We start from the raw sequence: 71,023 nt of genomic DNA on the forward strand, positions 1-71,023 counted from the left end.
CACCATGTCCAGATCCAGCGGTGGCAATTCCTCTTCCCCAGGAGTATTCCACAGCCAGCTGTGGCTGTCCATGCTGCAGAACCTGCACTGCCAGCTGGAGTGCTGGGGGCTGAAGTGTCTGGGGTGGCTGCAAGAATCCAAATACATTGGTCAGGCTCCACGGTGTGTCTTTGGGACACAGAGCTCAAGTGCTGCCTTGGATCAAACATCACAGGAAGCACACAGCAACCTCAGGTCCAGAAATATATTCAGACTTCCCAGGGAAGTGGAGGAGTGAGTTCTTCCTCTGAAAAATATTTATCTGAATTGACATGTACACAGATTAAAGCATGGACTGGAAAACTGATATAGACACACAAGCACACAGAGATGCACACAAATACCTTATAATCACAGCCTTTTGCGTCTTCCCAGCAGCTTTGGGATTTGGCTACATTTGGTTTCTCATCACAAAAGACCGCAGAAAATGGATTCATCCAGGAAGAGCCAAGACCTGCAGACATGCATGCTAAACTTTTACTGTGAGGTTTTTCTAAAAACAACCTTGTGGGTGAGGCCATATTCTGCAGCTGCAGCTGTTGTGGGGCACACAGAGCTCATTTCAATGGCACAGCTTGATTTGCAGGGCAGGCAGTCTTAAACATCTGCAATATCCTATCAGAGTCCTAGTTTGGCTTCATTCAAAGAAAGAGGAGAGTGCACCTAACACTGACCACTTGTTAGGCAATATCTTCCACCTTGCCCTTGTACCCCTACAGAGAGGCTGTCTGCAAAATGCCCAGAACACCATCCAAATCTGCAGCAAGGACAGGAAAAGCAGGCAGAGAATCTTTCTCTTTTCAAGGTCTCTCTTCCTAGGCAACTTGACCCTTTCTACCTGATTCTCACTTGAAATCCACCCATGATAGAGCACTGCAGAAAAACACTTTAAAGGGTCATTAACCAGAACCTGCTTGGAAAGCAAGGGTAGAAACTCTTTCCCTCCCTGATGAGATGTGGGCTGGTAACTGCTGCTCTGAAGATGTGCAGCTGCTCCTCTCTGGAGAGGCCACGGAAGGGCTGTGATGGTCTATGGGAACCAGAGGAATGATGAGCTCAGGCTGGCATTTGAGCTTCATGGGAACAAGCAGAATGAAGAGCTCACAGTGGAGATGAAATTTGCCTGTGCCTGGCTCCTCCTATGAAACCCCCAGAAGTCCAGATGAAGCAAACATCTTCTCCCAAGAAGCTAGGAAACCTCAGAGTCCTGAGCACCTGCACTTAGCCTGGAAGGGCCTGGAGGCAGCTCTAAAAGCTCAGGTGAGGCAGCACTGAGGTCCTGGTACAAGAGCGCTGTGTAGCAGTGAGGGAAGGAAAAGGGAAGCAAAGGGAAGGCTGGGTCACTATTGGTCTTTGGGTGTGTTTCCCTTGGCAGCAACTGTACTTCTGTCAGGGAAAACAAAAGCTCCCTGAATTTTTAAAACTGAACATCACGGACAAAGACTCTCCAACTAGTCAAAGTTAGAAGGTGGTATGTTCATTACACTGGCGGGTGGCACAGGAGAGGGTCATTCCTGAAATGCATGACCGCTGACCGGGCTCGGCTCGGCTCAGCACAGCACAGCAGGATCCAGCAGGACAGGGAAGGGCAAGACAGGCAGGGAAGGGCAGGGCAGGGCACTGGGAGCAGTGACAGGCTCTGTCCCCACGCTGCATCCCATGCCTGGGTCACCATCGGGGACAGAGAGGAAGGACATTGCTCTGTCTTGGCTGCAAAAAGGATGAAAAGGGGAAGTTAGAAAACATTCATTTGATCTCCTTTTCAGCAGACTAGCTGGTTTTATCTCACCATGTCTGCCTGTCTTTGGCAGAGTCGGCCCATTTCTCATTATTTGGAGTCAGCTACATTAGCAGGAAGGGGCAGCAATTTTGTCAGCATTGATATCAAAGCTGAAGTGCTGCCCCATGGATGGATGTTGCTTTCTTCATGGGATTTCTGGCCTAGAGTTGTAGCAAACTCACACTGGTGTCTTCCCAAGAAGTGTTGCCTTTTTCTTTCCTCAGGAATCACTTCTTTTTCTTCCCCCCAATCTGGGGACAGCTCCAATGCAAATGCCTCCTGCAGCCAACTCTTGTCACTGTAGACTGACAAAGGAGATCTTGCAGTGGAGAGAGACTCCCTAGAGCTGCTGTGGAGAGCTGAATGGGGAAGCTTTGTCCCTTAGTCCTGAAGTCTTGTTGGGGGGTTGCTCGTTCTCTGGGGGACAGACACCAGCGATGTTTATTCAAGCCTTGCAGGTTCATTCCTGTAAAGAAAGAAAGTATACGGACGCCAGGTAGAGAAACAAGATATACAGGAGAGAGACAGGGAAAAGGAGAGGGGTAATAGAGAAAGGAGCCCTCTGGAGGCAGAGATCAACCTTCATGGAGGTAATGATCGATGCTCAGTTTATTGCAAATCTCAGGGTACATTTATATGCTAATGCAGGGTTCAGCAACGGGAGAATACATATAAGTGGTTACAAAGTGTTATGTGTAGGACAAAGAGCTAACATATCTTTGGTCATGTACAGAGATTGGCAAAAGTGTCAGCAGAACATTCTGCCCCATATCTTCTCTTCACATCCTTAGAACATCTTGCTTCACATCTCTTTTCCTGGGGTACATCTTGGCAAAATTCTTTATATTGTTTGCACAAGGGCAGCATGCTTCTGCTATAAGGCACACATGCAGGGTTGTGCAGCTTGCTTCTATCCAGTGTCTGCTCAAAATTCTCTCTACATTCCTGAGCTTCCTGACACACCACAGAGACTTTGGGATTGTTGTTTTGGCAAACAAATTTCAGTCTGGGAACTTTTTGAAATGCTTCAGTTATTCGTTTTTTTTACATTTCTGCAGATATATTGTCATCATCTATTCCTTTCAGAGAATCTTTTCCTATTTTTGGGGGGATTCCTTTTGTTTCCCTCCCAGATCAGGCCAATTGCCAGGGCTCCTTCCCAAAGTGAGGCGCAGCCCATGGCCTCCACTCTCCAGCTGGAAAAGAAGGAAGCACAGAGTTTGCTGATGTGGGAGAGGAGCTTCTCTTTCCTGCCTGCTTTCCCTTTGGGACAGGTTGGTGTGTGCACATTTGATAAAGGCAGGTTTAAACTCTAAAGCAGCTGTGTTTCAAACTGCTCCCTTCTCCAGCTCTTCTGTGGGTATCCTTGGACAAAAGGCCTCTTGGTGGGAGCTACCAGTGGCAGGTTAAGGAAGGAGGTTGATATTTCAGGATTGTGAATGCTGAAAGCAGCTGGTTTCTGGAGGTGTCCAGAGCTGGGAGTGGCTCCTTTTCTCACCTGCCTGCAGAAAAGGAAGTTGCAAAGTAGGAATTTCATTTGTGGAGATGGCCATCAGGGGTGTTTGCCAAGAGATGGGCTGGCAGAGAGGCAGGTCTCATGCTAAACTGGCTGTGTGTTTGTTTTGATGGTGGAGAGGGTCAGGGATGCAGACACAGACACCAGCTGAGGGAACAGTGTAATTTACTGTAATGCAAAAGTGCAAAAAAGAGTCAGGAAAGGATAAGCTAAGCAATGCACCTCAGCTTTATTGCAAAAGGGTGCCTCTGGTGATTAAGGAAGATCCATCACCAGGTACCCCAATGGTTTCCCCTTCATGCAGAGCTGCACATCAGCTGGGGGAAGCTGTCCCAGCCAAGCCCTGCAGAGCCATGGCCGGGAACCGGGAAATCCTGCGGTGCCTCCACCTTTGGCGGCCACGAGGCTCCCGAGTGCGCTGTGAGAGTAGCCCGGCTCCGAGAGTGCTGGACGAGCAATGTGCCAGAGCTTCTGCTGGGGCACAGCTGGTGTCATTCTCCTCTTGGTTTTCTCCCCGAGCCTGCCCAGGGCTCAAGGAGGAACCAAGGCCAGGTGTGGCCTTGTCCATTTTCCTCATGCAGAAAGGTGAAGACGTGTTTCACCAGTGAATGGATGCAACAATCCATTTGATAATAAAACTTGGTTAAGGAGCAGGTACATAGAACATTGGGTTGGGAAGGTGATCTAGAGGGCAACTTTGGCTCAGATCCTGTTGTTGAGGCTTCAGTCAGGGTCTGTTCAGGCCTTAGTCCTTCAGTATTTTGTGGTGCAAATCACACCTGTGCAGAGCTGGAAACAAACAAGTCTGTCTTTAGCACATTTGAGACAGGAACAGGATTAGCCCTGCAAGGCCAGGCTGGGGCCAAGAGCAGAAGGCCAGCACCCTGCTTTGCCCACAGGCAGCCCTGCAGAGCAAGCAGCCACTCCTGCCCAGGGGCTGAGGTGCCCGAAGCCGCCTCCCCGCTGTGCAGCTCTGCAGAGCCCGCGGGGTGCAGGGTCCTGGGCAGCCAGGGCAGCCCGGCCGCCTTGGAGCACAAGGAGTGGCCCAGAGAGAAGCTGCTGCCCTTTGCTTTGGAACTGTTCCTCAGAGTCTTGTCAATAATCCACAATGTCTGATGTGTTTTCCTTTCGTCTCCCAAGTTTACACAGCTTTCTGAGAAAACTGACTGATGTAGCTGCTGCTGCTGGTGGTGGTGCTTTTGTCTGCAGGTGAGGGCAGGTGATTTGGACCAAGGACCGAGTCCATTGTTAACACCCCAGATTTGCCAAGTCAAGAAAACCATTCACAACTGGGCTACCACTGCTGAGCAGTTTTCCTAGGTTTTGGAAAGCTACCACCTTAAGAAACCCAACAGATTTTCCTCCAGGAGGACACCAGCAGTAGCATGATGCCAATGTTTTCCACCCCTTTTCTGTGTCTTTTTTAGAGTTCCTCATTGCCCAGCAGGAATGAAATTACCTGTGATATTGTGATTTGAGATCTCTGTGTTGTTCGTTGCCACATGAGTGTTCATGACAAGCTGGACACCCCACTTGTGGCTCTGTTGAGTTAAATTTATCCCAATTCTGTGCAAACAGCAGCCCCAAGATGCTGAGAAAAGCAAGCACAGTGGGTGGGTGTGCATGCACACATCCGGGGTCTGACTGCTAAGTGGGCAGAAGGTTTTGCACTGTTGTAAATCTTCATACTCCCAAGCTGGAGGAATTTATCAAATCTATATGAATTGAAAAGATATAAATCAATATGAAATAAAAAAAAATTCAAAACGTATGAAATAATTCATAATTATTTCTCATATACGTCATTTAACACCTATATACTAGTGCCGGCCAGGGGTCTCTGTACAAATCACGAACAGGACGGGGCTGCTGAGGAACTGCCTCAAGCTGTTTGTTTTCCAGCATGAGTCTCATTGCATGGTTATGACAATGGGAAGATGCCAGCAGCTCACATCCCTGGCAGCAGATAAAGAACTTAATGTTATAACTTACTTTAAGTAAGTTTTTTGACCAATCACACAAAGCAGAAGCATATTGACAGTAGTTCTATCCAACCACTATAAGCACTTGTACCTTTGGGTAAAACAATGCTTGATTATTTTGAATACAATATCTGCTTGTAAACCTTAAAAGGCAATGCACAGAGCTCCATTATTAAGCTTAGAAGTTCTAATATCTTGCTAGAGATACTTTTTGGTAGCTTAGGGAGTTATTCTAGCCAAGCGTTAATACACAGACCATTGTTCTATTTGCCCTTACTTTTCTACTTCTTATATAAGTTTTCTGCTGACAAATCTTATGGCTGCTGCTTAGCTCTAATTGCAGTTCTGCTCTCTCTGGGGCCTGCCTTTTGCAGCTTTCCCAAACCCCTTTGATCTGAAGGATTCCCACAATTCCCCCTCTTGGTAGAAGTAAAAAGAAACCTTTGTAACCGTGTTGTTTATTAACTACCTTGCATTTCACAGCTTTACTAGAGTATACCTGCTTATTACTTGCTTAAAGCATCCTTTTTGCTCGCATTAAGCCTTGCTATATTCCAAGACAGCAATTTTAATGCTGTGAAAGTCCAGTCAGTGCAAAGCGCATAAGTCATGTCTGACAGCAATCACAAGTCATTGTTCCAAAAAAGTCTTGTCTGTTCCAAGGTCTTAATTCAAAACATTCCTCCATGTCTATACCTTCATCCACCATCTGTGTGAGATTTCAAGAACACTCTGTGAATCCATTTCCTACCTCTCTCTCTTGTGTGATTAAAACTTCTTTGATAGTTTTGTCCATCATTTATCACACAGACCGACGTATGCAAGGTATTACTACTAGTATCATTACCAAAACACCCAATACATATAGAGACCCATTCTACAAAGTTCCTATAGCCGAGGTTCAAAGCTTCATTCTTGGAACAAATCATCTAACCATGACCCACCATCTTCTTTAATTGGAGCTGTCAAATCTTTCAGCTTTTTTACTCCTTTGTGGATGGATTCAGCATGATCTGACAGGTTCATGCAACACAATCCTTCAAATTCCTCACAACAATGCCCATGTGCCTGTAAAAGAAAATCATTTGCTGCTCTGTTCTGTAAGGTTGCATGTCTGACAGCACTAACATCAGTCATCATGTCACTAATTGCAATGGAAGTAGCACGATCTTCTTTATAAGCCAACACCCCAATCGGTATAATGGTTTCAATGCTCTGAACAAGTGCTAAAAGATTTGCTTGAGAACTGAAATAGATGGGGAAGCTTTTGCCAAAAAGAAACTGAACAGGAACATGGAGCTCGATCAAATTATATACTGGCACTTGTTGGTTTTGCTTGCTTGCTTTTGCATGCATATATGCATGTAGATCAACCAAAAATGAATGTTTGCCTTGCTTTAGCCAAGACAGCAGTCTCAGACACCATATGTTTGACCAATTTGAGCCCAGACAAATCCTTTGCCACCCGTCTGGTCCGTGTGCCTGTGCCAGCCAAGGAGTAACCAATACCCAATCATGACATATATTGGTGTGAGGCTGCCAACGAGACCAGTTCCATAACCAGCTGACATCACTGGGCCCCTGATCTTCTTAAAGAACCTTGTGATCCTCAAGAATTGGAATTCTTGGTTCATTGGTGATGGAATTTTGTGCTGAGTTTCAGTACCAGGGAGATCCACAGTTAAATGTTACTCCCCATCATCCTGAGGACAGATACTCAAGTTTGTGGTGCAATTGTAATACCCCAGTTCCCCCTAAGGGTGAAACTGCTGATAATGGACATCACGCTTTTGCTGAAAGAGTTCTATGATACAAACCATTTTCACAGTCCAAAAATCAACATCAAACTCAAGATTTGTGGTTTCACAGGTTGAACAGGGAACGTCTGGCACGAACCGTAGCTTCTCCATGCGGCTCAGGTCTGCGTGCTCATTTCCCTGCTGGTGGAATTGTCAGTGTGCTCTTGTATATGAGACAGTTTCACATCCTTCACGGGGACCCACTTAAGTCCAGCACCTGTGCAAATACAAGCATACCCTTTGCCCCAAGTGATTAGTGGAAATGGTCATTCAATTTGTCCTAACTCAAAATTCCTAATCAAAATGGAAGGATTTTCTTTCCATTTTTCCTGTGTGCTGTTTGAAAAGTGCCTAAAAATTGGAGGATTAGGTCCTGCAAATGAGCTGTTCAAAACATAAAGACATATAAAGCTTTGCTCAACCTCATCTGGGGTGTTGCTTGGGCCACTCCCCCTTTTGTTGATCTAGAATGGCTTTTAGAGTGTGATGCATCCTTTCAACAATTGCCTGACCTGTGTGGGAATAGGGAAATCCAAAATGTGGTGAACACCCCAGTCCATCAAAAATGTGACCAATTTTTGAGCTGTGTATGTGGGGCCATTTGTCAGTTTTCAGCTCGTGGTGGATCAGTTTGGCAAGCTCTGGGCCCAGTGACACTGACAAGGACAAAAGCAAAAGACGAGAGGCGCTCTCTCTTCCTGGGACCAAAGTCCCACAGCTTTAATGGAGAACAGCTCCAGGAGAGAAAGGGAGTGTCCAGGAGAGGAAAGAGGATGTCCAGGGGAGGAAAGAGAGTGTCCACCTTGTGGCAGGAGATTTTAAACCCTGGGGGAAGGGGGCAGTAGAAAGGAACTACCATAGTTTAACATAATAAATCACCACACTGCAGTTTTCTGCATAAATTGCTGCACATGTTGCAAACAAAATCCTAAAATCTCCCCAAACACAACCGTGCAGTCCCAAATGACCACAGTGTGGGAGAAAAACCACTCAACCACCCTGTATACCCAAGCACCAGATGCACCAGGGAGTACCAAACCCTGCAATTACAAAGTCCACACACAAGCTCACCGGGAAAGGAATATCGCTTTATGAGGGGACAGAGTGCTCACTTTTCTCAACACAACACACACCATCCACCACATCATCTTCCTCAAACATTCACACACTGAAAACACAGCCACAATTACAACACACAGGAAAAACAGCAGCAATAAAACAGGATTTGCTCAATTCACCCCCAGAATTGCTAGCAGGTCCTTATTGACACAGCAAATCCTTTCTGCCAACAGCCAGACCCAAACCCAAACTGCACAGGCGTATGTTGTGCACAGGATATCTCTGTGTGACTTGTGAACAGCCCTTCCCCTGCATACGCCTTACGGGTTACTTTATACAGAGTTAAAGGTTCCTTTCTCCACAGTCTCAGCAGTCTTGTCTGTCCCCCACGAGGAATAGCCGAGAGCGGAGGTGCCTCCAGGAAAGGAATGTCCTGGCAGCGCCCAGAGATTTCCAGAGCCCGGATGTTCTTGCTGGAGCAGAGAAGCGTTCCTGCCGCAGTCAGCAAATGAGGTGTGGAATAGAACTCCCCACAGTTAAAGGTAGAAGGTGGTGTGTTTATTACAGCGCCAGGCACATGAGGAGTTGTCTCCTGAAGACATGTGTGAAGAAGCACTGTCTCTCTACTGATCTAAAAAAATCTTACATATTCATATAATTCCCAAAACAACTAATACATATTCATCAGGTAACCCCACCTACCCCCTTTGTATTCAAATGTATTATAACTGAGTCTAAAGTTCCTTCACATTTGCAGATTCTTTCACATCACATGGGTAGGTGGGTTTTAAAGTGGGGAATGGTCTCCTTCTGATGAAGGCCAAGATGTCTTGCTCAATTTGATCTCTTTCCTTATGATCTGTTGGCAGGCTTTCGCACCCCTTGGCTATAGCTGAAGTTTTGGGGCCCAGGTGCAGGCTACGGTCCTCTTCTTTGTCACAAAGAAATCCGCATCCCATCCTGCTTCTTTAAACATAGTAAAGACAGGCAAGTGATATATTACCCTAGCCTTAACTACCTTATCTGCTAAAAATTAACTATCCCCTATTATTTCTACTCTTCTTGCTATACTCTTTCCCCCTAACTAAATCTTGCTAAAATTTTAACTCTTCCAGTTCTTTTAAATCCTGGATTCATTGGCCTCATCTCACACACCAGCCATGTGTGAGCCAATGCTGTAACTGGGAAATTCCACTCCTGAGCAGGAGATCCCAGGCCTGGTTCTGAGCTGGAAGGGTGAGAAGGATGAGATGCACGTGGTTTTGCTCCAGGGGATGTCCTGAAAGTGCATTGCCTACCTGCCCCTGCTGCTGAGCATCACACTCCACCTCCTTCTCCTGCTCAGCAAATTTTTAGGAATCCAGGGCTTGGTATGTATTATTTGCTAGTGCAACAAATAGAATGAATTTGCTTTGTAAGCCCAGTTTTGTCCTGGGTTATTTTGTGCATGGGTCTGTCTCCTCCTGAACCTGTGTCAAAGACCAGCAGGGACCTACAGGACACTCCTATTCTCATGTCAGTAAATTCGGAGAAGTGATTTAAGTGCCAATAAGTATCAATCAGTAAATCAAATAATTTGGGGGAATGTGATGATGGTCACAAAGGTTGCAGGATGAAGAGAGAGGTGAGAATGTTGACCTCATGTTCAGAAGGCTTGATTTATTATTTTATGATATATATTACATTATAACTATACTAAAAGAAATAGAAGGAAAAGTTGAAAGAAGGCTAGCTAAGCTAAGAATATAAAAGGCATGAATACCAAAGGTCTGTCTCCTGGCAGAGAGTGAGACCCAGCTCTGCCATGAGTGGTCAGTAAATCCAAACATCCACAGGAGACCAATCATGCATCCACCTGTTACATTCCACAGCAGTAGATAACCATTGTTTACACTTTGTTGCTGAAACTTCTCAGCTTCAGCAGGAAAAATCCTAACGAAAGGATTTTAATGAAAAGATGTCTGTGATAGGGGAATATTTAGCCTGTGAGTTTCAGCAAAGTATTGAATATGTCTTAGATCGATGGACACAAACTAGTAAGTGAGATTGCTGGGTGTGCACGTGTTAGGGAAGTGATTCCCCACACACCCAGTGCTGAGATCAAGGATTGCCTCTCTTCTAACCCTGAGCTGGCAGCAGGAATTGGGCCCTGCTTGGTAGCTTTCATTTTGAAGACTTCTGTTGAGCAGGTAAGAATGGTGAAAATGAAATCTTTTCCAGCTGTTTTCTTTTGGTTTACCAGTTTGAGGGTTAAAATTGTGTGCTGCAGGTGTGCTGGGTGTGTGCAGAGCAGTGCAGCCCCAGAAACCCCTTGGCTTGCCCACAGGTTGTCATGCCTTGTTGCCAGGTGTGCCCAGCTGTGGCAGGAGAAGGAGCCCGCAGCGCAGTGGGCACTGTGCCCTGCCCAGCCGGGGCTCTCTGGCACAGAGCAGCAGCAGCGCCAGCACCGTTCAACCCGCTCCTGCCTTGGCTTCCCCTGGCACACAGAAGCCTCTGGAAATCAGCACCGCCAGTGGCGTTCCCAGCTTGGAGCAGCTGCTGCTGGCGGGCAGATGCTGCCAGTTTGACTGCTGCCAAAGGGGAAGAGAGGCAGAGATGTACACGCACCGGAGCCCTGGGCATGTCCAATAAAGGTGCAAATGTGTGGGGAGATTTGTTAGGAAGCATTTCAGCTGTGATGCCAACAGTGGCTTCTCTCCTGGTTCTGTGTGTTCTGGACAAGTAATGCAATGGTTGGCTCTGACAATTAAGAAGCAGATGTTATGTGGATGTTCAAATGAGTAGTGATTATATTGTAATATATCCTCCCATAGTCCTCTTTCCCGTCCCCCTTGTAACAGCCTGGGTAGTCAGGGCATTTGGGGAGGGCTGGCTTGTGACCAGCAGGCAGGGTGTAACAGTAAAAGTCGGGATGCAGGAAAGTAATCTCCACCAATGGACAGCAGAGAAAGAGTTGACTGACAAAACTTTTGGAGGGGCTGAGGGTATAAAAGGCAGAGCATCCTTTTTGCAGATGAGCACATGGCTGCTAATCACAGAGACTCCCAATGATGCGACTTTTCCTTATTCAGTCCTTTGTTAAGGTTTACTAAACCTTTAAAATTTTAAAAGTGAGAGTCATTTCTCACACGTGCAAAGCTGTGGGCCATTATCTTGGTCTGGTTTCCTTTGCTTGTGTCCCATCTGAGTGCTCAGTTGGGGTACAGGCTGTAGGTGCTTGGGGCACTCCTGGAGTTCCTCTTGGATCCCCTGAACAAGAGGGTTTGGCCCATGAGGGGAATTTTTGGTGCTTTGTGACAGATGAGAATTTCCCAGGCTCTTTTGTGTTTTCTGTAGCGAAGGTTGGTTATTGCTTTGCAATAACCAACACAGAGCTGTCCCTTTGTGATGTCAGGGCATGGTTGCCACGTCGTCATAGTGGCATCAGAAGGTTGCCTTGGTGCATGGAAGGCCTGAGTGTCAGAGCAGCCCTAGGCCTTGCTCAGATCAGGAGAACCTTCCTGGTCAAAGCATCTGTCAGTAGGCAGCTGCCCACTGACACGAGGCTTGTTTTTTTAGTGTTTAGAAAAATTGCAGAAATGCCAATAATTAACCATCTGGCCACTGCAGCTTTTGCTGCATATGGCATTACTTATTCCATTTATTATTTCACAAATTTTGCACATAAGTAGAGGCTTCCCTTCTGCTTAGGTTAGGGTGTATCTTAACCTGACTTTTGTATGTCTTCCTGCTCTTTCTTGGGGGCTGAGTTTCTGATTTTGAAACAGAAAGAGCATTAGGATGCCTCTGCTTTGGTAAAGCTCCTGTCAAGAGGTTCAGCTAAAAAGGGGGTGTCTGTAGGCACAGGGGCAGCATTTGCAGGGGAACCTGCAGGGCTTCCGTTCCCTGCACGGGAGAGTCTGTGGCAACAGAGTCTGTCATTTCCTCAGGTTGCTGGGAGAAGCAAGACACCTTTGAAAATGTAGACTGGCAGACCTTCTTTAAGGCTTTCCAAAAACTCTGCAGTTGTTCCCAGAATTCAGAGAAAGCTTCTTTCTTTTTAAATTTTGTCATGAAAAGATTTGACTAACTTGACATTTAAATGCTAAAATAGTTGTTCCCTTTGAAAGGAAGTGCTGCTGTGCTTTTCCACAATAGAACTGCGCCACCTCTGGGGGATTTTGGGGAAGCTTTTCTGGGCAACGGTTTCCTGCAAGTTAATCAGAATTAGTGCATGACACTGAGTGAAAAAAAAAAAAAGAGTACCTGAAGGAGAAGATTTCAGAAGCTGTCTTATGTGTTTGGTAGAACAGGAGCATTGAGTGTTAAAAACACTTTGCATTTGCTTGATCATATTTGTATTCATTTCCTGGCTAAACTGGCTGCAGTGTAGGCACAACCAAGAATATTGTACTGATCTTTTGCTGGCTGTGTGAATGAGATGTGTCTCCTGGAGGGATGTTGTGAAATGGGAAATCATCTCTGTTTGGGTTGACTTGTTCTGTGGGATTCAGCAGCCCAGGCAGTTTTCTGACAGCATCTGGTTCATTTTCCCTTCCCACTACAGGACACCTGAAGCGTGTATTCAGCAGTGCTGAAGATCCTGAGATGAGTGAGAAAGGAACATTTCATGTTCCTGGTGTTTAAGACTTGTAGAGCAAGCTGAGAGCTTGGCCAGTAGCAGTAGACTGTAGAGGGCCAGCTAGGAAGGCCGAAAGCAAAACCATATTCATGCCTGTAACAAAAATACTAAAAGCAGAGATAGATATTTTTAAATTTCCTTCTCAGAGTTTGAAGAACTAAAAACCTAGTTTTGAAAAGAGAACGATGCTTGCAGACAGCAGATAGGGAAAATTTAATGAAGAGCAATTTCCTGTACAGTTGAATTAGATCATTTTAATTTAAAGAGAGGGACTTAGAATCCTATTCCTATCAAACTTTATGATATCTACTTGGAACATGAGGTGGTAGAACACAAAGGCCATCTTGCAATGGTGCCTGCGGTATCTGGAGTGAAGTGGGCACCTTTGTGGCTGGGGAGCTGCGTGGGCCCAAAGGACGCAGGGCTGGCGGCCGTGAGCAGCTGAAGAGGAGGCAGCGTGGGGCCAGGGGGCCCAGAAGGCCAAGGGCACGGTGGCTGTGCCAGCAGCAGTGGGGCAGCAGGAGCAGGGCAGGGAGCGTGGCCCTGTGCTGGGGAGCGCTGCGGCCACAGCTGGAGTGCTGTGTGCAGCTGTGGGCCCTGGGAAGCAGAAAGTCATGGAGGGGCTGCAGCGTGGGCACAGAGGAACAGGGGAGTTGGGCAAGGGGTGCAGCACAAGGCCAGGGAGGAGGTGCTGAGGGAGCTTTAGCCTGGACAATGGGGGCTCATGAGGGACCTTCAGGCAGACTGCCATTGATCCCTGCCTTGGATCCATAGAGCCAATGCTCAGCACGAGGGCTGTTTCCCTGCCAGACATCCCTTCACTGCATCCAAGTGCTTTAGACACTGGTGTGGGTAACACTTTCATATTTTGTTGATTTGTTTGTTTGCTAGAAGGAGAAGCCTTGTGCAATTTCTCCTTCTCCAGGGAGCAAGGGAGCTTTTTTCTCAGTCTTTCTTACTCTTTTACAGCACTGGCAGAAATCCTGCCAGAATTTTAGTTTTCAAGGGGACAGTTCTGGACAATGCAGTATTTTTGCACAAGAACACATAGTTTGGGGCAGGGATGTTGGTGCAGAACGAGCTGTTCTGGTGCCAGACCAGCCAGTAGGGCTTGCCCATCCTTTTCAAGTTAACAGCTCCCGTGTCTTTTGGCAGCCCAGGCAATCAGTGTGTGTTGTGTTTGGGAACTGAGTAGGAAATCAATGCCCTTGCATTCCAGCTGGTGCTCAGAGATTAGAGGAGCTGGGAGGGGCTGGGCTGCATTTCTGATTCCAGCCACTTCAGCACCATCGGTGTGGGCGAGTCCAAGCGAAGAACTTGCCCGAGCACAGATGCACAAAGAGAGCCGTTCCCAGTGCAATGCTCTGGGTCTGATTGCATTCCATAAGGACCGACATGCTCCAGATTCCCCAAGAGTGTGGGTTACTGAAGCAACAGGAGAGCAAGTTCAGGATGGCTGCTGGTTGGGGCACTGCTGCCGAGTGCTGATGTATGTAGCGACAGAAAGGACAGGATTGATTCAGGGTGACCCCCACGTGGCGAAAAATGTGCTTTCACTCTATGATTTAGAAGTTTAAACAAATGCTTTATTAAGCTATGTTATATTACACCAGTACTATATTAAAACTATACTAAAGAGATGTTATACTAAAAACATACGAAAGAAAAACTCGTGACTGTCTCCACACAGCCTTTTATCTAATTATCTAATCAGTCTAAACAATTATCTCTAAAATCCAATTAACAAATCACTTTCAGTAAACAATCACTATAACACATTCTTCATGTACTAAAAAACAAGAACAGCAAGTAGAGATAATAATTGTTTTCTCTCCTTCTATGAGTTTCTCACTACCTTCCCTTAAAAAAAACCTAGGAGAGAGAATTATATCTCTCTCCATTCAAAGAATGTAAATTCTACAGCACAGTAAAGAGAGATGATAAAAGTGAGATCTGTCTATCTATCTATTTTAATCTTCCTGGCTCTGCTCCAAAGCAGTGGAAGATGCAAAGGCATCCCTTCAGGAGAGAAGTAGAGACAAGTTCCATTGACTGATCCTGAGCAGGCAGAGATGTTTCCCCCTCCAGAGATGGTTGTTTTTTCCCCTCATGTTTTCCTACTCCAGCCTTTTCTGACCTGAAGCCTTCATTTGTCCTTTAAATTTTTGCATGTCTTAAGGGAATGGACCTATCCCATGCTGTAGCTGGGGTCTGGTGACTCTGGTCATACATGCCATGCCATACATGGCACATGGTTTCCTTCACTGGCATCCCCAGGGCTGTGTGAGTGCATTCATTAATGGGGCCTTAAGAGAAACTCTGTTACTGCTGGTCAGAATTCTCCGTTGACAAAAGAGGGAGAAGAAACACCTTGGTCTTCCTCCATATACTGAGGTGGCCGTAGAGGTTCTCTGACTTCCATCAGAGATCTTTGCATGCATCCTTATCTCCTGAATGACCCGGTTTTCTAACAAGAGTGTGTATGTCAGGAAGGAGGAATGTTGGTGCAGGCCTGAAGAGAAGGTGAACTCCAGAAGTGTCTTTAACAAGGAGTGAGCTCACCCAGGAAGGCCCTGCAGAGCCAGGATGGAGCTGTGGGACAGGGCGGGGAGTCAGTCACTACTGAAAGACAAACAGGACACAGCAGAAGCAGAGGGAGGCCCTCACCAGACCCTTGAGAAATGCCACCCCTTCCCTGTCAGCTGCCTGAGAGGCTGCTGGAGCTTCAGTTCCAGATGGCCCCTGATTGTAGGGCCAGGGTCACTTTGGAATCTGTGCCTCCCCTCGGGCAGAGAAGGACCGAGGAGAGCAGCAGCACAGTGCTTTGGGAACGTGTGAGCCCAGCAGCCTGTGAGTCTTGGCCCACAAAGGGCATATGGGAAGTTGAAACCCATCTTCTCTTGCTTTCTGTGCAGGTGCTTCTAGAGAAAGAGCAGGAGCACACTGCCTCATCTGAGCTGCCATGCCAGACTCAGGGAGAGCTGTTCCCAGCCTGAGAGCAGGAAGAGCAGCTCAGGCAGCAGGTGGAAGAGCCACAGGAGAATGGCCAGGTAAGCCTGACTGGCCAGGGCACAGAGGGAAGGGCAGGGAGAGGGGCATAAACCAGAGCTCTTGGGACTGAGGAGGCCAGGAGTCCCACAGGCAATGGAAGCACAGAGCCTTGCAATCTGCAGAGATCAGCCCTGGGACAGGAGGTTTGCAATGGAGGCAGATGTGGGGAGGGAAGCAGAAAGAAGGGGCTGAATAAATGTGATTTTGAGGCTGCAAGAGGAAAAAAGCTGAGCCTGATGGCAGCTCTCAGTCCCTTGCTCTGCTTTTGTTAGTACAGAACATCAAGGCAGAGCCACAAGCAGAGCTGCCCGAAGCTCAGAGTGACATCATGGCAGTGAAGAGAAAGAACAAGGAAGACATGGGAAGAATTCAAGAGGAGAATCTCCATCAGCAGAGGGGCGATCATCAAAACCAGGTGAATGAAAGAGTGGCAGCCACTCCACTCATGAAATGTCCTCTCTTTTGTTTATTAGAGAACATGAAGGAACAGCTGGATGCAGAGCTTCAGACAGCTCACAGTATGATCAAGGCAAGGCATAAGCAGCTGGAGGAAGAAATGAAAATCATCAGAGAGAAACTTAATCGCTTCCGTCAGTCTCTGCAAAACCAAGTGAGTGAAAGAGGGATGCAGCCACTGCAGTCACCAATCTGGTGGTTTCTGCCCTTCTTGCCTTTCCAGTGCAGAGCAGCAGGGAGTGGGGCCATGCCTCTGAGTGCCATGCTGCTGTAGTGTGTGTATCACAGTCACTCTGAAGGACATTTCCCGGTGTGCTGAATCTCAACATCTGCCCTGGACAGTGAAACTTGTCCTTTGGCCTTTTGGCCAGCAGTCATCCAAATTGATTCCTGCTGGCCTGTTCCTGCTCTCCTTTTTTCTTGAGGTGTTTTTACAGTGGAACTTGGTGACCCAGATGGAGGATTGAAACAAGCTGTTGTATCTCCTGTCAATCTGTTCTTTGCCTTTCCTCACAGTCGATGACTCCTGGCTGACAGGGACAAGCTGTAGTGTCTGACTGCTTTGTTCTGTTTGACTTGAGGTGCAAGTGTTGACATTTCACCGGGCAGCCTGCGAAGACTTGCAGGGAATGTGTGGCAATGAAGAACCCCAAGTGAGGAGTGAGGCACAGGAACAGTGCCCACTAGAAATGCTCCAGGTCCAGCACATCATGGGCTCTGAACCTGCTGCTGCAGCAGCATCACCTCGAGGAAGGCCTTCTGTGAAACCTGGGAACTCAGGCTCGGGCACATCCCGGGAACAGGAGATTGAGGAGGAGTACCTGGAGCTGCTGGGTACGTTTGGGGTGTTTCTTATCTGAGGGACAGTGTGTTGTGTGCAGGTGTCAGCAGAGCTGTACCAAATGCTCCTCCTGAGCTCGGTGTCACAGGGCCATTTAGGACTCCCCAGAGGCAGTGCTGTGCTCCGAGGCAGCGAGAGAGCTCTGGGTGTTCCTGCTGCCTCTGAGGGCACCTGGGACTGGCTTGGGTTTGGCTGAGCTTCCCTCTCTGCTAAAGGCTGAAGCAGGGATTGTTCTTGGATCAGCAGAAGGCTGTGACCTAGCAAATGATCTAGGCAAGTCCTGTGTGCTAGTGGCCAAACTGAACAGAATTTTTAGCTTCCTCAATTCTCCTTAGACTCCGGACTTGCAACCAGTCATCACAGCAAAAAAACTTCACAGAAATGGACTGACTTTGGAGTTTTGTCTTTTTAGTTGGGGATTTTTTTTTGGGGGGGGTGGGGTGGGATTGCTTTTCTGTTGTTCATTTTTGGTGGGGGTTTTTTGTTGTGTTTTTCTCCATCCTGAAGGAGCCCTTCTACCCCACGTTTTACTGATGTCATTTTTATGACTGTTACTGTTACCACTACTACATCTGCAGTTTATTTTCATGAGAATGCTATATTTTTGTCAATAAGAGAATGCTATCTTTTTGTCAATAAGAACTACTTTGAAAGAACATCAGGTTACAGGACAAATAGAGAGCACAAGGTATTTTCCATGTGCCGCCAAAGGAAAAACAGAGACTTTGATAACAAACTTTATTTAATCTTCTAGTTTTATGCTTATCAAGATGTGTCCAGGAGACACATCCAAGTGGCGTGATCAGATAAAACTGTACTGCAGGCATTTCTCAGGAGAGAGCCTCCAGCCCAGCCATGGTATATCCCTCAGATCCATGGCACTTTTCCATACCTGATTCCCACTCTTTCCCATGATTGTTAGAATCCTACCCATTGGCCCAGGCCCTGCTCAGATCAGTCTCTAGGAAAACACATCAAGCCCTTTGTGATTCTGCAGCACAACCCAATGAATCTGCTTCTTGCCCGTAACAGCTGCCAGTGCTGTGCTCTCAGATAAGAGACCTGGTGGGGCTGAGACCAGAGCCCAGTGGATTCTGTCTGCCATCACCTGTTAGGACAAAAAGGGCACTGATCTGCGCCTCGGTGTGGCTGATCTCAAAGCCCATCCTGTTGTGTCCTGAATGGGGGTAACAGCTTGTCTGGGGCTCAGGCTCACTCTGGCTTCTTCCCATCAGTGCCTGTCAGTGCTCATGCTGGGGCTTTGCCAGCCTTGTTGTGGTCGCTGCCCTGTCCCTGAGGGCTGGAGGGACTGCAGAGGCTGGAGCCTTCCTTAGCTGGGAGAGGGGCATCTTTGAGCTCAGCCTGCTCACAAACAGGTCAGGGTCCTGATGCTGAAAGCCCCGTCAGGATCGGTTACAGCTGGAGCTGCTCTGGTTTACAAATGGGAAGGCATTCCTTTGGCAAACTGCTGAAAGGTGGGGAAGATGTCCTCCTCTCCTGGGATTGTATGTCCCTGTGCTTTGTTTCCTGTCAAGAGAACTCTTCAAAAGACTGTACAAATCAGTCTCTGTGCTGGCCACCTGTGCTGCAGGGCTGTCTGCCTGGTTGTGGTTGTTGTTACCCAGCTGACCACAAAGGGCTCAGAGCTCCAGGTGCTGGGGCTGCCTTTTGTATCTCCTGGAGGCTGGGATCTCTGCTTTAAAGTCAGCATCTTGCATTTTGTTTCCCTCAGGGAGAATGGTGAACACCACTGAAAATGCCCTGATGAAATACACGCATCTGAATTATATTGGCAGCGGGTGAGTCCAACAGCAGTTACTCCTGCACAACCGTGGGCCAGGTGTTTTTGGGGTGGAATGTCTATCCAGCGTGAAGTCAGGACAGCTGCAAAGATGATCACACACTGGGGATAGATCGTCCCATCTCTCAATGCTGCTCAGAATTTGTGAGTGGGCTCAGAAGGCATTGTCAGAGATGCCTTGCTACCGAGGTCTTGCCTGCATCAAGGAACAGGACCTGGAAGGTCTCCTTGTCTCTCAAGTGTGGGACAGCTCTGTGTTAATTTCTTTAGCATGTTTTGTGTGTCTCAAAATCATACTGGCACACTAATGAAAAGAGAAGAAACTTGCTTGTCTGAAAGAGCAACCTATGCCCTATCAAAGCTGTGAGATAACAGTTCCCAGGAACAATTCTTTCCCCTGGTTTGAAGAGGGAAACACTCTGTGGTCAGGATAGGAACCACACTGTTTAGACAGTGAAACCCAAGAGGAAAGACTAAACTCCCTTTAGAAATTGGACCCCAGTGCTTCAGGAACAGGCCCAGTGCCCATGCACTTGAGAGGAAAATGCATCATCTCCCTTCTGGCAGAGCCCTCCTGCATCCTGCAGGTTTTGACACTTCCAGCAGAGATCTCCTGTGTGGGCTGGCTTTCACTGCAAGATCTAAACAGCTTCTCCTTTCTCTGCTTCTGTTTTTTTTCTAGGACTTTTGGAGATGTTTACAGAGCACTCGACAGTGCCACAGGAGGAGAGGTAAATGTCACCAGCCCCTGCAGACTCTGCTGCACTCGAGGGCTTTCCCCTCTGGTGTGAGCTGTGGCTGGAGCTTTGGGCAGAGCTGTGCTGAAAAGGCACAAGAAGCACAGACTGGTGCCAGCCCACAGAACACATTTGGGACTTTGTCCTCCTCAGCTGCCGGAAGGAAGGCACGGAGGGCAGCGGTTCCTTTCAGAGAAGGACGCGCTCACTCGCTCTCCATTGCTAAAACAAAGGTGGTGCCTGCGAGCACCTCACTGCTCTTTGGGGCTACAGCTTCAGAGTCCTGAATTCTCATTTCTGGCTGCCAGCAAATCCATCTGAAAGTTACTGGTAGTTCCTTAGCCACCTGCAGTGCTGCACTTGGGAACTGCACGTAGGGAGAGATCTGCAAGGTGTCCTTGAAAGCCCTAAGCCCTGCCCATATCACAAGATGTATCCACAGAGTATTAAGGCATGGATTCCTTCTTCTGAGTCCCAAACAAAGCAGTGTGGTCAGAGGTTTGTGGGTGATAACTGAGACACCGTTGTTACCAAGTGGTCAAGGCAAAATGTCAGTGGCCCCACGTGTCCTGTAACTGGCTCCCAAGGGAGCAGAGAAATGGGCTGTTGGAATGTCAGTTCCTGATTACTGCAGTGCCTAATCACAAGGCAGTTTGGCACAGTTCAGCTGTGTCATTGCAAATTCACTCGCTCCACGTGCCTCGTGGTCTCGTGCCACCAACCCCTCAAGTTACTGATTTTCAATGTCATTTTAGGTGGCAATAAAAAAAATAAATCTTCAAGGAGTGAGGAGGAAGGAGCTAACCTTTAATGAAATAATGATCATGAAGAGGTATAGGAGTCCCAATGTTGTGAATTATTTAGACAGGTGAGAGGTCATGGTCTTATCCCATGGATGTGTGTTTACATAAAGCAAACATGAGAGGTTAAAAACCCACTTTGGTCAGTGGCAGCAAGTAAAGCTGTTAATTTATATTTATTCATATTTCTCTACTCATCTCCAATGGATGAGAAGAGAGTGCATCTTGTCTGCATGAGTCTTCCCTGGCACACCTAGTTTGATAATTACTCCAAAATTATTCAAAACCTGGATCAGCTGTATCTTCCTAACTCAATAGCCTCAAAGTTCACTGCCTCCACATTTATTTGGGATTGATCTTTTAAAGTTTCTTAAGTGCAGATGAACCATCCTAAAGTGGATTTCCCTTGGATTGTTGCCCCTCTTTGCCATTGCTATGCATGCCAGGAAGACTAGGTGCTTATTTCCAGAAACATCATGCCTGGCATGTTTTTTATCTGGGCTCTTTCTAAACTGCACTTTTCATTTGCTGCCCATCTAAGACATCTCTTTTTCACAGATGTGTCTTTCTCTATGAGACTGCACAGATTGCAAATAATGCACAGCCAAGAGGGAATGTCTATTCCTTTGATTCTGTCCTTGTCACAAAGGCATCTGGAAATAAGAAACCTGGAAGCAAAAAATCAACGTAGCCATGCATGTTCATCTCTACCCCCTTGTTTCCTTCTTTCAGCTACCTTCTGGGCGAGGAACTCTTGCTGGTTATAGAGTACATGGATGGAGGTGTCCTGAGCGACATTGTCAGCCAGACCTGCCTGTCTGAAGATGAGATGGCAGCCATCAGTCGGGAGGTCAGCAATCCCATCTGTGTTTCCAAGGGCTTGGGCAGGATTGTCTGGGAAACAGGGGCTCAGAACAGGAGAGGTTTTCTGTGCCGAGCTTTGTTTCTGTGTTGCTGGTATGCTATGGGCAAGTAAAAGCATCTCAAGTGAAAGGCCTGCCAGTGCCCCTGCACTCCCTGTACTCAGTGCCAGTACTCTTATCTCCTGCTGTTGTATTCTCGCTCTGTCTCTTGTATTTGTAGTTGCTGTTCTCCACCTTGCCTCTCTAAATGTTTGCCTGGAGTCTGTCTTCACTGCATTCCTTGCCTGTAAAAGCAAAGGTGCTGGTGGCAGGATTTGAAACAAACAGCAAAGAAAGAAGAGAGAGACTCGTTTCTCTCAGTGCTCAGCTAAAAAGGATAGGAGTGCAGCCAGAATGCTCTTTGCTTCTGAGCACATGCGCTGCAGCAGGAGTCATCCTGGCTGGTTGGCAGGGGACAGCCTACAACAGCAGGTGCTGTTGCTCTTTCAAAAGCTGACGTGCCTTTCCTCAGAAAGGTCCTGCTCTGCAAGTGTTGGAGCAGCAAGCTCTTCCTCTCAGTGGCCATGACTGTTCTGCCATTACTCCCCATTCCCCTGGAGAGGGAATCTTTTAGATTCTTTGTTTCCTTTCTTGTGTGATGAAATCACATCACTCATTTTTGCCCTTCTGTTTCTGTTTTCTCACTCAGTGCCTGCAAGGACTGGATTTTCTTCATGCAAACGATGTGATCCATTGAGACGTGAAGAGTGACAACATCCTTCTCAGAACGGACGGTTCTGTCAAGCTGGGTCAGTATATTCTTGGTCAGGTGCAGCGTTCCAGGGATGTGGGTGTGGGGCTGCTTGGCGTGACTGCCAGCTCCCCAAAAATGGTGCTGGTGGCAGTGCAGGGACCCCTGCTGCAAGCTGAGGGCACAGTTGCAACGTGCACAGAGGTAGAAGGAGCCACAAGCAGTCAAGAGTGGCCATGGTCTGTGTGGGTCCCTTCCAGAGGGAGGGAGTTACAAGTCTAAAGTTTCCAAAGAACAAAAGCCACTGCTAGAGGCAGTATAAAACATGGGGGGATTTTTAAAGTCGCCAATGCCAGGAGATTCAACAGAGCAATTTCAAACTTCTACTGGGGAATTCTTTTGCTTGCTTTCCTAATTGCACAGAATTCAGATAAAACTAGTATTTTGTTTTCTCCTCAGCTGATTTTGGCCTCGCTACTCAGCTCACCCCTGAGCAGAGCAGACGGTGCTCAGTAACCGGGACTCCTTGGTGGATGGCGCCTGAAGTGGTGACAGGTCAACCATATGGCCCCAAAGTGGACATATGGTCTTTTGGAATTGTGGGAATTGAAATGATAGAACAAGAACCTCTTTACTTGGGCGAAAGTTCTGGCACGGTAAGGAGCAAATACTCACTGATCCCACTGTCTTTCTCACCTGTCCCATGTCCTGTGTGCCACTGGACAAAATCCCATTGCCATCTGCTGGAACTACTTCCACCAAGGTCCCCTCCTACAAATGTCCCTGCAACACATCAGCATCTGCTGTACTTTTGGTTGCATCAGTGGGGGAACTCAAGCCTTACCACATGCAAACCAACTCCAAACAAACTTCATTCTCACTCAACCCTTTCCTTTGGGTTAGTGGTTCCAGTTCTTTTGTCTGTGTAGATGGCCTTAATAACAGGGGAAAAGCATCTTAAAAGTGTTGTTATCTTTCCAGAAATGAAAGAAGGAAACCCAAACCCAACAAAGTTTCTAAAACCGTGGTCTTTAGAGAGGAACCTAACCCTGTGTGCAGTTTCTTCTCACTGGAAAACATGGGCATGAGGGTGTAATGCACAGAGTCTCTTCTGCTTCTTGTGCAGTGCTGCTGAAACACTCAGTGACCGTGTTTCTCTCCTAGCCCAAGCAACATTCTGCACGTCACCAAGGCAGAGCCTGGTGATGCGGAGAGCCTGCCAAAACCTCCTGTTTCTTTCCTGGCACTTTCTGGCATGGGCCTACCATTAATGCATTGACTTGAGCAGCCAAATGACTAGAGGGTGTCCATAGGGATGGAACCTCTCCTTCTTCTGACCTAGACAATTTTTCTTTGGCTGCAAAAATGGGAAGCTGAAATTTTCAGACTGCTGAGAGACAGAGCTGCAAGTGGCTCCTGTGTGCCCAAGCAGGCATTTCCCAATACATTTGTGCAGGCATCTTAATGTGTCTGTGTTGAAGAGGAGATTGTAAATGTTTGTTTCCCTACCTGGGTATTAACTGATGGATTTCCTTTCTTTTCTTCCAATTCCCATTGTTTTCAAGAACAGCACAAAAAGCTTGATGAGTTTTGTTCTAGGGCACGTGCGCTTAAAGGACCAACAAGCACTGCAGAGATGCCTTTCATGTACTAACCCTTGAAATTAGTTGGTATAGCAAAGTCCCTCTTCCAAAAACCATCTCAAGCTGGCATGAATCCTCAGAGAAGCAAATGTCCTTTAGCTGATGTAGTTCCCACTAACTAGGTCAGACAATGAAATCAGCTGCCAAGGCAAGATCTGCAGGATGGTGGAAAAGCTGTGGCTGCATCAGGGTTTGGGTTTTTGGTTGGTAAAGGAAAGTCATCTCTGGGTCTGTGCCAGGGCAGAAACTGCCACTGAAGAACAGAGGTTAAACAAAGGGATCTGGGAGAGCCTTAGAGATGTGAAAGCAGGAGGTGGAGCCTGGTGTCTCCTTTCTCTCCAGGCTACATACCTGATAGCCACAGTAGGGACTCCACAGCTGCGGCAGCCCAAGCTCCTCTCGGCTTTGCTGCGTGACTTCCTGAGCTGCTGCCTGCAGACAGACGAGGAGCAGCGCTGGTCTGCCAAGGAGCTCCTGCAGGTAAAATGTGAAGGGGCTGCAGGTGAAACAGGCTCTGAGGGATGGGCTCCTCCTCCACTCAAGCCCAAGGCAGCAGATGATCCCCCTTCCTCCTCACCTCCACTCTTGCTGCTCTTCAAATGAAAATGGTGAAGAATCCTAGACTGGGCTGGGTGGCAGGGCCCTGCAAATGTCCTCTGGTGCAAGTGTCCTGCAATGAGCAGGGACATCTTTAAAGAGATCAGGTTGCTCAGAGCCCTTTGCCACCGGAGCCGGAATGGCTGCAGGGATGGGGCACCTACAAGCTCTTGGGGCAAGCTGTGCCAGTGTGGCACCATGCTCAAAGAAAACAAGTTCTTCCTTAGACCTACTCTGATTAGATGCCCTTAGTGTTTAAAAATATTTGTCCATATCCTATTGTAACTGGCCCTGTTAAAAAAGATGTCCCGCACTTTCTTCAAAGCCACTCTGAAGTCTTGGAAAGTGGCAATAAAGTCTCCCTGGGGCCTGTCCTTCACAAAACTGAATAACTCCAGCTCCCTCTGCATTTCCTGTGAGGAGAGGTGCTCTGTCCTCTGACTGTGTCTGTTGCCCTCTTTTGTGATTTGGTGGAGTATTCAGTTTTATCTAATGGCAAAAGAATTGAAGTAGAGCAATGCAGGGTACAGAGACATGAAATGGTGGTGGAGGAACCCAAGGAAGCCAGTCCCAGCCTAGGGGTCAGAGATTTGGCTGTGGGCAGGAGGGGCTGTGGGGGGCTCACTGTGAGCCTCTGAGGGGCCCTGGTTGGTTCCCCCCAGCCCACCCTCAGTGGTTTCTGCCATGCAAACAGGGACAGCTGGGAGGGACTTGTCCCAGCCCCATCTGCTGCCTGGCACGCTCAAGCAGACGGGAACTGTGCCAGGGTTACTGCCAGGTTGTGTGGCAGAGAGGGAACTGCAGGGCCCAGTGCCACTGGACTGGACCTGCTGGGAAGGAAGGTGCCATCCAGCACACGAGGGGCAGGGCATGGAAAGGCAGACACTGCTTTCTGTCCCTGTGGGAATCAGCACAGTGCCTGTCTTTCAAAGGCAGGGACCTATGTGAGTCATTGGAGTTTCCTGAAAGGAAGAAAACCCCGGGACAGAAAGCAGCATTTCTAGAGCGCTGGCAGGGCAAAAATCCCAGCATGATGAAGACATCACAATAAACAGATGAGTGGGATTCTGGGCCATGTTTGCCTGAGATGGCAAGGTCTTGCACATTGGGGATGACTGGGGAGAAGATGGTCCCATTGCTCCTCTTTCTGGGTCTTTCCAGAAACTTGATGTATCCTGATTGAGTCCCTGAAGCAATGAGCTTGGAAAGTAATGGTTCACTGTTCTTTGTTTGTTTGTTTGTTTTTTTTTTTCCAGTGGACAGCATCCATTTGTAACTTCAGCCAAGCCACCATTCATCCTGGCACAAGTCATCAACTCAGTGAAGAAGACGAATAACCCTAACCCTAAACTCTAAACCTAAAACCTTACCCTAACCTTAAATGCTAAAACAAACCCTATCCCTATCTCTATCCCTTACCCTTTCCCTTACCCTTTCCCTAACCCCAACCCTAAGCCTAAGCCAAAGCCTAAACCTAAACCCAAACCTGAACCTAAGTCTAAGCCTAAGCCTAAGCCTAAGCCTAAGCCTAACCCTAGGAGACGAGAACATAGCAATCATGTCAAGATGTTATCTCTGTTACCAGTTTAGAGTAGGATTGTAGAGTAGGGTTGCTAAAGAGATTTGTAGCATAGAATGATAGATTAGAGTTGTTATTAATAAAGTTTCTGAAACATCAACTCACTTGGAAGATTCTCCTCCTTCTGACCCCTTCAGAAAATTCAACATTTTTTTCTGAACTACCAATTGTTTTTTATTGGTACTAAGTCACACATATGGCTTTTTTTGTATGGTTTCATAAGTGAGGAGAGCTCTTCTTCATTCATCCTCTCCAGACCGCACTGCCTTTGGAATATGACCCACTGCCTGGTTATGGCACAGCTGTGGTATTTCTAGTTGAGGCAGAAAGGGCAATGGCATTTGAGGGCAAAACCAAAGGAAGAATGAGGCGGCCCAAACATCTTGTGCAGATGCAGGCCTTCAGCTGTGACTGGAGAGCAATGGGGTTCCTGCCACTTGGATTTGTATCCCTAAATGCAATAATCTCTTTGGCTGGAGGAGAGCCTTGCTCAAGTGAGAAAGCAGAAAGATCAGAGAGGGTGCTCGGGAAGGTCTCCTGTGGTGCAGAGCTGTCAGCACCTGTGAGGTGAGAGCAGGCCCGGCCTTGCCCGGGCTGGAGCCCCAGCAGAGCCCCGGCAGAGGCCGGAGCAGCCTGAGCCCCGGCAGAGGCAGGCTGGAAGGAGGCCCTTGGAGCTGCAAGAGGCAGCAGCCGGGCCCTGGGTGCCTCTTGCTGTGAGCAGGCAAATCCTCCGCTCTCAGAGCCCAGGTGGCAGCTGGCTGCTGCCGAGGGGAAGCGCAGCTGTGCTGGGCACAGCCCAGCCTGGGGGCCATGGCCATCTGGAGTGTGCCAAGGAGCAGAGAAAGGCCAAGGGCAGCTGCAGGCCGCTGGGCTGCCTGAGGATTCCTCCTCTTCTGCCGGCTGCCCTGCAACTCCTGGCAAAGGCCAGCAGTGTGTGCAGCACTCTGGGCACCGGGGCAGGGAGCCGGGCTGCTCGGCAGGCTGGAGCACAGGGCAGCTCCTTCAGGCCCGGCACTTGTGCCAGGGAAGCGAGGCCAGCGTGAGGCAGGGATAGCTTGGCAGGGCCCATCTGCAGGAGCCAGTGCCTCACGCAGCTCTGGGAGGAAGCGCCTGCAACCCTGCAGTTCTGCACTGAGCCAGAGCAAAGGTGTGAGATGCAGAGTGTTTGGCAGAAATATTCAGGCCCACCAGGCCAGCCTGCTTTGTGCTCTGTGGTGCACAGCAAGCGCTGTGCAATGCAGCTCTGAGCTGCTGGGAGAGAGGCAGTCGGGGATGTGCCTGAGGTGAGTCAAGGGCTTAGCTGAAAGTGTAATGAGGAAAATTGAAAAGTGCAGATGGGTGGAGAGCCCAGCTGGGAATAGAATTGGGATAGTAGAAGATTGCATATTTTAGTTAAGATTTTAAAATGAGGTAAGAAGCTAAGTTAGTAATACAGGTAGCAGAAATCATGTGCCTTAGTTAAAGAGTACCAAATATATTAGGAACATAAAGCTAGGAGTGACAGGGATAGAGGAAGCAATTGTGAAGAAGCTGAGACCATAGAAAGACCTTGCCTTAAGAATAATTGAACAGTTAGGAGAGGCTTGGACCATGAGCAGCAGGTCAAAAGGTCTTGCCAACTGGCCATGGGAGGAGAGTTCACCATGAGGAGGACTGCTTTCTTCCTCCCATACAACCACTCCCTCATTTCAAAATCCCACCAATCCAGTTAAGGGAATACAATTGTGCAGCTGTAATAGATATTCAGCTGATAAAAATGCGAAGCAGGCAGGTAATAATTATGTATTATGGGTCCTTAGAAACCTAATGTAAAACCTTTTCTGTAGAAATAGAGAGCAGGAGTCTGCAACTCCTTGCACGTGTCTTTGGAAACTAGTTCACATGTGACCACGGCTGCAATAAATACCCTTCTTTTCTACTATAATTAGTTGAAGAGTCATCTGTCCGTGCTTCAAGGGTTATGCTGGAGTAGTGAACTGATTAGGATGGGAGCAGAAGAGTTTCAGCAGGCAATTTTTGGAAGAGATGAAAGGCTCTTTTGACTGGGAAAGAGGATAAAGCCATTTGGAATGGAGAAATGATCCCAAAGTCCATCCAATTGTATCTTTGTGTCTGAATTGAAATCAGAATGATTATAGATAGCTTCATGCAATTTGTCTACAAATTTATCAACGTCTTCATTCTTTCTTTGACAAATCTGTGTAAAAGACATAGTGTGTAACTTATCTGGAAGTGCAAGAAATGCATTATATGCTAGTTGTTGGCTCATCTGTAAGACTTGATCAATGCTCCTAGCCTGGGCAGTGGCAGTAGCCCTGGGCCACTTGCCAAGTAACTGTTGTGCTGTTAAACCATACAGAGGATCACCCTGCACTCTAGGTCTTGCTGCTTCTTGAGCACACTTTTCCTCCCAGCTTTTATGAAACATCACCTGCTGATAGGGTGGCATTCTAAGTCTTATTAGGGTATGCACATCAGCTGGAATTAATGTGTTAGATGGAAAAATATACTGCAGAAGTGACTGTGCAAGTTGGCATTCTCAACCAAATTGTGAAAATGCAGCTCTCATCTTTTCTAAAATCTTCCAGTCGAAAGATTGTCAAACTCTACTTGCAGCATTAGTTACTACAAGAAAAGCTTCTGCATCATTGGAGAGAAAAGTCCCTTCTACAATAGCTTCTGCGATAACTTTTTTCTACTTTTGTTTCTCTTTGGTGGAGATAAAGCTTGGCCTGCGATTCCTCAGAAAGCATTAGGAGGACCATGCTATTTTGGGAAATTGACACTGTTTGCCCCTAGCATTCAACAGATGCTTGACATCAGGCACAAATTCCAATGTCCAAAATGTAGTGAGCATCTATTAGGCTCAGACTGCAAGGATAACGTAGAATTGTGGAATTGGTCTTCAGTTATCCTGGCATCACTTTTTACACCAGGATTAGCTTCATCACATAGGCCCTTACATCATTCCAAAGGTTTGGCTTGTTGGACAGGAAAACAAATTAACATTACATCTGCAATCCTAAATGAGCTTACCACTGATGTAGGTAGCATACGCTGCGCTGTGTTACAGGATAGGACTGCTGTAGATTCTTGTTGCTAGCACAAGGAGATGAGCGTGAAGATTTTGAAGGGATGTGTTGCATGAATCTCTCTGACCACTCTGGATCTATTGACAAGAAAATGTCATTGCTTAAGGAGAATATGAAAAAGCTGACAGTTGTTGAGAATTCTTTTGATGAGTGGCTAAAATCCTGGGGAATAACAGGCTAGATCAAGGATTTAGTACCCTTTGGCATAATGATACTTTGTCTTCTTTTTTCAATTCTGCTTGTAGTGCCTTGCTGTGCCGAAAATAATTGAGCATACTTTTAAATCAGCCTGGCTTGTGCAAAAACAAAACCGGGGAACTGTTGAGAGTTTTCTGCAGATTGAGGAGTTCTTGCTAGACAAGGGCCATATTCACCCGATGCACAATCCAACCTGCTTGTACTAATGGACAATGGACACATTCACAAACAATGGATAATGGACATATTCAGAAATGGGGTCGGTATATCCTTGAGAAAAATACAAGAAGAGTCATCAGGACTCAGCAAATTTGACAGCAAGCTTGGGAAAGAAGGAAAAAATTGAACCATGAGTGGGCCAGAAGACGACAGCAAGATGCGTGAAAAATTAGGCGATCCAATCAGCATTCTAATTTAGATGTGTAAACAGCTAGGATTAACCAATCATGTATTAGCTAGAGACACGTGGACAGTAGAGATGTATTGTAAATATAGTCTTTTTAGGGATAATAAGTTTGGCTTCACTGGATCATATTGGTTATGGTGTGATATCCCTGAACCTCCGCACCCCGCACAAGGGCAGCTGGGGACGCCCAGCCTGGGCAGCAGCAGAAAGAAATTTCCCTGGCAGGGCAGGGTTGTGGTGCAGCACATCCCCAGCAGGAGCCTGGAGCAGCCCAAGGCTCTGTGTGGGCAGGCAGGAGGCAGAGCTGCCAGCAAAGGAAGGGCCCAGCCAGGTGGGGCAGCCGGGGGATGCCGACAGCCTGCAGGGACAGAGGCGCAGGGCAGGGACACCGTGGGACAGCCTGGGCTGCACAGGGCACAGGGATGGGCAGCAGCTGCAAGAAAGCCCTGCCAGAGCCAACATGGGCAGCACTTTGGCCATGGCTGCTGGGCCTGGGCCTGAGGCCACGAGGGGACAAGTGACCCTTGCAGGGCTGGGGCCTCATTGCCTCCTTGTCCCTGCTCAGCAGCCTGGAAGGGGCCGCCCCATGCTCCTGCCCCTGGCATTGCACATGCCCACATGCCAGTGCCCATCCCGGGAAGAGCCCTGAGCAAGGAGGGTGGGACAGGATCTGCCTGGCCCGGGGCTGGGGCTCAGGCCTTGGCCCTTTGCATTCATGACACACATCCAGGTGTGCTCAGCACAGAGACACCTTTGTCTTGTTTGTCCCCAGCTGTCATCACTGCCTCCAGTGTTCTGCTCTCCCTGGAACCTGGGGACACTTTCTCAGTCCTGTCCCTCACAGGGATCTATTCAAAGTACAAGAAACTTAAGTGTTTCAATCTCACTCTTGTAGATTTTTATGTTTCTCTTTGCTGATTTAGGTTGATTTATGCTCTGGTTTATGCTTGATTTATGCTTTTTGGTTTTCTGTTTCTCCCGGCTGGCTGATTTATGTCCGGAGATAGCTCAGGGATGCCACTTGCTCGGTTTCTCGGCTGTTTCAAAGACCTGGAAAGGCCCAGAGTGGCCTTGGGCAGCCTGCGCTTCAAAGGACGAGGAGAGACTTCTGATCTTGTTTCGGTCTCAGTGTTTATTAATTGTTTATCTAAAAGATTTTCTTTCAGCCCAACGGAGGTCTGCACAGCATGTCAGCCATGGGCACACTCCCGCAGCCCCTGGGGCGGTCACTTATCTTTATACTCGAAGTTACGTGTACAATATTTATAATTTTTCTCCAATACCTTCTACTCTTATTAACCGGTGCACTTCTAGTAAAGACCAATCCCAAAGTGCCACCATCACCACAGAAGATGGAGGCCAAGAAGAAGAAGAAGAAGGACAGGACACACCCCAATTCCTCCATCTTACTTCTTTAGACCCCCCTGTACAGAAATCCTAAACCCTGTGTTCTACACCTTAATTAACTTATCCCTTCACCATTCACCCAGTAAAATCCTCCCAGTCCTCATACAGGTGTCATCTCCTGTGTAGGATCAAAGTCCTGCCACCAGATACTTCTGGCAACATTCCAGGACTCCCGAGCCCCCCAAGGGTGGTCTCGGTCTCTCTGCACCTCAGTCCTGAGGTGCTGAGATCCCACATCTCCCCCTTCTGTTTGCACCAGGAAAGCTTCTTTTGCTATCCGATTCATAGCGTGTTTTAAACATGCAAATATGCATGGGATAACAAGTATGAGGACTAGTAGAATTATTAAAACATAGAGTCCTACTCTTAAAATTCCTCTCCAAATGGGAGAGATGTCAAAGAATTCTACCCTTAAAATTCCTCTCCAAATGGGAGAGATGTCAAAGAATTCTACCACACATTTTGCTTTTGCTGACTAATAGGTATATTACCCCCATTGCTTACTGCAATGAATGAAAGAATGATGCAGATAAGCATCATGAAACCCATAATTCCGTTTCTGCGTGAAATCATTATTCGCTTTTCATTCAGGACCTTAACAGAGAATTCCCCCAAAGTCCTTAGTTTCTTTTTATTTCTCTTCCAAGTAGTCTTGTGCAGTCGGAGTCTCGACTCTTGTCTGAGTACTCGTCTCTTTGTTACTTGAATCATTGTTTCTCGGATCCGCGTTTTCATGTTCTCGCACTCGAAATAGTTTCACGTGTCGTACCGACACCCACGTCAGATCTCGATCTGTGGAGATACAAGCGAAAGCCTTGCCCCCCACTAGGTGGCGCTGTCACCGACCTCCCCAGCTCGACTGACAGCATGAGCTCGACTGCCCCTCGTCCTGTCGACTGCCGTGTTCGTGATCTCGTTTGAGACCGTGCCTGCCTGGCTTTTAATTCAGCTGGAAATGGAGCTTGAACACCAGAACGTCTCCCTTGAAGGGAAGGGACTGGGACTCCGAGGGTTATAACCAGAGGTACCAAGTCTGAAGAGGGTGTGGAGCCGCTGGGACATAGGATCCCGAGCACGGCCCCTCCTCGCCCGAGACGTCACGGGCCCGCCCCCGCCCGCGCTCTACTCTCTGCGCATGCGTGCTCTCCAAGCCTCTCCCCGTCTCTCCTGGGCTGACGTCACTCTCCCCCCCTTGTTCCACCTCCGAGGTCTCCTCCCTCGGTCTGCCCCTGACTCTGTCTCTGTGTCCATTCCTCCCGCCGGTGTGTACGGCCCGCCCCCCGCCGGCACCCAGGCCCGCCCCGCCCCGCAATTCGAGCCGAATTTTTCCGCGGGTTCCTTGCGAGCTCTGCCCGCTGCGCGCGTCTCCAGGACGGCCGCCACCCCCCGGCGCTGTGCTGACAAAAGCCGCACCGGGACATGTGTCTCTCGGTATCTCTTCACCCGCGCTCCCCGTCTGCTCCGCCGCTACTGCGCGCCGTGCCCCCGCGAGGAAGCGTCCCCCCCCGATCCCTTCTCTGTCCCCCTTCACCCACCCTTCCGATCCTGACTCCCCTGTACTCTCCGGAGTTTCAGGACGCTTTAGGAGCTTCCTGGGGTTTCTGGGTTTTGGGACCGGGGCTTTAATATTTTTTCCTGCTCTCTTTTCTCGAGAGCCCTTTCCCCCTGGCTTCTTGAGGCCAGAAATAATTTTTTTTCCGGAGCTTTGCTCCCCCACCCTTCTGCTGAGGATGCCGCAACTTTTCGTTGCTCTCCGAGTCTTTTCGACTGAACCGATATGCTTTTCTAGCATTACCCTTGCCGACGAGAGCAGCTTTAACGCTGTCTCGTCTTTTTTTTTTTGTCGTTAAGAAATATCAGTGCCTATTGATTTCCTGCCGAAACCCCACTTCGAATAGCAGGCATGTTTCGGCCAGTGGGTAATTAAGCCTTGCCCACAACAATAGCTGTTTTAATTCTTTCTTTGGGATCCCTTCTGTGTGTGATTGAGCCACGCCTTGTAAGGCAGACAAAATTTCCCGTTGTTCTTGGGAGAGTGTGCAATTATGTTCTTATATTTTGACCTTCTCACCGAATCTGTCGTCAGAGCTGTCCGAAGCCTCCCGTCTCTGTCCAGCAGGTCACAGGAGAAGAATCCAGAGGCGCCTTCCGGTTCCGATCCGGGCTGCTCTGCTACGAACTGTCTTCGGTAGAAGCTGAGAGATGTAATTCTCAGTGACTGCTGTTTTTTGCAGACTCTTCTGGCCGTTTTTTTTTTTTTTTCCTTCTTTTTCTTTTTTCTTCAGGCTTCTCTCCTCAGGAGCTATCAGTGCTCTCCTGGGAACTCGTCCTAGATTGAGGCTGCCCTCTTGGCTTTTCAGCTCTTGAGCTTCAGCTCTTCAGGGCTGATCCCCCCCCGAAAGGGTTGGTGGGGAGTAGCCCACGCAGTGAACGCCACTTGTCTGATTCAGGTGTTTTTCTTTGCCCTCTTAGGCTGATTTATTCTTGATTTATGCTTTTTGGTTTTCTGTTTCTCCCGGCTGGCTGATTTATGTCCGGAGATAGCTCAGGGATGCCACTTGCTCGGTTTCTCGGCTGTTTCAAAGACCTGGAAAGGCCCAGAGTGGCCTTGGGCAGCCCGCGCTTCAAAGGACGAGGAGAGACTTCTGATCTTGTTTCGGTCTCAGTGTTTATTAATTGTTTATCTAAAAGATTTTCTTTCAGCCCAACGGAGGTCTGCACAGCATGTCAGCCATGGGCACACTCCCGCAGCCCCTGGGGCGGTCACTTATCTTTATACTCGAAGTTACGTGTACAATATTTATAATTTTTCTCCAATACCTTCTACTCTTATTAACCGGTGCACTTCTAGTAAAGACCAATCCCAAAGTGCCACCATCACCACAGAAGATGGAGGCCAAGAAGAAGAAGAAGAAGGACAGGACACACCCCAATTCCTCCATCTTACTTCTTTAGACCCCCCTGTACAGAAATCCTAAACCCTGTGTTCTACACCTCAATTAACTTATCCCTTCACCATTCACCCAGTAAAATCCTCCCAGTCCTCATACAGGTGTCATCTCCTGTGTAGGATCAAAGTCCTGCCACCAGATACTTCTGGCAACATTCCAGGACTCCCGAGCCCCCCAAGGGTGGTCTCGGTCTCTCTGCACCTCAGTCCTGAGGTGCTGAGATCCCACACACTTTGAGCTCTTGAGAAGTTCTTTTAGCCCACTCTGAGGGACTGGGTCTCGTGCAAAGACAACCAAAGCCCCAGAGGGTCATTGAAGTCCCTGTGCTGTGTCTGTGCTGCTGAGCTGGGCCGGGCTCCTGGCCCAGAGGCAGCTCCTGGCAAGGGCAGCGCTGCAGAGAGACAGCTCTGGCCAGGAGCAGCTCCTGTGCAGAGCGCAGCATGGCTTGGGCACTGCCAGGGCCCCTCCGGGACACCAGCAGGGCACAGACAGAGCTCACAGGGGCTCAGCACTGGCAGGGGCTGTGGGATGGCCCCGAGGGGGCTGTGTCACAGCAGCACCTCTGGGGCTGTGTCATAGAGGCACAGAGCAGCTGGGATGTCAGCAAGGGGCTGTGTGACAGCACAGAGTGGGCTGTGTGACAGCACTGAGGGGGGAGTGACATCACAGAGCCAGCTGTGACATCCTAGAAGGTGGTTCTGTGACATCGCAACGTGGGTGGTGACATAGAGTATGATATCATAGGGCAGCTGTGTGATGTCGCAAAGAAGGCTGTGAAATCACAGACAAGGCTGTGACATCACAGGGTAACTGTGACATCACAAATCTGCTCTGTGACATCACATATCAGCTGAATGGCATCATATGGAATCTGTGTGACATAACAGAGTGGTTGTGTGACATCATAGGAGGCTGTGTGTCATCACTGGTAGCCTGTGACATCACAGGGGCTGTGTGACCTCACAAGGATGCTGTGTGGCATCACAGGGGCAGTATGACATCACAGGGGCAGTGTGACATCTCAGGGGCTGTGTGACATCTCAGGAGCTGTGTGACATCATGGGTGCTGGGTGAGGTCACCGGGGAGGTCACTCTGCCCCGGCCCCCCCGACAGTTGCCCCAGAGCAGTCCAATCCTGCTCATGCACAGCGGGGTCCCCTGTCCCCCTGGGTCCCCCCGGGTCCCCCTGGCCCCACAGCCTCCCCCAGAGGATGTTCCACGAGATCAACACCAGAGCCTGACACGGGGACAGGGAGCCAGGGCCCTGGGGGTGGGACATGGGGACAGGGACCCCCTGGCACCATCCCCGTGTCCCCCACGGCCAGAGCCTGGGCCAGGGCTCCTTCACCCTGTTAGAAACGAGGCCTTGAGAGTGCTGAAAAAATCCCTGGCAAGGGATCAGCAAAAACCAGATTGAATATTAAGGGACAGAAGCACAAAGTTCCTTGGCAAAAGTGACTCTGTTCCTGACCGGGCACTTCAGGCACACCAAGGAAACAAAGGAACAACAAAACCAAACAGAATCCAGGCAATTAAACCAGAAATGAGCTGAGAACTGTCCCAGTGTGTGTGAGACACAAGGACAGTGAGGGCAAGGATAAAATGAATAAAGAAATAAAAGCTTGACTGAGGTCAAACTTAAGAGGACTTCACTGATACCTTAACCTTAACTGATACCTTCAACTTCACAATTTAGGAAAAGAACAGAGCTTAACAGTATTTAACCTCACTTACAATCAATGACTTAAGGATTTAATAGTGGAATAGCATTAAACAATATTAAACTTAGCTTATAACATTGTAAACTTTGCAAAAAAAAAAAACCTCTTAATACCATTTAACTTAACTTATTTGTCATGATGTAACCTTACTTACAGGACTGACTGACTCAGCTGTCCAAGGCACTCAAACCCCTCAGAGAGCAGCATTTCTGCAACATTTCTCCAGCACAGGCACTCCTGTGTGCACACAGACACAAAGAGTCAGTGCAAGGCACCTGGGAGAAATTGCCCTGAGGGCAGGGACTGCTCACTGCGGATCCTTTGGCATCTCCTCATCAAAGGGCAAAGGGCTGAGCCTGGAGGAGTGGGGGGCTCGGCCCAGGCTCTGTCGTTGTTGGGGATCCCCGAGTGCAGCAAACGGGAGAGTTCCCAGCTGGGAGAGGCCCCACTCAGAGGGAGTCGCTGGCCCAGGAGAGCTCCAAGGGCTCCTTTTGGAGCACTGTTTTTAGGGCCCCAAGAGAGGGGCTTCAGTCCCAGCAATGGTTCATCCTGGCTGCACTTGGCATCAACAGCTTTCTTCGGCAGTGTGAAAACAGGGATGTTGTTCCACTGAGGGAGCAGAAACAGCTCCCAGGGCTTCTTCTACAGAAACCAGGACCTGTTTGCGCAGCAGCAGTGCCTGGAGCAGACAGTGTTTGTGATGAGCTGCAGAGGAGCTGAGCCCAGGCGCTGTTGGCCAAGGCCGAGGCCCAAGGAGCATTTCTCAGCTGGCAGGGCGGCCTGAGAAGGGGAGGGGGGAATGCAGCAGCACAGGGCCATGGAACCAAGGGACCATTGTGACACTGTGGGGCCCTGGGACACCAAGGGACCTTTGTGACACTGTGGGGTCCTGTGACACCAAGGGACCATTGTGATACTCTGGGACCTCATGGAATCATGGAGAGCACTGTGACATTGCAGGGCCTCCTGTCATCAATGGACCATTGTGAGACTGTGGAGCCAAAATGAGACCATTGTGACACTGCAAACCTCCAGGGTCTAAATGTTCATTGTGACATTGCAGGGCTCATGGAACAGAGGAGTCCTGAGACATTGTGGGGCCTGGGGAACCATGGAGACCATTGTGACACTGCAAGGCCTCTTGGAAACAGTGGGACCATTGTGAAACTTGGGAGCCACTGTAACACTGTGGGGTCCCATCAAACAAAGGGGTCCATTGTGACATTTCAGGTCTTCTTGTAATCAAGGAGCCATTGTGGCAGTGTGGAGCCCCACAGAACCAAGGCACCATTGTGACACTTCAGGGCCCCATAAAAACAAAGGAATACAGTACAGGTCTGGCTGGTTTGACCTCCCAAGAGGTCAGGCTGACCTTGGCATGTTGAGGGTCTCATCCACCATTGAAACAGTGGTGCCCCGTGCTTTCCTTCCTATGGAAAAGATCTGACATTCTGCTCCAGGTATGGCCAGAATTGGAGTTTCACCTCCAAAGTTCCTTATATCCAGGGATTGTTCCCATAGGAATATTGCCAGGACAAGTCTGGATGGCAGTGGTTTCATGAGGGTCACCTCTCATCTGTTCCCAAAACACTTGGCAAGATTCTGTGCTTTCCTTCCTATGGAAAAGAGCTGTCCTTCTCGGCCAGGTACCCATGGCCAGAATTGGGATTTCACCTCCAACATTCCCTGTTGTGACAGAATGGAGGAGATTGTTGGCTCAAAACATTTCATGTTTGGGGGAGGAAGGGGCAGGTCCAGCCTTGCCCTGCCCTGGAACCCCAGCCCAGCCCTGGCCTGGAACCCCAATCCCCCCAGAGCCTCTATCCCAGCCCAGCAGTGTCTGCCAGTCCCTGGCACAGCACAGGCAATGCTCCACAGTCACCTCTGCAGCCCCCCGCCCAGCTCCTGAGGGACCAAATGAGCCCAAGTCCCATCTGGGGGAAGGGCCCAGGAAGACCAAGGGGTATTGAAGGCTGACCACAAGGCAAGCACACATCTTGACCCTACCTCCTCTTGGAATTTCCATCTGAACAGTGCTGGAATCCAGGAGGTGGAAGCTTTCTGTGTAGTTCTCTGTATCTTTTTGGTCTTTCTATGTCTTCTTCTTCTGTTTCTGTGCTCCTGCAAATTTTGATTAACATTAAGTTAACCAGGCTTATACTGTGAAGTTGAATGGGCCAAGTCAATATTTTTGAGAAGTGTTTTTTGTTGATCAAATATCTGCCATAGTTTGACATAGAAGAGTTTTAAAAAGTAATAAAAGTAAATCCATAAATAATTAACTGACACTAAAACCCACCACACTCATCAATACATTAATTAAGAAATCTCAAGATTAGAAAAATCCTAAATTAATAAATGAAAAACCACTACAGTGTCATAATAAATCTTTTGGCAAAGCTTGTCTGATTTTCTAAAGTTGCCAGTAAAGGCTGATTTGTTGTTTTGAGCTCCTGAGAATCTCTTGGTGGTATTTCTCTAGAGAGTCTATCTCAGAGTACACAAACAATTGTAATTTCTTTTAATTATCTCATTGAGAGATTTGTTTTATAGTGGATGGGAGCAGAGCTTGTCTGTCCTTCTTGGCACAGCCCAGGCTGGGCTTTCCCAGCCACATTTCACACTCCATTTCCCAGCTGGAGCCGCTGGTGCCTCTGAGTTGTGCTGCCCCAGCCCCAGGGACGCTCTCCTTGTCTGCCCATTCCCCCACAGTCTCTGGGCAGGGATGGCCTCAGTGGGGGCTGCTGACATCCTCAGCAACTTGGAGGCTGCTGCTGAATTTTCCTGCTCCAGAGGCTTGTTCAGCCTTCAGCTCTTGAGTGCAGGAATTCAGTGTCCCAGGGCTCATTAACATTCAGAACACCTTAAAAAGTCATGCTTCTGGAGTTTGATTTAAGTGGTGATTTTATTTTTAGTGTTCAAATATTTGTGGTTAATTTGATAGATTTCAGTAGTATGTTCTAAGTCAATGCCTTATATTTAAAAAGACAAGAGAAAACATTTTTTAGGTCCTGTTTGGGACTTTCTCCTGTTCATAAATCAGTCTGTGCAGTCTCCTATTGACACTGAATCCAAGTAGCTCCTCATTCAGTTTGAATAGATATGAAAATCAAGACCCTTCATGGCTGACAATCAATCAGATCTGTCCCTACCCCCACCCCATCATTTCTCCCATCCAAGCCCTGGCACTCAGAGCAGCCTTGTGCAAATCTGAGCTCCCTCCAGCCCAGGATGCACCTGCAGCTTTCAGCTCCTTGGCTCCAACTCCCACCTACTTTCCTTGGAGAAGGAGCTGCCCAAGACACAGAGGGATGTTCATTTCTTGTCAGCCAACAAAGCCAAGGCAAGTAATAGCTCCATCAATGCAACAGAAATTCCTCTGCTGGATATTAAATCCATTTTCCACAGCAGACAGTCTCACCTTGGAAAACACCTTCTGTGCCCAGCACAGGTCCCAAGGTTCCCCCAAACCCTGCCTGCCCCGATTCTGCCCAGATTTGTTCTTTGCACACACGAGTCACAGGCTGAAGTCAGGAGCTCCCTCCATGCCCAGAGGGAGGAAAAGAGAGAAAGGGGACGAAGAGCTCTCCTGTGCAGAGCCAAGGTCCAGGTACAGCCCCTGCATTGGGAACCACAACTCATCAGGTTTGTGTCCTTTGGGCTTAGGGACTGGTGACACTCAGAGGCACAGAAAGGTTTCTTGCCAACAAACACAAGTTGAATATTTGAAGAGTTTAACAACCATCACAGCTCTTTCATCAGCTCTCTGTGATGTCCCAGCGGCATCTGACATGTCCACCATCCCCAAGGGATTTCTGTACAGGAACAGTTTTAGACAAAGACATAAGGTCATTCTGTGATAGATAAAAACACAATTAAGATTATATTAATTATATATTTATTTGAACTTCAGAAATATTGGGCAATTTCTTCCAGCTCAAAGCATGAAGCCGTCAGTTGAGAGGCACTTGAATGACCAGAGAGCATCTAGAGGAGGAAATCAGAGAGCAGTAGAAGTACATAGATCTACCTGCTGTAAAGGAAGAGATGTCCTTAGACATGGCCATTTCAACAGAAGATGTGAAAATACCTGAAGGAAAATGGAGAGGAAATAATAAACAAAATATTGGTCACACCAATAGAAGTCAAGATCAAGATTTCCTCCTGCCATCTGTACACATCCAGGAAATTCCTGTTCCTGATGGGAAAACTGTGCCATTTCTTAACAGTGCGCAAATGACCCAGATAATAAAGATTTGCTTGTATATTATGAAACTAACAGGTAATAAAAGCTGTGCCCCTATCCAGGCTGTTTTCAGTTATGTGCCCATGAACACCCAGTTCATCGCTTGTGCTGTGTGCCACTTGTGCCCTGAGGTGCCCAGCTGGGATTGGATTTCTCAGAGAGCACCTGAGGGAGAGCAGAGCACCTTGAGAGCTGCAGGTCCCTGACAGCCCTGCAGGGCCCCTGTCCCATCAACATCTGCTCTGCTCCAGTCTGAAACAGGGCCCAGCCTGGTGCCGGGATCATCAGAGAGCTGAGGTGTGTGCTGGAATTCAATGCCCTCCCCATCCCACAGCGGCCCTGCATTTCCCTCCTGCAGCCTTGGTCTCCAGCACAGCCATGGAGGCTCTTTGGGCTCTGGACAGTTCCTGCAGCCCCCAAGGGCAGCTGAGCTCTGCCTTTGGCACAGTCAGGCCTGGCCAGTGCAGGCCCTGCTCAGCAATTGCTTGTGTGTGCCTGGCCTTGCTGTCAGCCCCAGCAGTGGCTGCATGGCCCCTTTGTGGCCCTGTGCTGGCACAGCCATGGTGGCCCAGCCCCTGTGCAGGCCCAGCCCAGGCCAGGAGCATTGCAACTGGGAACGGCCCCTGTGCCGTGGTGCCCACAGCAGCCTTGGGGCTCTGTGCCCCGTGGCCTCCCTGCTGGCTCCTGCCTCTGCCAGCCCCTGCAGAGCCCATGACACCTGTGGGGCTGCACAGACAGCCCTGTCCCGGGCTCTACCAGCCTCTGGGCCAGCAGAGAGCAGAGAGGCCAGCCAGGGCTCGCCATGGCTGGGAACAGGCCCTGAGCCCAGCAGGAGGATGGAGCTGGGCCACAGCCAAACTCAGCCCAGGCCAAAGCTGGGCTCAGCAGCCAGGGCTGCCAATGCATGGGGACAGAGGCTGGTGCTGACAAATGTCCTGGGCCCCCTTCCTACTCGGTCCATGCCTCCAAGGGCACAGAGCAGCCTCCTCTCTGGGCCACTTGCCTGTTTGCAATGCCTTGCACAGGTGCTGGCCCTGCCCACAAGGCCTGGCCTGAGTCCTGCCCCTGCACGCTCAGCAAGGCTGAGATGGACACTGATGGTTTCTGGGCCAGGCTCTCTGAGCCCAGCCCAGCTCCCTGCAAGCTCTGCCAGCTGCCCTGAGCTCTGGGCCGCACCAAGGTCCAGCCCAGCCCAGCCAGCTCTGGCCCCACAGCTCTGCTCAGGCCAGGCTGCTCTGGGCACTGCCCCATGGCCTCAGCCCCTGGCAAGGGCACAGCAGCAGCTGCAGCTGCCACAGGACTCAGCCCCAGCCATGGGGGAAGGTGCTTGGCCAAGGCCAAAGGAGGCTCCCTGGCTGCCCTACCGCCCTCGGGCTGAGGTGCTGAGAGCTCTGCAGCCCCTGCTGCCATCCCATCTGCCCAGGGCAGCAAAAGAGCCCCGGCCCTGGGGCCCTCAAAAGCTGCTCCTGCTCCAGGCCCAGGGCGCGTCCCAGAGCTGGGGCAGCCCCAAAGCTGTGACCATTTCTGTTCATTGCTGCTCTGATGTGGATAGATCCTCAGCTACTTGGAGGTTGCTGATGAATTTTACTCCTCCAGTAGCCTCTTCTTTCTTGAGCTACTCAGTTGAAGAATTCAGTGAAAAAGGCTATTAAACATTTGTTTAAAACATTTAAACACGAAAACCCCGTGGGAAAATTTGAAGTTTTCAATTGTTCTGTGGTTAATTAGTCAGATTTCAGAGGTGTATTTAAAGTGAAGATGGTATATTGAAAACTAAGCATAGAGAACTGGTTTTGTCCAGTTTTCTTTTCTTGTTTATAGATTGGTATCAGCAATGTTCAGTTGATATTGACCCCTAACCCCTTCAAATGCAGTCTGAATAGATATGAAAATCAAGACCCTTCTCAATCACACTTTGCTCCTACCCCCACCCCGCCATTTCCTTCACCCAACCCCTGGCAGTCAGAGCAGCTGAGGAATGGAGTCACATCCAGGGATGTCCCCAGGGCTCAGGATTGGGGCCAGGTCAGAGAAATCTCTTTATTGCTGATCTGGATGAGGCCATCGAGGGCACCCGCAGTCAGTTCCCAGGTGAGCCCAAGCTGGGTGGGAGTGTGGCTGTGATGGAGGGCAGGAAGCTCTGCAGAGGGATCTGGACAGGCTGGAGCCATCCATGGGCCCAGGACAATTAGATGAGGTTCACCAAGGCCAGCGGACAAGCCCTGCCCTGGGCTCACAACCAGGCTCCAAATCCCTGGCTGTGCCCTGCCCCAATCCTCACAGCCTGTCCTGTTTCCTTCATCCTTGCATTGCCAGGGACAATTTGGGACAAGGGAGCTCTGCTCTGAATATGGAGGGAGGTGTAAGTGCCACCATTGGAGTGGGAACCACAACCCATCAGGTTTGTGTCCTTTGGGGGTCAGGAACTGATGACACTCAGAGGCACAGAAAGTTTCACTTCATGGCCAACAGACCACAGTTGAACAGGAAACAATTTAATAACAATCACGCTCTTCCCTGAGGTATGTGCAATGTCCCAGCAGCATCTGATGTTCCATATCCACAAGTGATTTCCATACTAAAATTAATTTCAGACAAACGGCGTTTAGTGATAGATATAAACACAATTAAGTTCTTGTATCAGGATACTTCTTCTGGAGTGTGGGGAAAACGGCTCCAACAATTCCTGATTTGCAAAGCTGTCAGTGATGGATGGAGAAGGGAGGTCTGGCTGCTCTTGGTGTTGAGGAAATTCTGAAAGCAGCCTGACTCATTTCATCTCCTCATGCCCTGGCTGATCTCCCCTCTTTCCCCTTCCACCAATTGGCTCTTGTCTCCCCCTTGCCCCCTGTGAAGAGCCTGGCTCTGTGTTCTCCATCCCCTCCTCACTGGCACTGCCAGGGTGGGATGAGGAGCCCCTCAGCCTTCCCTGCTCCAGGCTGGACCAGCCCAGCTCCCTCAGCCTCTGCTCACAGCCCAAGGGCTCCAGACCCACCTTGGAGGCCCTTCCCAGACCCTGCTCCACCTGCCAGACATCTTTCCTGCCATGGGGAACCCAACCCAGGCCACAGTGACCTGGATAATCCCCGTCCTTGATGTCCTGGTCACACAGCCCTGGCCCCTTGTCTCCTGTCAGGCTCTGGGGTGGATCCTGTGGAACATCCTTTGGTGGAAGCTGTGGCTCCAGGTGGGCCGGGGGGATCCTGGGGGACCCTGCTGGGCATGGACAGCATTGGAGTTGTTGGGAGAAACTGTGAGGGGGAGCTGGGGCAGAGTGACCAACCCAGTGACCTGACACAGCCCTGCTGGGATGTGACACAGCCCCTCTGTGATGTTACAGCCTGCTCTGTGATGTCACAGCCTTTTCTGTGATGTCACAGACCCCTCTCTGATGTCACAGAGCTGCTCTCTGATGTCATACCAGAGTCTGTGATGTCATTGTCTGGACTGTGATGTCAGACTTCTGCTCAGTGATTTCGCAACCTTCTCTGTTATATCACGGACCATTCTCTAATGTCACACAGCCCCTCTGGGATGTCACAGTCTGCTCTGTGATGTCACAGCCCACTCTGTGACCTCATGTTACCAGATGATCAATTGTGTCCATCAGCTGAGCTGACATCTGGAGCTTCTTCTCCACAACCCCAGGCCTGTGGAAACCACACAATGCTTATTGTGTGAGAAGGGGAACTGGAAGTTCAGCAGCCTGTGTCCTGCCAGCTCAGCCAGGCCCACTGGAACATCGGGGTCCACGACCACCAAGCACCATCAGAGAGACCTCCAGGAGAACAGAGGAGGGGAAATACATTAATGATTTGGGGAAAATGATTATCAGATGTATATTTAGTCTGGGACAATTAATGAATATGTATGCAATATACAGAATATAAACAGAAACTTTCCTTTACTCAGCCTGCAGGGCTTTGGGAGGAGTTGTCCCCTGTGCATTCCCCTGAATAAATAATGCTGCTTTTTAATGCTGCATTGGTGTTAAGGAGTTTTCTATTTTACTGAATTTTTGGTAACACTCCCACTGCCAAGGAAAGCTCTGTCTGCTGCTGTTCACAAACACAGAAGGGCTGGTGGCAGATGTGGGGCTCAGAGGCTGCCTGGGGCACAGTGACCATGAAATAATCAAGTTTTCAATGTTCTGTGAAAGAAGGAGGGGCAGAAACAAAACTTCTACCCTGGAATTAGGAAGGGCAGACTTTGGCCTATTTAGGATGCAGATTTGGGGAGTAATGAATCAGGCACTGATTTTTTTTTAAGGAAAACATCCCTTAAAAATAAAGGGGTCCAGGAAGAATGGACACATTTCACGAAAGTAATTGTAAGGAGGAAGGAGCAGCCTGTCCCAGTGTGGCAGAAGATGAGCTAGTGAGGAAAATGACTGGCCTGGCTGGGCGTGGAGATTTTGTGGGAATTCAAGGGTAACAAGAGGTGCATCAACTTTGGACAGAAGGTCAAGCAGCTTAGGAAATATTAAGGATGTTGTGAAGTCGTGCAGAAAAAAAGTTAAGAGGTGAAAGCTCAATTAAAGTTTAACCTGACCCCTTCTGTGAAAAAAAAAAATAGACAATGTTTCCACAATTAAATTAATAGCAAAACACGGGATAAGGAGAACCTCTACTCTTTATTGGATGCAGTGGGGAATATAGTAACTAAAGATAAGGAGAAGGCAGAGCTACTTAACATCTTGTTTCTCTCAATTTTCAATATTAGGAGAGGCTGTCCTCAGGACAAGAGTTCTCCTGAGCTGGTAAATGGGCACAGGGACCAGAACAGCCCCTGTAATCCAGGAGGAAGCAGTTGGTGACCTAATGAGCCACTCAGATGCTCACAGGTGTGTGGGATCAGATGGGATCCATCCCAGCAGGGATGAGGAGCTGTGGATGAGCTCCATCAAGCTGCTCTCCATCATTTACCATCAGTCCTGGCTCAGCAGGGAGGTCCCAGAGCACTGGAGGTGCCAGTGTGAGCCCATCCCAAGAAGGGCTGGAAGGAGGAGCTGGGGAACTCCAGGCCTGTCAGCCTGACTCTGGGTGCCTGGCAAGGTTGTGGGAGAGATCACCTTGAGTGCCATCCCAGGGCACCCACAGGATGGCCGAGGGATCAGAGCTAGCCAGAGTGGATTTCAATATCTGCACTGATGATCTGCATGAGGGGACTGAGTCCAGCATCAGCAAATTTGCAGATGACACCAAGCTGAGTGTGAGTGTGGATGTGCTGGAGGGTAGGAAGGCTCTGCAGAGGGACCTGGACAGGCTGGATGCAGGGCCCAAATCCAACAAGGTGAGGTTTAACAAGTCCAAGTGCTGGGTCCTGCATGTTGGCCACAACAACCCCTGCAGCGCTACAGGCTTGGGACAGAGCGGCTGGACAGCAGCCAGGCAGAAAGGGACCTGCAGGGACTGATGGACAGCAGGCTGGACATGAGCCAGCAGTGTGCCCAGGTGCCCAAGCAGGCCAATGGCTCCTGGCCTGGATCAGGAATGGTGTGGCCAGCAGGAGCAGGGCAGTGATTCTTCCCCTGTACTCCGCACTGCTGAGGCCACACCTCAAGTGCTGTTCGTAGTTCTGGGCCCCAATTTAGGAAGAACATGGAGGGGCTGGAGCGTGTCCAGAGAAGAGCAACAAGGCTGGGGAGGGGTCTGGAACCCAAGTCCTGTGAGCAGTGGCTGAGGGAGCTGGGGTTGTTTATCCTGGAGAAGAGGAGGCTCAGGGGAGACAAGGTGGTGTCAGGGCACAGTTTGGACTTGATGATCTCCATGGCCTGTTCCACCCTTGCTGATTCTGGGATTCTCTGGAACCACCGTTGGAGCAGTTGCAGGAGGAGCCCTGGGCCTCCTCTTCAGAAACTCCAGCAGCCCAGGTCCCTCAGCTTCTCCTACCAGCCCCAAAGCCCATCCTGTCAGTCCTGCAGAGCCTCTGCAGCTCCTCCTCACTGCCCAGAACAGGGAGCCCCAGAGCCAGACACAGCAGCCCAGATGTGCCCCCCTGGCCTGGGGTGCCGCTGGCAAGGGAGCAGCACCAGGCACTGCAGGAGCCTGCAGACAATTGATCTGAAGGCCAAAGCTCCTTAGCTCCTTCTGAAAGAGCCGGAACAGTTCCTCATTCCAGTGTGGTGGAATGCTGGGCACTGCAGCTCCAGGTCAGGACTGGACACAAGTTTGCTCCCACTGAGTGCTGTGATGGGTTCTGCAGGAGCTCTGGGCTCCTGTGCTTGCCAGGCACAATGAGGAGAGAAGGAGACAAGTGCACTGATGTGGGAAATGGATTTGTAGAAAGCTTTTAGGGCCTAGTAGAATGCCCACAGAGTATGAATCTATATATAAATCTTGAGACAAGAAATGCTAACTTAAAAATGCCATGGAATAGGACAGATATTGTTGAGAGAGAAATGGAGCTGGAAAAGACTTTCAAAAGATGGCCTTGCAAATAAGATTTTGGAAAAACAGAGCTATGAAAGATGCATTATAGTGGGACCCACGAGGGGCAGTTTTAATAATTGGCTTTAAGGCATTCACAACGTGGCATGGCAAAAGGCTGATAGACCAAAAAACCTAATTATAATGTATTATAATTAGGAAATAGTTGGTTTCTGATTGTGATGGCGTGAATTGTAACATCTGTATTGTCTCACCCTTCTCATAAGACTGAAAGTTGAATAAAAGTTTTTAAAACACCTCTCAGTTGCCCCATCTCTAGGTCAAGAAAAGAGTATTATCCAACACACTGACACACCTTTGCCTCGAGCATAACCCAGCCTGGACCAAACACACCGAAAGGTTTGCCCTGTGGCCCATGTCTCGAAACATCAGGTCTGCTGTTTGACAGCTCAGGTTGGTCTGGCGTCAAGGAGTTTCCCTCAGAAATACTGGGTTTGTCTTCCTCTGTGCCTTCCCCTCAGCAGCCTTGGGGATGCTCCTGTGTGAAACCATCTGTCTCACAGTTTCAGACAACTTCAAACAGGATATTCTGCAATAGGTCATCTCCTCTAAAGTGTTCCAACAACCCCTTTCCAGCAATAGGAAATTATTACTGATAGATGAAAGTGGAAAACCCCCAACAGTTTATTAACAAACAGAATCCCCCCATGACACGCGTTACAAGAAGGCGCCGGGGTCTCTCTCGGAAGAACAGGAGCTGTCACGGAGCAGTTCCAGCAGTTGATGGATGCTCGGGGGCTCGTCCGGCGTCAGCTTTCTCCCGTGGCAGAGCTCCATGGAGCGGGCAGGGCAGTGAAGCAGCTGGGCTGGAGCCCCTCGCTGCCTTTTCTCCCTGGCGTGGCTCAGCTCACAGGCTCTCGGGCTGGGAGCGGGGCCGCTCCGCTCCTGCCGGCACCGTGTCCCCGGGCTGGGACAAACAGTTTCTGTCGATGGAAGGGAACCAGGACATCAGTTTGATCATCACAGGCTCAATTTTATTGATCAGTACGGCGGGTTAAATACAGTTAATAATGAGCTTCATACATATTGCAAAAGTTGAGCTCAGGATTGGTCAGCTTACATATCAGCACCTACGCCTACTTCTACATTCCTATGGTTCTACTTTTGATACTTTCTACATATTCTTAGGATATATTCAGGACTAATCTCAACTCCCTATCCTCATGTTGCAGCAAGGTCGCTGCTGACTCTTCCTTTCAGCTTGCTGACTGCTGACTTTTCTCCTTCAGCTTAACCAGTGGCATTATATCAGTGTGGCCTTTCTCAGCTAACCAATTATTAATAATACTCTCCACATTTCCCCCGTTTTCTTCTTGCGCAAGGAGATTAGTTTGCAATGTTTTTGCTATTGTACGGCTGACCATGTTTTGAATACAATTAAAAATACAAGGCAAAATAAGCAAAAACAGTAAAATTACACCCAGCAGTCCTATAGCATAGATCACAAGGTTCCTCAGCCACGGTCCGAGTCCCAGGCCTTTAAGCCATTCGTCAATTCCTAAACCGTCTTCTTCCTTAAGTTTGTGAAGTCCTTGTTGTAGTTCTTTTATCTTAGTGTGAATGGACACTGAATGATCAGACAGATTCATGCAACACATTCCCTCGAACTCTTCACATCCATGTCCTTGTGCTAAGAGCAAAAAATCTACAGCAGCTCTATTTTGCAAAACAGCATGGTTAACACTTTGCACATCTGCAGTTAACATGTCTAGAATTTGTGATGTCTTGTTCAGCTCATCCCTTGCCCAGCATCCTAATTGTTTTGCTAAATTCATGGCTTTATTGGCAGATCCTCCTGGTAAGATAGTTGAAACCACCACCTGTTTGAATGTGCCCCAAAATCATGGATCTCCTATCTTGCTGCAGTCTAAGTCATGTATGCTACGTTTTCTCCTGTTTGAATTTTGACTCAGCTGCATTAGCAAGGACACATTAGGATGAAACAGTGACAATTTTCCCAAAATACAGGGTCCACCCTGTGGTTTAGCTGGTATACCATTCCATGCCCTGTCTCCACAAATCAAAAATATTCCTGTGGGTAATTTCATTGGTGCTGTGATATTTGTGCCGTTACATTGACTGTAATGCTGTGGAGAGAATTCACTCACATTCAGGGATGAATCTAGGGTGGCCCATGTTTCTTTAGGTTGGTTTAAATTCTGAGCACCCGAAAGTTTGAAGCTAAACCATCCACCAGCTGTAGTGTTAGATATGCTGGCATTTGTACTTCCAAAAAGATCCAATTCTTCAGGAGGAGAATGCAAAGAGGTGTTAAGTGATTGGATTAGTAAGCATTGACGATAGCCATCACTCTGACCTGCAGTATACCCTTGTTGCACTGGCAATGTGATGTTTGACATGTTAGACATACACAAGGTTTGATTGTTTATCAAACTGCAAAATTCTCCAGGAGACCACACTGGAAGTCCCACCAGGCATGTTCGAAATGGGTTAGTGACTCCTCCAAGACTAAGACAAAGTGATGATTGGTTAGTTTGATTAGCAAGTGTCACCCATAAATTTTCCCTTGGTTGACTAAAGTGTGTTACTCCTACTGCTTCACTTGCTACAGCATTGAGCAGTATAACAAAAACAAACCTCATTTTTCTTTCTGCTTGCTTTGCTTCTCCTTTTCTTCCTTCTGCTTACGTTGTTTTTCCTTTCTTCGCTGTCTTTTCCCTGGTTTGCTAAATTGTCTATTGTAAGGCTGAGTCAATTTTTGAATATACTGATCTAATTCTAAATCAGCATCCTTGCTCACAGATATAGCATGAGGTAAGTTTGAAGGCAAATCGGCTTTACAGCGAGCTGCTATGATGTGTGAGGCTTTAGTAATTTCAAATATTCTAAGGTTTTCCTGTAACTTCCACCTAAGATATGCTATAATCACTTGTTCTGCACTCTCAAAGAGCTGTAATCCTGTCCGTCCTGGCAGGCCAGTACTTTGTTCAAGAGCTCTAACCCAGATACGATTTCGAATCCACTTTCCAAAACAAGATGTACACCATAAATATCCCAATGACCTCTGTGAATACCAATAAACCTGATTACAATCTGCACAATGCAAAGCTACCCATGCATAGCATTTATCTTTATCCTTTTTGCAAACATAACAAGGAAGCGAATGTAAGTAAGGACCAGTATAAAATTCTGGTTCTTCAACCCAAAGCAACCAATTCAATGGTGGTGATCGCAAAGCCTCTTCAGCCTTTTTACTATATGAGGCTAACAGCTCAAGGTCTTTCTTTATCACAAGGTGTATCTTATTTCGTAATCGTAGTTCTTGTTCGTTATCCTCCTCAACAACTATATCCTCCTGAGGGTCCCACAACTGTAAAAGTGTTCTAATCATAGAAAATCAATTAGCAATCACTGATACCCCTATTCAAATGAGACCGTTCCCTTTTTTGCCTTCTTTTTCTTATCTGTCTTCAATCTTGCTGCTCCTAATTTCACTGGTCCTGCCACTTGCAAACTTAATTTTTGCAACTTATCAATGCAGCAATCTAATGCTACATCAGGATCCCCTTGGAAGGGTCCTACAACTGAATGCTGTGTTAAAGGCACTAATTTCCTACACCTTATAGAAACTATACGTGATTTACTTTGAACCTTAATTCTATTTACAATACATTGTATTTCCCATCGATAATAAGCAAGAACCTTCTGTTCAGGAGACTCATAAAGATTTAAAGCTATATATGCGTTTTGCCCCGTTTGTCTCCTTAATTCATCTTGCCAGCTTTTTCCTCACGTATGCTCGTGTTCACAAGTATGACACCACAAATCCCGTAATAGTGATTGTTCTATCCAAAAAGTTCTTTTACAACCCCCACAACGTAGAGCTATCCAGGCAGCACAATGTGGATTGTGACAGTCAAGGCAATGTAGTTTCGCTGGATCTGTTAAGTGAAAAGTTGATAATGAGTCAATGAAATGAATCAACTCCTGGGCCGTCCGATAGTGACGTGTCAGTGCTCTGTCCACTGCTTCCGAGTACCCCTTCAATTGAAACAGTAGTGGTTGTAGGACTAGAAGCAGTTTCTTCCCCAGTCGCTCCCTGTCCTCCTCCGTAAGGCGATCCACCAGAGGCTGCATCAAAAACAGGTTTAGTCCACTTAGCAGGCACCCACAAAGGCCCTGTAGGTGAGGAAACACAAAGATACCCCCGACCCCAATATAATACTTTTGCAGGTTTTTCCCATAATCCTGTACTCGGGTTCTTATACTTAACCCAGACCTCTGTTTCCTTAGTATTTTCCTGACCTGACCTCGGATGATGTTTCATTGCAGGGGGGGTATCATCTTCCCCAAAAATGCATAAATGATTAATCACATACAAAACCTTAGCCAAACATGCTTGTGGATCTGCCAAATCTTGATGTTTTTCAATATACTGCTTAAGGGTACCGTTTGCTCTTTCCCGTAAAGCTTTCCTTAACTGTATCAGTAACTCATACAATCGTTTATTATTCACTTCCTTAATTGCTGCTTCCTCTATTCGTTTGACTACTCCTGCAACATACATAGAGTCTGTGACCACATTTAAAGGCTCCTGTAAGTTGGAAACCGCCCATACTACTGCTAACAATTCCAAAGTTTGTAAGCTATCTGCAGGGTCTGCTGTGAGGAGTTGATGCTTCCATTGTCCTTTTTCTTGCCAGGTAACAGCAGCACGCCTTGATTTCTTTCCTGCATCTGTAAAAACTGTAATAGCTCCTTCTATGGGGTTTTCTTCTCTCAAAGGTCGAGTAATCCAGTTCCATTCTGTCATCCATTGCAAAACTCTAGGCACTAATTTACTAGTCTCTACTTTAGCAGGTGACATCAATAATGCTTCTTGTAAATTCTTTGAATTTATCAAGTACCAGTCCAAGGTTTCTTTTTCCATAGGCAATCTAATAGTAGCAGGTTCTCTACCATCCACTTCAAGAATTCTGAGACGCCCCTTTTTGATTAATGCAGCCAATTGTTCAGTTTTTGAAGATATTGTTTTCTTGTGCTGTGGCGGTGGTGACAACCATTCCAACACCCGTATCTCCCCCGTTTTCTTTTGCAACTGAGAGAGAGCACCAAGCAAGTGGCAAGGGCTATTCCAAATAGTAAGGTCAATGGGGTGGTTGAGTTGTCGACGAGACACATACCCTTGCTGTACACAGTTACTAATTTGCTGCAAGGCAAGATGATGCTCCTTTGTCAGGTGTACAGGAGTAGTAGGGTCCACACCTTTTAACAAAGGCCGTAGGGCTTCTAATAAGTGATTTGGTATTCCCACAATAGGCTTCAGCCACTGTAAGTCTCCCAGCAACTTCTGTGCATCATGTAGAGTTTTAATGTCCAATTGTAATTCCAATTTTTGTGGTATCACTATTTGATCCGTCAAAGTCCATCCCAAATATTTCCAGGGCTTTGTAGTCTGAATTTTCTCTGCAGCAATAACAAGTGCATATGCAGCAAGAGTATTTATAATGGTGTTAATCTGTAAAGAGGAGAATGGCTGTTGCTGTGCAAACAAAATATCGTCCATGTAATGATATATTATAGTTGCTGGCCATTTGCGACATAGTGGCTGTAATGCAGCATCAACATAAAGCTGACATAAAGTGGGGGAGTTACGCATGCCCTGCGGAAGAGATGTCCATTCAAATATTTTATCTGGTTCCCCACGATTTATTGCTGGTAAAGTAAAAGCAAATCTCTTCATGTCATCAGGATGCAGGCCAATAGTGAAAAAACAATCCTTTAGATCAATAATTAAAAGTGGCCAGTGTTCTGGAATCATAGCTGGATTTGGAAGACCAGGCTGTAAGGCCCCCTTTGGTTTCATTTGGTCATTTACAGCCCTCAAATCATGTATCAAACGATATTTCCCTGATTTCTTTTTGATTACAAAAATAGGTGTATTCCAAGGGCTTGTGGACAGTCGTAGGTGCCCTTTTGTATATTGTTCCTGTACCAATTCATGGGCATGCATAAGACTCTCCCCTTTTAATGGCCATTGCTTAACCATCACCGGTGTATCCGTTTTCCAGGTGAGTGGAATGGGGAAAGTCCAAGCAATGGCAATTACCCCAAAGGGTGCTGATTAGTTAACACCACTCCCAATTGTGTTAAAATGTCCCTTCCAATTAAGCAGGAAACTGTAGGAGGCAGTTGAACAATTGAAAACACAGCAGATATTTGTTGATTCTCAATGCACACAGACAAAGACGGCGACCTGCTTGCCAATGTAAATCCTCCCACTCCTGTGAGCATGTATGATGAGGGAAATAGAGGCCAATGTTGTGGCCATGCTTCTGGAGAAATGATGCTAGTATCTGCTCCTGTATCCAATAATCCATAAAGGGTTATGCTTTGATGCCCATAGGTAATTTCAACCTTTTGTTTTGGTCTATTTTGTAAATCCACAGTTAAAAGGGTAACACCAGTAGAGCCAAAACCTTTTTCATCCCGTGCTTGCCCAGTAAATGATTGTATTCCTGATGTCATTTGTGACAGTGGTACCAATTGAGCAATGCGTTGTCCTTTTGTAATTTTAATCGGAGGATAAAGGGTGTAAGCCATAATTTGTATTTCCCCTGTAATGTCCGCATCGATAACACCAGGCAAAACAAATAATCCCAACATAGTTATAGAGGAACGTCCCAGCAATAATGCTCCACATGTTTGTCCATTTAATATAAGAGGACCCTTTACTCCAGTGGGTATCCTCTCAGGCCGGTTCGTCATTAGTGTGACGTCTACTGCTGCTGATAAGTCCAAGCCGAGGCTCCCTGTTGTTGCGGGTTGCAGATAGGAGATAGCAACGATGTCACGGCAGCTGCTGGTGTCTCTGATGTCACGGCAGCAACTTGTGTCTGTCCGTCATTGCCGCATCGGTAACACTTGATGAATGGTCTCGAGCCTCCTTGCGTGAATGCCAGTGAGCCATTTCGGAGAGAAGCAAGAGCAGCTAACACCTGATTTTGAGTAGACTATGCTTTTGCAACCCTAATCCTAATTCCTTTAAGGCTTCTGCTATAAATGCCTGTGAAGCTGTTGGCATTAATGCCATTCACTCTAATGCTTCCTCAATAGTCCAGTTTGCCCCTAAAGTAGCTAACACTCTTTGGGTTGCTGGATTGCTATTTTGCAAGGCACACCTGCTTCAATAGCGCCCTGCAACACCAGCCCGATCTATAGCTGTAGCTGTTCTATCGATAAAATTTCCAAATGATTCTTCCCTACCTTGTTTAATGCCCATATAAGCCGGTAACCCTCCTGGCTCTTTAACCATATCTATTGCAGCATGCACTAACCACATAGACTCTCTAAGTTTATCTTCTCGCGATATCATCTGTGCCTCTGTACGCAAAAATGCCTCTAAGCCCATCAGCTCCTCTACTATTACTCCATGTAATGGGTCATGTGCATTAAACAATAACTGCTGATGCTGAGTGAATATCAACCGAACTATTCCTCTTAAATCATTAGGACATAAAACCTGAGTATTAAAAAGATAATCTAACATTTGCTTAACAGGTTCACTTTTTACTCCAAACTGACTAACCGTTGAACGTAGCTGAGTTAACAGCTTCCAATCTAAGGGAGTATATTCTGCTATATTATGCGTAAGGTTCCCCTGTGCATCATACTGTGGTGTGTATGTAACTGGACATGCAAGACTAGAAGCTATTTCCACCGCCTCACCATCCCCCATTTGCATTACTTCTTTCGCCAAAGCAGCCCAAGCTTCCCTCCTCTGTTTAGCCATCTCCCCCCATGGATCACGGTGTGCCCCTGGGATGGGATCTGGCCCTTTAAGGGTGCCATGCTGCTGGCGCTTCGGTGCAGACACCGAGTTTTCGCGTGGGGGGGGCAGTGAAGCAGGGGCTGGCTTGAGCGGGGGAAGCCCCGCTGGAGCTGACAGTGCAACCGGAGCCGACTCAAGCGGAGCCAGCCTGCGGGGGGGCAATCCGCCCCCCCGCTGGAGCCGGCTCGGGTGGAGGAAAGGGCCCTTCCCCCGCCGAAGCTGTAACCGGAGCCGGCTCACTGAGGGGAAGCGGCGGAGGCAAGGCTGGCGGCGGAGGCAAAGCTGGCTTGCTCCCACCCCCACCATCCGACCCGCCTGAAGCTGGTGGCGGAGGCAAAGCTGGTTTGCTCTTACCCCCACCATCCGACTCGCTCTCCCCCTCTGACAGGAAAGGTGCAGACGGTTCCACTGCGCCTTTAGAGAAATCCTCCACACCACTTTGCTGGGGACTCTTAGGCATAAGTACCTTAGTTACAGAGGGTGCCAGGGGATCATCTTCACGACCATACCCTATATTCCTCTTATGAGCTTCTGTTGCCCTTTCTGCTGCCTTTCTCTCAGAGACCTGCTGAAGTAACGTGTTATACACCACCCGCCATAACTTCCCGAATTTCTTTGCTGACTTATCATCATCTAGTACTGTATCCCACAATATTTCCCCAAACTTTCTCCACTCTGATAACTCATGAACTGTATGAGGGTTAGAAAAGATACCCTTAGCATGGCCATAGGCTAATAGCCCTGGTAACTCCTTTTTTAAATCTATCCCTTTTATCCCACGCCGCTCTAAATAGGCGGTAAATAAATCATATGCCGCTTGCCTATCCATACCTATTAATCAGCGCGTGCTGTTGCAGCTCTCCAGGCTCCGGCGGACATGTATTGGCTTGAGTCACCATTGTGAACCTCAAGGGTGCTTCAAATTCCGGCACCGTCCCGGCTGCTGGGACCCAAACCCAACTTCCGGACCGTGGCGTAATCCCTTTTTCTTTTAATCCGAGAAAAAGGGCAGAGATTCGGTTATGCCCGCATTCTCCACCATTTGTCGACGGAAGGAAACCAGGACATCAATTTGATCATCACAGGCTCAATTTTATTGATCAGTACGGCGGGTTAAATACAGGTAATAATGAGCTTCATACATATTGCAAAAGTTGAGCTCAGGATTGGTCAGCTTACATATCAGCACCTACGCCTACTTCTACATTCCTATGGTTCTACTTTTGATACTTTCTACATATTCTTAGGATATATTCAGGACTAATCTCAACTCCCTATCCTCATGTTGCAGCAAGGTCGCTGCTGACTCTTCCTTTCAGCTTGCTGACTGCTGACTTTTCTCCTTCAGCTTAACCGGTGGCATTATATCAGTGTGGCCTTTCTCAGCTAACCAATTATTAATAATACTCTCCACAGAGAACATTGTGGCAGTGCAGAACCAAGGAGGCCATTTTGAGAGTACAGAATCCAATGGAACCAAGGGTCCATTGTTCTACAGCAGGGCCTCATGGAACCAAGGGGCCATTGTGAAACTGTGGGGCATAATGGAGTCAAGGACACCACTCATACTGAAACCCACTGGACAGAAACTTCTGAACACTTTTGAGTATTTGAAAGCAGGTATTCTTTATTATAGCATGGTGGTCACTTGGGCCATCCTTCCTCCATTGGAGTGCACTGAGCATCAAATGAACAGAGTTTTTATCACACACGTTGATTATATATCCATTAACTGTCCCCACTTCCTTTGAGTTTATTTGACATAGCTTCACCCCTTATCTTTGGGTTTTTTCTTCAACATCCAGTGTCCTTTTAGGTGGCTGTTCCTTGACCCACCACTTTTGAGTATGGCAATATTATTATTTTGCATAACTTCTGCTTTGTCAGCCTTGCAGAGCTGAGCTGGCATCCTGCTTGCATTTTGTGTGACTTCTGTTTGCCAGAGGTACATCTTCAATCAGTCTCTCCAAGGCTGTTCTGTTCTACTGTCCTTGACAAGAGTAAATGTTGTTCTGTTCTCCTGTCCTTGTCTCAGTGCTCACACCGCATGAGGTGTCTGCAACTCCCCCAGCCTATGGGCCTGGGGTGGGCAAGTGTTCCTGGGGAACAGGGATGGGACAGCTGAGCTGGACTGACCCAAGGGATGTTCCATTCCATGTCACACCATGATCAGCAATCAACTGAGAGAAGCAGAGGGGCAAGTAGGGTACGGGATTAATTTCTTATTTAAGATATTTTTCTTTCAAAACAGCACCTACACATACAGGATCCTCTCCTGCCACAAGGTGGTTAAATATTTTCTGCTGATAGGAGACTTCTTGTGAATTTGGTTTTCTTCTTTTTTTGACCTTTTCTTTTTGTGGTTAGTTTGTTTGTGTGGTTTTTGTGTTGTTGTGGGTGGGTCGTGCTTTGGTTTTTTTGACTGGGTTTGGGGTTTGTATTTTTTGGTTGGGTTTGGGTTTTTCCCTATTGAACTGCCTTTCTTCTGTTGTATAAGTTTTTTCTGCCCTTTCTTGTACCTTGCTTGCCACCGGATGGCAAGACAAATTTACCCAACTCAATCATCCTGCCCAATTACATTTTGCAGTCACCATTAACTAGATGAGTTCAGTCACAGACTCCCTGCAATTTGGCAGCATCCACAAAGGAATTGAAAGTACATTTCATGCCATTTTAGAGACAATAGAAATGTTCCACAGTGGTGGTCAGGGGCTGGTCACTGAGGGATGTCACCAGCGTGTGGCTGCCAAGAGGACTCTGTACCGTAGATGACATTTCACCCTCAATGTTCAGCCAAATTCCCACCCAGCCCATGTTCCACTCTTTCAGCCCAGCTCTCTCCAGTCTGGCTCTGAGGAGACCACAGCAGACCCTGTCCCAGGCCTGGCTGAATCTGGGCACACAACATCCCCTCCTTTTCCCTCCCACATGGGTTCTGCAGTCCCTGCCCTGTCCTGCCAGTGCCTGGGATGGCTGCAGGAGGATTTGCCACATCCCCTTCCCTGCTGAGCCTGACCAGGCTGTGACTCTCCCAGTCCCCCTCCCTGCCCTGTTTGCAGACTGGTTCCATGTCTGTCCTTCCCAAGTGCCCAGGACTCTCTGGGATGGCTCTGGCCTTTCCAAGGGGTTTGAGAGAGGTCCCACAGTGACACTGCCCAGCCTTCTCAACAGCCCTGATACCAAAAAGCTGTTCCAGTGGAGTGCCCAGGACACAGCCCTGTCCAGCTGTCCCTGTCATGAGGGTCAGTTTTTATGGGTGACTCCGGTGTGTTATTCCCCCACTCAGAGCTGCCCTGAGCACTTTTCTCGGTGCCTCTCTAAGCCCATCCTTTCTGCTCCACAGACTGTAGATGAGAGGATTCAGCAGGGGGGAGGACTGTGTTTAAAAAATGCTCTGTCAGAATGTCTCAGGAGACACAACTGATCTGGGCACTGGTGACACTGAAAATCATGAAGATGCCCCAGAAAACTGAGGCACTGCGAAGTAAAAGGAGGAGATAGAGAAAACCTTCCCCAGCGATCGGCCCTGGCACAAGCTGCAGAGCCCCAGGAAGGTTCAGCACAGACCATTCACCATCAGATGGGCACTGGCCACCCACAAGGAAAACCTGACCCAGACCTGATTCCCTTGTAGGTGAAACTGGGACCCTGATCTGATCCCACTGAGACCTGGGAGAACTATGAGCCTCTTTAGAATCCATCCCTTGGCATGTTCTTGAGACAGACTGTGGCAGAAGCCCTCAGGCACTGGGCTGAGGAGATCCCTTTGCTGATGGCAGTGCTGGAATGGAGGTCAGCTCTCTCAAAAAAGCTGTCATTGCGGTCCCTGCTTCCAGAGCTCTCAGACCTCAGAGCAAAACAAGGCCTCCAAAGGGGAGTGTGGAGGAGCTGAGAGGAGCTCTGAAAAGATCACATGCTGGTGCTCCCTGTCTGTGCTGCTGTGCTGCAAAGCATCACAGTCTCAATGGAAAGGGTAGTAGAGAAAGCATTTGAAGCAGGGTCCTTTATTTTGTTTAAAAAACCAAAGCACAATTCCCAATTTTAAAAAATCTCTGAGTCAAATTCAAGAGGAAAACACTTAAATAGAAAAGGGATGAATAATAAGATTATGTTGTGATCAAGATAATCACAAGAAAAACAAAACTATCCACCCACCACACTACCAATACCTGAAAAGGTAGACTGAGCCTGTAATGAGTTACACTCTAAATCTTATGCAATACAAAAGGGGTACTTTATTCCTTCTGAAAAGCATCCAGTCATCATTTTTCTTATGCCATGCTTGAGCTCCTAGTTCCTCAGGCTGTAGATGAGGGGGTTCAGGGCTGGAGGCACCACTGAGTACAGAACTGACAGGGCCAGATCCAGGGATGGGGAGGAAATGGAGGGGGGCTTCAAGTGTGTAAATATATCAGTGCTGAGGAACAGAGAGACCACAGCCAGATGAGGGAGGCAGGTGGAAAAGGCTTTGTGCCGTCCCTGCTCAGAGGGGATCCTCAGCACAGCCCTGAAGATCTGCACATAGGAGAAAACAATGAACACAAAAAAACCAAATAACATAAAAGCACTTACTACAATAAGCCCCAGTTCTCTGAGGTAGGATTTGGAGCAGGAGAGCTTGAGGATCTGCGGGATTTCACAGAAGAACTGGCCCAGGGCATTGCCATGGCACAGGGGCAGGGAAAATGTATTGGCTGTGTGCAGCAGAGCATTGAGGAAGGCACTGGCCCAGGCAGCTGCTGCCATGTGGGCACAAGCTCTGCTGCCCAGGAGGGTCCCGTAGTGCAGGGGTTTGCAGATGGACACGTAGCGGTCATAGCACATGATGGTCAGGAGGGAAAATTCTGCTGAGATGAAGAACAGAAAGAAAAAGAGCTGAGCAGCACATCCAGTGTAGGAGATGTCCCTGGTGTTCCAGAGGGAATTGTGCATGGCTTTGGGGACAGTGGTGCAGATGGACCCCAGGTCGCTGAGGGCCAGGTTGAGCAGGAAGAAGAACATGGGCATGTGCAGGTGGTGGCCGCAGGCTACGGCGCTGATGATGAGGCCGTTGCCCAGGAGGGCAGCCAGGGAGATGCCCAGCAAGAGGCAGAAGTGCAGGAGCTGCAGCTGCTGTGTGTCTGCCAATGCCAGGAGGAAGTGCCTGATGGAGCTGCTGTTGGACATTTGTTCATTTTGGCATCGTGGACTGTTGAAAGAAGACGCTGATAAGCTGGGAAAGAATTAATTGTTCATACTTGTCCTTTTTTATTACCAATCCCCTCAAATATACTTCCTTTTTTGGGGAATTTGCTGAACCTTTTTATCTCTGAGCTCAAGTTTGTGCTGCTGCCTTGTCTTCCGCATTGCTCTGTGCTGAAGCACCGGGGAGCCCAGAGGGAAAACAGGGCTCCCTGTGCCCCAGCACAATCAGACCCACTCGTCCCACACAGGGGCGCTTTGCTCATTTTACCTCTCACTATTTCACGCTGATTGCACTTATAACTTGATTGAACAAAAAAAGTGGAACTTCTGAATGCTCCAGTTTAAAAATAATTTTCTCCAAATCCTTCTCTCTTTCCCTGTCCACCTCAATGGAAGGGATACCAAGCGTTGGTCTGGCTCTCTGCTTCCTGAAGTTGTGCCTACTGGGAGCAGTTTCTACATATCCAAGCCTTGTCCCTGCCAGTGCTGCCAGAGCCCAGCCCAGCCCTGGGGGCTCAGCTCTACCCTGCAGACCCCTCTCAGCACAGGGCACTGCCCAGGGGCATCTCCCTGGCAGCAGGGCCTTAAGGGCAGGCCAGACAGAGATGCTGCAAGCCAAGGGGCTGCTGCTGCTGTCTGTAGGGAGAGGAGGCTGAGGAGGCACTTTCTGAGGGAGATCTGAGGCCCATCTGGTGATGCCCAGGGTTACAGTGCAGGAGTCTCAGTGACACAGCCAAAGCTGACAGCCCCTTTCCCTTCCCTTTAGGAGAAAGCTGAGAGCAGCCCTGGCCATGCAGCACCATCTCCACAGCAGGAGGAATCTGCCCTGATGGGGATGACACCTTCCACCTCCAACTTCTCCCTTGCAGCATCCATGGGGAGCTGCCAGGCAGGCTGAGAGCTGCCCTTGGCAGGTGGCACATGCCCTGGGCTGGCCAAGAGCCCTGAGGGCTGCAGGAGCTGCTCTGCAGGACAGCCCTGGGCAGCCCTGGCTGCAGCCCCAGCTTCAGCCCCTGCAGCCATCCCTGGCAGCAGGAGCCATCCTGCCCTGTCCCTCTGACGGTGCCCAGGGCAGCCCGGCTCTGCAGCACATCCTCCTCCTCCTGCTCCTTTGACCCAGAGAAACTGGGAGAGTCCTCCTGACACATCCCCCAGGCTGTGGGGTGTGCTGGCTTCAGGAGATCCCTCCAGGAGCACAGGGGATATTGCCCTGCACCCACACACTCACCATGCACAGGGCTGTGAAAATGTTTCCCCAGGTGAATACTCAGCTCAATGTCTTCCCAATCCTGATTGCCTTCAGCCTGTCTCTGCCTGGCTCCTGTCCCCTCAGTGCCTGCAGGCAGAGCCCTCAGCCCTGCTAGGCTGGGAGAGGAGCTGGTCCTGGCAAGAGCTGCTCCTTTAAAGCTCAGCAGCAGAGACACAGCACAAGGACTTTAATGAGCCTCTTGGGGATTTGATGTTGTTTACATCAGACTCGGTCCCTGAGAGTGTCTTCATAAAACTTCTCAAGAACTCAAACTAAAATTGAAAGCCTGAAGTTTCCTGAAGTTTTAATGATTCCCACTGAGGAACACGACTGAGAAAGTGTCCCCAGGTTCCAGTCAGTGCAGAACACTGGAGGCAGTGGTGACAGCTGGGGACAAACAAGGCAAAGGTGTCTCCGGTGCTGAGCACACCTGGATGTGTTTGAGGAATGCAAAGGGGCCAAGGCCTGAGCCCCAGCCCCTGGCCAGGCAGATCCTGTCCCTCCCTCCTTGCTCAGGGCTCTTGCCGGGATGGGCACTGGCATGTGGGGATGTGCAATGGCAAGGGCAGGAGCATGGGGCGGCCCCTGCCAGGCTGCTGAGCAGGGACAAGGAGGCAATGAGGCCCCAGCCCTGCAAGGGTCCCTTGTCTCCTGCTCCTGCCTCAGGCCCAGGCCCAGCAGCCATGGCCAAAGTGCTGCCCAAGTTGGCTCTGGCAGGGCTGTCTTGCAGCTGCTGCCCATCCCTGTGCCCTGTGCAGCCCAGGCTGTCCTGCTTTGTCCTTGCCCTGCGCCTGTTATACATGAGAAGCTTGACTAGGCCAATATTCAAGAGCAATCGATTTATTATTTAATATGGTAAAGTATGAGCAATACAGGACTGGGTACAATGGGGCAAGTTTTCGCTCGAACTGCACATCGATAGTTGAGGCTTACAGGTATTTATAGGGGTATTCATAAGCTTTCTCAGCAGTTTCTATTCCAATTTTTACTCATGAGTAGTTTCTAGTCCCAATTTTTTTGTTGCAATTCTATACACTATTGTGATTTAGTTTTTCTCAGGATGTTTCTCAAAAGGGGTATCCCCAGATGGTGGTAGTCCAGTTTCCGAAAGAAGAAAGATAGATCCCATCTGGTGAAGTCCAGCTCCCCAGATGTGGGTCCACCTTTTGATTACAGAGACTATAAATCTAATAGTGATGTCCAGCTTCCCTTGGTCGAAAATATAAATCCTCAAGTTGATCTTCCTTTCTCAAGCTGCTTTTCTCTTTTTTGTTAAGGTGTGAGATAAGCAGGTTTCTTTTATATATATTCCAAAGCTATAGTTTCAAGGATACAAGCAATATTCTAAAATTACACTTCAAAAGGTTATTATTGCAGAACTCCTTAAGCCTTAACTACAAGCTAAGAGCAACATTCTTAACGCTTTAATTCAAATGCTCCTCAATCAACCAAGGCTAATTGCAAACAAACCATAGGTTCAAAGGCCTTCTTTCACGCTTTACTTTCCTCAGGTATTAGAATTCGCAACTGTCTCATTGTCCGTCTCCACACATATCACAATCACAAATACACACATTTCCTGTTTGTACCTGACACGAAACACAGCTTTGTATTTCACACCTTTGACAGCTGGCACTTGAAACACTGCATGTCCTCTGAGCAGTACAGAATGGGCGATATTACACCATCCAAAGGCTGCAAGATCAGCTGCGCAGGGCATGGAGGACACGGCCTTGTCTGTCAGGGCTCAGCTGGAGCTTTGCAGAGTGCTGATCCCAGAGGCTTTGTCCGCTGGGGCCGCCTGAGCCAGTGGGAATTTTCTATTTCTTTAAAGTTTTCCTTTTCTTCTTTTCAATTTTTTATCTCTATTGTAAATAAATAAATTATAGCTTATATATAATTCTACCTATTATTATATATTATAGATTACTGTAAATAAATAAATTCTAGAATGTGTTATGATACAAAGACTGCCAGGAGCATTCCTTTGCTGCACAGGGTCTGTAGGACAACGGGCAGGAAAGGATATAAAGGGAGCTTGTGCACAGCAACAGAGCTAGCTGAGCGATCCCAAGGCCCTGAAGGAGGAAAAGGGTGCTTGTGCTGAGCAAGCTGCCCAGGTGTGCAGTGTTGCAGGGGAAATGACCAGAGCCCCTTGGCCTGTGGTGGTTCTGCTGAAGCCTTTGTGCTGGTGACAGAGCGGCTGGGCAGGGGCCAGAGCTGCAGGGATCCCTGCCAGAGCGGTGCCTGGAGATGGCCACAAGCCCTGTGTCAGGCAGGAAGCGCCATCCGTGTCCTCCTGCCCGTGTGCTGCTGGCTGCCTTGCTGAGGGCTCCCAGGTGCCTCTGGATGGGGCTGCTCTGGAGCTGCTCTGAGGCTGCGGCGCTGCTGCCGGGCAGCTTGGCGGGGCTGGGGCAGCCCCTGAGGGGCTGGGGCGCTGGCAAGCCCTGGGCAATTGGCTGTCAGAGGCCACAAGGAGCCCCCGGGCAGCCGCCTTGTTCCTGCCAGAGTTGACTTGCAAGACAGACCCTGGGCACTGTGGAACTAACACCATCGATGTTGTTGGGAACCCAAATGCAGGGAAATCTCAGACCTTTGGTCTTGTCAGCAAAGCTTAGAATTAAATACAGGATTTGATTGGAGACCTTGGAAAGGGCTTCCAAACTTAGGTGCTAGAAACGAGAATGTGCATTTCTAGTTTATTATAGCAGAGACACGGGGAGGAAAGTTGAAGTGGAGGAAAGTTTAGAGTTTTAGGGCTGAAGATCTATAAAATATAAAAGTAGTTACAATGGTAAACAAGAAGCTTAGGATGCAGTGCTGTAAGTTTGTGTGTCATAACAGGATTGGCTAAAGAAGCTTACACTGTAGCATGAGTCCATAAGATGAAATATTGAAGGACTGGCTGCAAAACATAAATATCCTTGTTGGCAGTGTCTTCTTGGCCAAGAAATCCTTCAAAACTCTTCTAAGTCTTACGGCCTTGTGAGCCATGCAGTGGAGATGTGAGCCAAACTCACCCTTCCTGTCTATGTAGAAGAGAAGAAAAAGCAATGGCATCATCTAAAAAACTCAGAGGTCTGTTCTCTAGGTCATTCCAAACTCCCTCAATTCCCCCAAAGTGGGATTTAGCTACAAAGAGATGACAAGGACTCTTAGTGCTGGCTCTTTGACTCCACAGCAGTTGCTTTAGAATCTTTCACATAACCCTGTGTAGTTATGTGCTAGAAATGTATCATTAGAAGAAACTTTCCCAAGTGACTTGCATGGAGGTCTGCTTGAAGGGTATTTGAGGAGAAAGGCTCCCAGCAGAGGTCTGGGCTTTGGCCTAGCTGTGTCCCCTGCTGACTGTGAAGTGTGCCATCAGCTGCAGGGCTTTCGGGGCCAAAAAATATCATCAAGTCCCTTGGACTTGCTCTTTTAGGCCTCTAAGAGCTGGACCACATTTTGGGGCACATTTGGAGACCTCATCTATGGGTGGATGGACCATCTAGGATTTTCCCAATTGCTGGGAATGGTTCTCCAGGTCCCTGGTGTAAAACGGGGCTCCCCAGCAACTGCGCATCTGCAAGATGATAAACAATTGTATTGGTTTGAAGAGAGAGGTGTCTGCTAATGAAGGCAGAAGGCTTCTCTGAAATGGATAACGTAAATCCCCTCCCTTCAAATGATTCTAATTTAGAAATTCAAATGCTCTCAGGGAAGGATATGGGGATAGGACTGAGCCCGCAGAGGCGGGCAGCATTTGCTGATAGTCTGAGCCCTTCCTAAAGATCCTGTTGGGCTGTCTTAGACACCTGGGGCCAGGGATTCCTTCCAAGCTGGGCCACTTTGGCTGGGCTGGGGGCGGCCCCAGGGCAGAAGGCAGTGTGTGCAAGGGCCCTGGGTGGCACACTGCAGCACGGTCTCTGTTCCATGGAACGGAACCCGGTGACCAAGGGCCCTTTGTGACATGTGGGAAATAGAAGCTTGCCCGGTGCTGGGAACGCACAACGGGGCACAATGGGACAGAGCCGTGCCGTGAGGAGCCCCCGCACAGCGCACTCATTCCTGTCTGACTCGGAGCCTTTCCAAGGCGTTTTTCCTGCAGCTGACTTCGAGGCCAGACCACAGGACTTGGTGACCCATGGCCTTCCCGAGGCTTCTCTTCTGCAGGTGCCCGCACAAAACCAGTCATTATCATGGAGCAGAGACCCCTGAAAGTGCCCAAGGTGGCCTGGGGGGAAGAGGAGGAAGAAGGCCCTAGAGCTGCCCCAGCACATGAAACCAAAGAGGCTGTGCTGTTTGAGCTGCCGCAGGAGGGTGAGTGGCAGAGCAGGGCCACAGGGTTGGTGCCCGCAGCCAACTTGGCACCATTCCATCCCACCCCATTTTATCCCAGCCCACCCAATCCCATCCCATGCCCATGGACGGGATGGAAGAGGGGCCGGGCAGACACCCTGCAGGGGCCATGCTCCACTCACTTGGGCATCCCAGGGCTCTCCCTGCCTGGGCAGCGCAGGGCTGGGCCGTGTTCTCCGGCCTCTCCCGCAGCCCCTCAGCTCTGGCTGCGCTCGCTCTTTGCCAGGTGCAGCCCTGCAGCGCACACAAGAGCAGGACCCGCCCGTGGCCTCTTCCGCAGAACAGCCCAGGTACCTGCAGCCATCCCCACCTGGGCTGGGCCTGCTGGCACCGTGCTTGGAGCATTCTCTGCAAGATCCCTGGCTTCTTGCCCTTCTCCTACAGCTGGTTTGCAAATTCATCAAGAAAATTTGGGCAGAAGAGACCAGCACCATGGGCACTGGGCTCAGAGCCTATTCCCACATCTTCCAAACCAAGACCTCCTCTTGTGGTGTCACTGGGCCTCATGAAAACAAAGATCTGTTGTGATACTATGGGGGCTTATGGAACCAAGGGACAATTGTGGTGCTGCAGGGCCCCAAGGAGGTCTGGTTGGCTTGGCCTGACTGATCCAGCTGACCTTGCATGTTGAAGGTTGCTTCACATCTGCCCCTAAAACTCTGGAATCTCGTGTTTTCCTTCCTGTGGGAAAGAACTCTCCGTTTCCTCCAGGTGTTCATGGCCAAAATTAGGATTTTATCTCTATAATTGATTAAATCCAAAGATTCTTTCTATATAAAACCTGCTAGAACAGACTCCTCTGGATGGCCTTGGCATCTTGGGGGCCACCTCTCATCTACCTTCAAAACACTGGAGGGATGTGCTTTTCTTTCCATTGAAAGAAACATCTTTCGATGCAGGCGTCTCTGGACAAAATTGGGAATCTGCCTCCAAAATTCTTATATCCAAGGATAGCTCCCAGACAAAAGCTGCCAGGACTGTCTAGGTTCCCTTGGCTTCCTGAGGGCCAGCTCTCACCTGCCTGTGAAATACTTGGGCTCTGTACCTTCCTTCCTATGGAAAAGAACTGTCCTTCTTGTCCAGGTGCTCATGGAAAAACTAGGATTTGGCGTCCCAAACTCTGTCTATCCAAGGATTGCTCCCGGACAAAAGCTCTGAAGACAAACAGGTCTGGCTGGCTTTGGCCTTCTTGAGGCTGCCTCTGATCGGCCTTCAAAACTCTGGGGCTCTGTGGTTTCCTTCCTGTAGAAAAGAACCATCCTTCTTGTCCAGGCACCCTGGCCTCAAGCACATGAGCACTGTACAGGGACAGAGGAGCTCTGTGCTCAGTGAGGTGGGGACTGAGGACAGCAGAGGAGAGCCCTGAGAGGGATTGAAGGGAGCTTTCAGAGATGGTGGATCCTTTTAATATAATAGTAAACAGGGAGAAAAATGGAAAAACTTAATGTAAATTGCCACTGAGGAGATCAAGACTGGACAGAGGGACAAAGGAATTTCCCTTGCAGGGCAGGGCTGTGGTGCAACATAGCCCCCAGAAGGAGTCTGGGTCAGCCCCAGGCTTTGTGTGGGCAGGCAGAGGCAGGCAGGAGGCAGAGCTGTCAGCAAAGGAAGGGCCCAGCCAGGTGGGGCAGCCGGGGGATGCCGACAGCCTGCAGGAACAGAGGCGCAGGGCAGGGACACCGTGGGACAGCCTGGGCTGCACAGGGCACAGGGATGGGCAGCAGCTGCAAGACAGCCCTGCCAGAGCCAACCTGGGCAGCACTTTGGCCATGGCTGCTGGGCCTGGGCAGGAGCAGGAGACAAGTGACCCTTGCAGGAGCAGGAGACAAGTGACCCTTGCAGGGCTGGGGCCTCATTGCCTCCTTGTCCCTGCTCAGCAGCCTGGCAGGGGCCGCCCCATGCTCCTGCCCTTGCCATTGCACATCCCCACATGCCAGTGCCCATCCCGGCAAGAGCCCTGAGCAAGGAGGGAGGGACAGGATCTGCCTGGCCAGGGCCTGGGGCTCAGGCCTTGGCCCTTTGCATTCCTCAAACACATCCAGCTTTGCTCAGCACCAGAGACACCTTTGCCTTGTTTGTCCCCAGCTGTCACCACTGCCTCCAGTGTTCTGCACTGACTGGAACCTGGGGACACTTTCTCAGTCGTGTTCCTCAGTGGGAATCATTAAAACTTCAGGAAACTTCAGGCTTTCAATTTAAGTTTGAGTTCTTGAGAAGTTTTTTGAACAGACTCTCAGGGACTGAGTCTGATGTAAACAAGACCAAATCCCCAAGAGGCTCATTAAGGTCCTTGTGCTGTGTCTCTGCTGCTGAGCTTTAAAGGAGCAGCTTTTCCCAGGGCCAGCTTCTCTCCCAGCCCAGCAGGGCTGAGGGCTCTGCCTGCAGGCACTGAGGGGACAGGAGCCAGGCAGAGACAGGCTGAAGGCAATCAGGATTGGGAAGACATTGAGCTGAGTATTCACCTGGGGAAACATTTTCACAGCCCTGTGCATGGTGAGTGTGTGGGTGCAGGGCAATGTCCCCTGTGCTCCTGGAGGGATCTCCTGAAGCCAGCACACCCCACAGCCTGAGGGATGTGTCAGGAGGACTCTCCCAGTTTCTCTGTGGCACAGGCGGAACAGGAGGAGGATGTGCTGCAGGGCGGGGCTGCCCTGGGCACCTTTAGAGGGACAGGGCAGGACGGCTCCTGCTGCCAGGTACGGCTGCACGGGGTGAAGCTGGGGCTGCAGCCAGGGCTGCCCAGGGCTGTCCTGCAGAGCAGCTCCTGCAGCCCTCAGGGCTCTTGGCCAGCCCAGGGCATGTGCCACCTGCCAAGGGCAGCTCTCAGCCTGCCTGGCAGCTCCCCATGGACACTGCAGGGGAGAAGTTGGAGGTGGAAGGAGCCACCCCCATCAGGGCAGATTCCTCCTGCTGTGGAGATGGTGCTGCATGGCCAGGGCTGCTCTCAGCTTTCTCCTAAAGGGAAGGGAAAGGAGCTGTCAGCTTTGGCTGTGTCACTGAGACTCCTGCACTGTAACCCTGGGCATCACCAGATGGGCCTCAGATCTCCCTCAGAAAGTGCCTCCTCAGCCTCCTCTCCCTACAGACAGCAGCAGCAGCTCCTTGGCTTGCAGCATCTCTGTCTGCCCTGCCCTTAAGGCCCTGCTGCCAGGGAGATGCCCCAGGGCAGTGCCCTGTGCTGGGAAGGGTCTGCAGGGCAGAGCTGAGCCCCCAGGGCTGGGCTGGGCTCTGGCAGCACTGGCAGGGACAAGGCTTGGATAGAGAGAAACAACTCCCAATAGGCACAACTCGAGGCAGCAGAGAGCCAGACCAACCCTTGGCATCCCTCCCTGTCCAGCTGTGTAGGGAAAGAGAGAAGGGCTTAGAGAAATTGACTTTTAAACTGGAGTCTTTAAAAACTCGACTTAATTTTTCAAGCTAATTTATGTTGGATCACCCTGAACTAGAGGGAGGTGGAATGGGCAAAGTGCACCTGTGTGGGGACCAGCAGGTCTGACTGCAATGTGGCAGAGGGAGCCCTGTTTTCCCTGTGGGCTTCCCCAGGGTTCAGGCTGAGAGCAGTGCTTAAGATGAATCAGTAAATCAGGAGCATAAACCCAAGCTCAAGAATAAACATATTGAGTGAAGTTTCCCCACAGGGAGAGAAGTAGTTTTGAGGGAATTCCTAAAATAACCCTATAGGATTGATTCCAAGAGCTTGGTCTCAGCTTCTCAATGTCTTGTTTCTACAGACCACAATGCCCAGAGTTAGGAATGTCCAACAGCAGCTCCATCAGGCACTTCCTCCTGCTGGCATTGGCAGACACACGGCACCTGCAGCTCCTGCACTTCTGCCTCTTGCTGGGCATCTCCCTGGCTGCCCTCCTGGGCAACGGCCTCATCATCAGCGCCGTAGCCTGCGGCCACCACCTGCACACGCCCATGTTCTTCTTCCTGCTCAACCTGGCCCTCAGCGACCTGGGGTCCATCTGCACCACTGTCCCCAAAGCCATGCACAATTCCCTCTGGGACACCAAGGACATCTCCTACACTGGATGTGCTGCTCAGCTCTTTTTCTTTGTGTTCTTCATCTCAGCAGAGCTTTCCCTCCTGACCATCATGTGCTACGACCGCTATGTGTCCATCTGCAAACCCCTGCACTACGGGACCCTCCTGGGCAGCAGACCTTGTGCCCACATGGCAGCAGCTGCCTGGGCCAGTGCCTTTCTCTATTCACTGCTGCACACAGCCAATACATTTTCCCTGCCCCTGTGCCGTGGCAATGCCCTGGGCCAGTTCTTCTGTGAAATCCCACAGATCCTCAAACTCTCCTGCTCCAAATCCTACCTCAGGGAACTTGGGCTTATTGTGCTAAGTGCTCTTCTATTCTTTGCTTGTTTTGTGTTCATTGTTTTCTCCTATGTGCAGATCTTCAGGGCTGTGCTGAGGATCCCCGCTGAGCAGGGACGGCACAAAGCCTTTTCCACCTGCCTCCCTCACCTGGCCGTGGTCTCCCTGTTTCTCAGCACTGGCATTTTTGCCTACCTGAAGCCCCCCTCCATCTCCTCCCCATCTCTGGATCTAGCCCTGTCACTTCTGTACTCAGTGGTGCCTCCGGCCCTGAACCCACTCATCTACAGCCTGAGGAACCAGGAGCTCAAGGAGGCCCTGAGAAAATTGATTGTACTGTATTTTCAGAAGCATTTCAGAACCATTTTATGATGCAGAGCCTTCAGAATATAACTCTTTAGAATCTCATCCTTTTTTCCCCTATGTCTCTGTTTTTATTTTGTAACTTTTTTCTATTGTTGGTCTGTTTTTTACAAAATACTGCAGTATTGCACTTAGCGTTTCTACATTACTATCTACCTTCTTTTGAAATATGAAGACTTGCAAGAGGCTTTTTCCCTTGAGATTTAAATAAAAACAAGCTTGCCCTGACCTGTGTGCCCGGAATTCTTCCTGAGCCCTTCTCTTTCCCTGCAGGGGCAGTGCCTGTGAGCAGGGGTGGAGGGTAGAGACTCCCAGCACAGCAGCACAGCCAGGGACAATGGCCCTGGCTCTTCCCACATCTGCTCTGCCCAACTGCACCCTGTACTTGCCAGCCCTGCTGTGGCTGTAAGGCAGGAGTGCTCTGGCAGCTTGGTCACTGTCCTGCTGCGTCACTGTCCCTGCTGTGGCCACAGGCTGGGCCAGGCCGTGGGCACTGCTGGGACACAGCTGGGCTCCAGCACAGCAGGTCCAGCAGCAAAGGGCATCTCCTGAGGGCAGGGCAGGGAGGCTTTGCTCCCCTCCAGAGCTGCTGTCAGCAATGTGCTCCAGAAATGCCCTGGCACAGCAGAGCCCAGTGCCTGGGGCAGGAGGGGAGTGTGCATGGGGGGCTCACAGCAGTGTCCTGGCACAGCCAGAGCTCCTGGCATGGACCTGAGGCAGCAGCAGAGCAGGGCCTGGGCCGTGTCTTTGTTCTGGGCCAGCCTGGGAAGGTGGCCCAGGGCAATTGTCCCACACCAGCCCCTGCAACCACCATTGCCAGCACTGGCCTCTCCCCACCTGCAGGAGGTTTTGTCCCTGCATGGAGGGACACCAAGTGACCAGGCCAGCAGGCCATGTTTGCTCTGTACTGAGGAGATCTCTGCAGTGCATCGTGTGTGTGGGGAGAGAGGAACCCCAGTGAGCACAAACACCATCAGCAGCACCCGGGGCTGGCACAGTTCCAGTGGCACAAACAGTGCCTTGAGGCCACTTCACTCTGAGAGTAACGTCCTCTGGGCAAACACCTGAATTCTTTGTGGGGTTGTGGTGAGGACTGCACAGAGAGAAATATCCCAGGCAGGGAGGCTACAGGAAAAAATGCTCAGGGCAGCCATGGACTGCACAGAGAGACATTGGATAGAGTGAGGGTCTGTGGGGAGAAATCAGAGCTGCCTCCCTTCTGAACCAGCCCAAGGACCTGACAGGGCTGTGCTGTGTTCTGGGCACTGACCTGGAGCTGAGGGAGGTTGAAAAGGCCTTTGGTGTCAGGGCTGTTGAGAAGGCTGGGCAGTGTCACTGTGGGACCTCTCTCAAACCCCTTGGAAAGGCCAGAGCCATCCCAGAGAGTCCTGGGCACTTGGG

General features: G+C 49.2%; 1 protein-coding gene and 2 pseudogenes across 1 annotated transcript; 2 read left to right on the plus strand and 1 right to left on the minus strand.

The window, feature by feature from the left end:
- Nucleotides 1-16,992: 16,992 nt before the first annotated feature.
- LOC131093343 (serine/threonine-protein kinase PAK 3-like) lies at nt 16,993-25,841 on the plus strand (annotated as a pseudogene).
- Nucleotides 25,842-58,368: 32,527 nt separating this feature from the next.
- Nucleotides 58,369-59,322, minus strand: LOC131093344 (olfactory receptor 14J1-like; annotated as a pseudogene).
- A 9,361-nt stretch (nt 59,323-68,683) lies between these two features.
- Nucleotides 68,684-69,631, plus strand: LOC131093345 (olfactory receptor 14A16-like). Its single transcript, XM_058040501.1, has one exon. The coding sequence runs from the start codon at nt 68,684-68,686 to the stop codon at nt 69,629-69,631; it is 948 nt and encodes a 315-aa protein (XP_057896484.1).
- The last annotated feature ends 1,392 nt before the right edge of the window (nt 69,632-71,023 follow it).

The sequence above is a fragment of the Melospiza georgiana genome, chromosome 25 (assembly GCF_028018845.1).
Source record: "Melospiza georgiana isolate bMelGeo1 chromosome 25, bMelGeo1.pri, whole genome shotgun sequence".
NCBI lineage: Eukaryota > Metazoa > Chordata > Aves > Passeriformes > Passerellidae > Melospiza > Melospiza georgiana.

Coding starts and splice junctions, on each gene's coding strand:
- LOC131093345 (XM_058040501.1), top strand. CDS start 68,684: ATGTCCAACAGCAGCTCCATCAGGCACTTCCTCCTGCTGGCATTGGCA.